At 33.1% G+C, this 72089-nt stretch overlaps 3 protein-coding genes across 4 annotated transcripts; all 3 read right to left on the bottom strand.

Moving 5' to 3' along the window:
• Nucleotides 1-15097: 15097 nt before the first annotated feature.
• On the bottom strand, nt 15098-27165 carry LOC129001940 (uncharacterized protein DDB_G0272720-like). Its single transcript, XM_054429382.1, has 3 exons — nt 27083-27165; nt 16493-16564; nt 15098-15359 (listed from the first exon to the last, which is right to left on the bottom strand). The coding sequence occupies exons 1-3, from the start codon at nt 27149-27151 to the stop codon at nt 15186-15188; spliced, it is 315 nt and encodes a 104-aa protein (XP_054285357.1). The 5' UTR covers nt 27152-27165; the 3' UTR covers nt 15098-15185.
• Nucleotides 27166-34900: 7735 nt separating this feature from the next.
• Nucleotides 34901-37539, bottom strand: LOC129003072 (cuticle protein 16.5-like). The gene is made up of 2 exons (XM_054431292.1): nt 37518-37539; nt 34901-35707 (listed from the first exon to the last, which is right to left on the bottom strand). The coding sequence occupies exons 1-2, from the start codon at nt 37527-37529 to the stop codon at nt 34985-34987; spliced, it is 735 nt and encodes a 244-aa protein (XP_054287267.1). The 5' UTR covers nt 37530-37539; the 3' UTR covers nt 34901-34984.
• An 11481-nt stretch (nt 37540-49020) lies between these two features.
• On the bottom strand, nt 49021-55212 carry LOC129002917 (cuticle protein 38-like). 2 transcript variants are annotated; one of them, XM_054431038.1, is made up of 2 exons: nt 55198-55212; nt 49021-49579 (listed from the first exon to the last, which is right to left on the bottom strand). In XM_054431038.1, the coding sequence occupies exons 1-2, from the start codon at nt 55210-55212 to the stop codon at nt 49112-49114; spliced, it is 483 nt and encodes a 160-aa protein (XP_054287013.1). In that variant the 3' UTR covers nt 49021-49111. The 2 variants fall into 2 exon arrangements, with proteins under 2 accessions (XP_054287013.1, XP_054287012.1); XM_054431037.1 differs by lacking the exon at nt 55198-55212 and adding an exon at nt 53703-53755.
• Nucleotides 55213-72089: the final 16877 nt, after the last annotated feature.

Genomic DNA, 72089 nt, shown 5'->3' with positions numbered 1-72089 from the left:
GAGAAAGTTCCTTTGAATCAGATATCTTTAGTGGTCTAAACTGATTAAGTACTGAGAGGCACAACAATACATTCAATCCAGTGTCATTTCTTCCCTTAACAAAGTATGAATGACGTTATTTCGTCGCAATTCGATTTGTTTCTGGGTTCCAATAGCTCTAAAACCTTTTTGTGAGTTGAAAACAATTTTTGAGTCATTCACTTAAAAACTTGAGCTATCGACTTCATGAGTTATTACAGTTTGTTGTTGTCTGGCAAAGATTTAAAAGAGTGAAAATCTAGAATTGAATTGAGTCTTTAGTTGGACTTATTATTTATCACTTCTAGACGAGGCGATCTGTAATGTTTATATTACACTTGTGATTCAAGAATACAAGAGTAAAATATACTGAACAGTAAAAATAAGGTAATTCAAGTAATACTTCGGGTTTTCTTACCTATTTGTGTGACTATAATGTTCATTAGAGGAAACATCATAAAATCTGTTTAATAAAACATAGACATTTAATCCTCTGTTAAAGTATCAATGATCAATTCTGAACCAAGGAGATTTAGTTAAAAGAGTTGTAAAGATTAATAATGAAACCCGAAGCACATTAATATTATATATTTATAATGTTATTACAATAACTGAAAAATAATCCTTTCAGATTGTTGAAATATCTAACTTCACTAGTTGTGTCAATAAATGTGCCCTTTGTTAATTTTAACCCGTTAGAAATTCCGTCACTTGAAATGCAAACACAACAATGGAAGATCAGCTGTTCGTGTGCCAGTTCCCGCCAGATCCCAGCTGATAACAGCCTGGTGTTGTCAGCAAGGTTGTTAGTCATCCGAGGTATCACTTGCATGTCGAAGGACTCCAAGAATGCAGCGATACTTTACCAGTGAGCTAACTCAATCATTTTAGAATCGTGTTTATGCTGGACACTTACTTTGTGAAGATTGTAGGCCTATATTTTTTAAATATCGAAATGTAAAGTGTCAAGTCGTATGAAGTTTACATTGAAGCAAGCCATTTTATAAAAGCCACTCAACGTAAGTAGGATAATTATTTTAAAGCCAAAATTCTTTTACACGCGCATGTACAATAATTTCACATATCGCAGGGTAATCATGGTGGAATTACAATCATGATGGTTTTTTTTTATTTACAGATTACAGCTGGTTGATCTACAGCTTCTGGAAGTACGGACATTTTTAATACAATTTTCACTTGGTTACTTATACACGGTGTCCATAACAAACGTTTCAGAACTTTGGGAAATGAATCCTCATACAAAAAAGGAAGAAAAAGTTAATGTGAAGGTATGTCCGAAAATTCATATTTACCCAGATATCCGCCAATTTGTTTTTTATACAAAACTATTTTTATCTATGAAGTTTTTTATTCGATGATTATGAAATTTGGTAAGCATGTTAACATACACAATACCTATTATAGAAAAAATAATAAAGTTTGTCCGTTTGAAATGGTGGCCGTTCGAATTTTTATAACTTAAATAACTCAAAAACGGCTAATTCTGTGAAACAATGTAAAAATACTTTTTTTTGCATTTTCTCTTCCCTATCAAACAATACCAAGATCAAGATCAAAACTATCGATGGTGTATAACATTCTTACCAAATTTCATAATCATCGAATGAAAAACTTCACAGATAAAAATATCTTTGTATAAAAACAAACTGGCGGATATCTGGGTAAATATGCATTTTCGGACATACCTTAACATAATTTTTTTTACTTTTAGTATGAGGATTCATTTCCCAAAGCCCTGAAACGTTTTTATGGACATCCTGTATATACTGTGTAGTCAGCATTAATGCTGAATTTTAGTGAATAGATAGCCTTAGCTACAAATATAAATTTAATTGTAGCTAAGTTTTTTTTTACTTATTCATTTCGTTAACTTTAAAATTAACCACTTACTTTGTGAAAACAAGTGGATTTGAGCTAATCCTTTAAGAGTCCGCATACAATAAACACAGTAACAGTAGAATACTGTTGACATTATCACAATCACGGAGGATATCTAACGGAAATACAACCAATTACAGTTGTGCTTTCCCAAGCCTTGGCCGAGTCCACCACTCTGTTGCAACACGCTGGACTTGGCCCTTGGAACACGGGATGTACTAGGGTACCGAGCTTGGCTGGAAGAAGGACACTAGTTTGTGTGTGTTACTGTATCCAGTTTCTAGAGTTTAATTTACTCTGTACCCACATAGACAGAATGTAATTATTGTCTGATAATAGGTACAGTTACCTAGTTATATAAAAACTTCGAAATAGCGAAATGGACTTTGAAATACTTTAAAAAAGGCTTCTATTGAGGATAACAAGCTTTGAAATTTGAGGTTAGTTTTTAGCGAATTTCCCATATAGGGAATAAGCTATTACCGTAGTACTCATGGTAAGACCTGGACGCGGGACCGATTTTTTTTTCGTTTTGAGGTCCCTAGAGGCCAAAAACACCATCCGTTCAAATTCATATATATATATATATATATATTTATAAATATATATATATGTGTCCGTCAGCACGATAACTCGAGCAAAAATGATCCGATTTTGATGAAATTTGGTACAAACGTGTAAACGTACGTTTATTCGAACGAGTTCGCAATCCAGCATGATCGGACCATGGGAACGGGGGTTTACGGGGGGTTTTATGGGGTAAAAATAGGTTTTTCCCATTTTTGACCCAAAAAACATAAAATTTAGCAATTTCCTTCCAAACCATTTTGTAGAGCTTAAAAAAACAAATAATTTAGTATATTGAAGCGTTATTATGCGCCTAATGGTTATGGAGAAAATTCCAATAAATTGTAAATTTAAAATTCCCATGTTATTCTTATGGAGAATAAGTAAACTGTTGTAGTTTGCTTGTTTGTGAACATATCTTGATCAAATTTGGAAAATGTTTTTATTTCTTACTAACTATTCACATTTTACAAAAAAAAAAAAAAAAAACAGTTTTACCCTCCCTGATGCAGCAAACCTAAGTACTTGTTAAACTAATTCTATTTAAATCAAGAATAAATGTTATATTTGTAAGTAGACATTTCAGTGTAAATCCAATCAGTCAAATGGAAATTCGCTTAGTCTGCAGGTTTGCTGCGGCGGGGGTATTTTACTTTGTTTAGTGCCTTAAATTACCACGTGTTATTTACCAAATCAATAACAAATTTTCTCAGATTAACAGGTAATGGGGTTTAACTCTTTGGCTGCTTCAATGTAAGTACATGGAATATTCATCACACACTTAATACATAAGTTTTATTATAAGTCCTTATTTAATTTTGTATTAGATTCAAAAATGTGTTGGCTAGTCTCAACTCTAATAACCATATTTTATTGCACTATAAATAAATATTGAACACACCTCCCGAGTGTAAAAGATTCAATTTTAATACCACAAAATAATCTTAATAATGAGTAAACGTACACAACTATAAACCTATTTTTACCTTACTATCAAAAGTGTGAAATACTGGAAGTTAAATAATTTGAATGGTAAAAAAATATTAGTAAGATATTATGTAAAAAAAACTTCTATAAAATTGCTGTTATAAAAGGTCTCAGATTTGAATATTGCATATTTATTTTAAATCTCTTATCTACTCTTATAATAAACTAGATATTACTAAACATTATTCTTACAAAAGCTAGATGGATATTTTCCCTTGGCCTGTAAAAGTAGTAAATAGGATTGTAGCAGCCATTTAACTTTAAAAGCTAGAAGTTCGAGAAAGGTAGAATTTTCTTGACCTGATTTAAAATTATATTTGACGTGAAATAGGAATCTTTTTAAGGTATATTTGAGAAGTCTGTACTAAGTCTTTTAAAAGCACTCTTCAAAGTCTCGTTTCCTTCTTTTACAAGATTATAACTATGAGAATGTCAATATATTTCTTAGTCCAAGTTTGTCTTATACTCCCTAAGACATTCCACCATCTGTTTATTTCTAGTGACTATCTGAAGAAAATGCATTTATTGTATCATATTTATTTGTTGCATTGAAATGTTGGTTTAGAATATTTAACTTGAATATTATTGTTTTGCACGATTGAATTTATAACCACCAAAGCCATATACCTCTAAGGTATAAAAGGTAGAAAGCAAACTGAACGGGGGTTTGTTGATTCATACGTTTCTATGACATATCAACAAAAAACATCAATTTAATAATACTGCATGAGAATGTGTTAAGTTTTGCAAGTAGCGATTTAGTCAATTTATTATTTTCCTCTCTAAAATCAGTAGGCCTACGGTACCGTGTTCAAGAGCCATACCTTCTAGACCACATTTTAAGCTAATCAATTACCTAAATTATTGTTTTGTTGTTATTTGAAAATTATAAATTTAGAGCATAATTCCCTCCTGTTAAGAATATATCTTTGAGGTAACCCGTCTAAATGCTTTCATCACTTTTGTTACTCATAGTTTAATCATTAGTTTATTGTTTAGTTGTGGTTTGTTTATTGATTAACTAGCAATACTGTACTACTAATTAGTAACAGAATTAATTATTGTGCTCCATAAGAACTAGTTCCATGTAGTTGTGGTGTTAGATTACTGGAAAATATAACTAAATAAACGGTTTAGTAACTGCAATTATTATAACATCTGGAAAACCGATGTTTGATTACGAGTCGACGACGAGTTTGCTTGACAGTACACTAAACCTTTAAATACACCTAATGACTTCGTTTGCGTTGTGTTGGTTGGTAAAATATTCCACCAATTAAACCAGAAAGTAATCAATGCAATTTTAAATTTGTGTCCGTGTTTTTAATTAACGCAATGAAAATGAAGCCGTCAAGTGTATAAGATTGTTTCGTGTAGGTAGGATTGAGTCATCCCCACAAAGGCCGAAGTGCTAATGTATCAAAGATTTTTGCAGTAGACATTAAATAGTCTACTTAAAATGCTTTTAGTATGCTTACCTGCATTTAGTAATTCTTTGTTGCTGTTTTGACAACTAACTAGTTTCGGTTTTTCTGAACATTCATCAGGCCTCAAGGTGTCAGGTGAACACTTAATTCGAAGGTCGTTAACAGAGTTCAATAACACGAGACACGAACGAGACATTTCTACTTATACTTAAAAGAACTTATAATCTACTTATTAGTAGAGTCTAGACTCTACTTAAGCCCGGACACGTTTTTGTCAATGTTTCTACGTGTGTTTCGTGTTTTTTGTAACCAAATATTTATTCTATGTTTTCATGTTTCGTATATTATATTTTATTTATTGAACCCTGTTAACGACCTTTAAATTAAGTGATCACCTGGCATCTTGAGGTCTGATGATGGTCCAGAAGAGCCGAATGTAGTTGCCAAAACATCAACAAAAAATTACTATATGGAGTTATCATAAACTATTTTAAGTATATTACAGTAATCCGGAGGCTAAACAACCCTTTGGAAATTAAATAGTGTAGGCTATTTAAGTAAAACCAGTTTCTTCCGTAAATACCATGACAAATACATTCAATTAGGTTTTATAGAATAACAATTCTTAAATATAAACACAGTTGTAGGCATTCCCCAGCCCTCGTTGTTCTGAAGGACGGTAGTGTTCATTTTAAGAAAGTTAACCCGATTACACAACATGTTAACGTTTGACGTGTCTCGTGTAGTGTGACTGTGTGAACGTGTAGAGTGTAGATTGATACACACGGGTGTTGCTCACGTGTGTGTGAGGATCACGTGAGAGCTCGGCCTACGCGACATGTGACGTGCTCGCCTACTTCTATCTGCCTCCGCCACGGCTTCTCTCAAACTCTACTGTCACTAATGTAATTAAATTGATTTCATACAAGAAACTTTATGTTTAAATGAAATTTTTTGTCAATTTAAAATGTATATTACACTGAATTGAGTACTACGACTATCCGCAGTATCCTGATTATTAGACCAATTCGTATATACCAAAGCAAAAATGTGGGTCGGATTCCACTATAAACTGTAGGTCCCTTAGTTGTCATTAACTGTATGGGTTATTAATTAACAGCTGTGTCTATGGATTGTCGGTCTTAGTCACTAACAAGACTACAAGATCGCAACACTCATCCTAAACTCATCTCCATTCATACTTGGCTTAACCTACGGTCACCATTTAATAAGAAAGTTTAAAGTATAAGTATAATTTAAGTAGTATATTGTTTTCAGTGAAAGCTGGCTTATCCATTGACCTATACCGACGCGTGAAGAAATGAAAAATTAGTTGAGCATCATGGCATCTACTCAAAATCTGCACAGACTCTAATCAATGTTAAATCACGATGTTGTGACAAGTAAAACTGTGGTACTGAAGATTAGAAAACTTATCAATTATTTCCAAGCCAAAAAATGTTATTCTACGTTTATTCATGCCCCAAAAGCAAAGAAATGTTAATATTGTAAAAATGTAGGTGAAATTTCAGTCTGGTCAAGCATGGTTTTACTCAGCTGTTGGAATATTTTTTAAACCCAGAAACTTTTGCATCACTCCGCCCAAAAAGGTTTGTATATTATTATTTGTAAGTATTGAATGTATTTAACGATGAAAGAACTGTTCATCTTGATCCTCTTTATGTATGAGATTGAACTATATAACCAAAGACTAATTTGCATGTATACTGTTTAACTGATATTCGCTATCATTGTAGAAACACGGAAATAGTTATATTTTAGGTACACAATTAAATAAATAACACCCTACTTAAGTACAAAATTTAATGTAGTATAAAAATATAAATTCAATTCTCTTGACATTAGCATTTCACTTTTCGCATTCTTCTATCTCCCTCGACGTTGTTTGCTAAATCTTCTCTTTCATCTTTGGTCATCAAGTAGCTTTAGTGGACAATTTGTAAAGGGGTGGGGGATGATTGTGAAAAAGTAGGGGTAACTTGAGAAGTGGTGGGAGTAACAGAAATAGTGGTGAAGGAGTAGCACTGGAAGTAGGGGAAACTTCATTAGTCTGGGGGTAACTTCATTAGTCTGGAGGTAACTTCATTAGTCTGAACTGGAGGGTAACTTATCAAGTGGAAGAGGTAGATTTAGAAGTGGTGGGGGTAGCCGAAGTAGTGTCCATGGTAGAAGGGGAGGGGCTTGTAGACCAGAGGGGCGACTACTGGTGCAGGGATGATGGTCTTGACCACAGGCACGCTGTGGTCTACCTTGTGGAAGTACGAGTAGGAGGAGGCCACAGGCTTGTGGACCACCACAGGGTAGTGATGGTAGTCCAGGGGAATGAACCCGGCGGAGGCGACGGCCACGAGGGTAGCGAGCAGAACCTGAAGACAAATCATATATTAGTTGAGAAAAATACCATTTTATAATGCTGTTAGGCCAGTTTATTATGTCTCTTAGAGGGTGGTGTTTTTAATACAACTTTTTTACATATAGATTTTATTTCTCATTTTGTGAACATAGTAAGAGTGGATGACAATACGATTAGAAAATACTTAAATTATGGTTTGTACAAAAAAATTAAATTGATGCGTTCTACAAGTTTATCTGATTATGGTTTTTATTTCAATAAAACAAGTTAATTTATTAACATTAAATTAATTAATTTTCCGGTCATTATAATAATAGAACAGGTAGAAAATTCTTTTATCCATATTCCAAGTTATTTTAATTTCTGGGACACAGAACTTGTTTAGTAAATAAATCTTTTCTCAACTAGAATAGAATGAAATCCATTAAGAAGGCAGATAAGTAATTTAAGTATAGTTAAATACTTTTATTAATTGCGGCATGTAAAATAGTACATTCGTTTTAAAAGTAAACGGTGGACGAATTGTAAGTTATTTCATTCTGAAAACGACGAAAGAATATACCAGATTCTAAGTCGTTGTGATTTTTTATCGTAGTACTTGACATATTTTTAGTAAACTGAAAAAAGCATTAGTTTTTTTTCTAAATTTTTACTTGAATTCCTGATATATTTAATTGTTTTTTTAATCAATGCACTATATAAAATGCATGTATAAATTTCATAAAACAACTTAAAAAGTGCATATAACATATCTAAAGGTACGCACCTACATTTAAAGTTCAATGATTTTTATTTTTTCCATCCAAAAATATATTTTCGTTTGAATTCACTTCTAAAAGGGTTTAAAGAATGAATGAGAATAATTGCCGTAAACATGTTCTCACTGAAAATACATTTCGATGAAGGTAATACACTGAGGTTGTCTACTTCCTGTATCATAAATAAATGGGTGGTTAAACCTCTCAAAAGGTTCATTCCCCTTTGTACAATATTGGCCACGTGAAAGCCTTTAACATGGTACTTGGGTTTTGACAAATAGATAGTCTTGGATTGAGTTTAAACTTCATGTTAAAGACTGCCTTAAATTGATTTGGCATTTCAATAAAGTTGATTTATTTTCACAAAGCTATTAAAACTGTGATTACATCCATGAGCTCCAGTGGTAACTGATCCAGCATTTAGTATTTTCAAGTGGCGAATTCTTTACCGTGATACTGGATAGCAATTTAATCTATCTCAAAGTCTGGATAGCATTGTAAAGAAAAAATATGTTAACAGTTTTTAATAAAACAATTATAATAGTTTATGATTGACTACAAAAATATAAAACAGAAGTTAGAATTATTAACTGTTATCTGAGAATCATATTTAATCTATATCCTTATATGGTTATTAAAACGTAAATATTTTAAAAGTTAGTACACAACATGTTGGTTAGCACTTGAATTCGTCTGCCCACATACAAGAGACATCATTGATTATACATGCAGATTAAAATGTTTAAAAGTAGTTTAACAATGAATCAATAGCTAAAACACTTTTAAAATGTTTTACCTTATGTTTGACAAGGTGTAGCTGACGGGTTTCAATGTAAACATTGTCAAGGTATAACGTCGAGTTTTTGTTTTAACTTGATAAAACAGGATGCTGTCACTGTCCATCATATAAAAAACTCCTTTGGTAACTTTAAGTAAATGCCATTAATAGTCAGTTTTTAAAACTTTCAATAGACAGATTGGTTTTTAATTTGTGCGTTAAATAATTTTAACATGTATTAATAATGCCAATAATTAGTAAGTACAATGGAATAGTCAATAAAGTAAACAGTAATTCCAATGATGATTTTAAGAATTAATTTATTTTTATTGTGATAAATATAATATTGAAAAAAGGAAAACATAACATTAATTATATAACAGTCATTATTAAATTAACGTCCTATAGAGGCAACGCAATTTAGTCTGAAATATTACTAAACTATAGTACACTAATTTCAGTACAAGTCACTGTGCGTACCATTTCGAGCACTTGTCTTTACTACATCTATAGAAAGATTTTAACCGTTTACAAAGAAATACCACTAATTACTATTTTTAATATTATTATTGAAGAAATTGCGCAAGAAGATGTTTGTCTAATACACCATAGTTATTGGCAAATATGAATAAAATGAGTATGGTATTAGTTAGGTAGTAGCATTGTTACAGAATTAGGCGTTGATCGAAATGAAGGGTATAATTCTAGCCCTACAATGTTAAGAGGTGTTGCAAAGTTTTGAGATTATCGATTTTAAAATAAAGTTTAAAATATAGACAAAAATATAAAAAAAATACACAGCTATGCGGTTGTATAGTCTGCCACGTAATCTGAAATGTTTAGTTACGATCTCTATTTTTTGGTGTTTGAAACTCAACCCATTGTCTTTGATAATCGGACTTTTAATTACTAGATGTTTAAATAAATTTAATCTTAAAATTAATCAATCAAAAATTTTAAATACTATTTCCGCTAAATAATTATTTCCGCTATATTGTGTGTAGGAGAAGCCGAATATCACATTATATTTATACCCCTCGTAAATAAAAATAAAATTAATAGAATAGTTTTTTTCATTACGATTAGTATGAATATTAAAATTTATTTAATAAAGTGTATAAATATGTAATAAATATTTGTATTAATATTTATAATTATTTAATTAATTTAATAAACAAATTGGAATAATAATTAACAAATTAATATTTATTACCGTAACAATAGTAAAATTAAAGTTATGACAATATAGTAGATCAATTGTAAATATAAAAATGCAACATTAAACAGAAAAAAATTAATCAAAATGAAAACTTTTAATATTTAGCAAAACCAGCTGATCTATTTGGCAGTACTCACCAGCTTGATCATGATGACAGTGGTGGGTGGAATGGCAGACACTGTGCCAGTAGCCCTATATAGCTGTGGTATCTCCCCATGAATCTATTGTACGGTTGCTTAAGATCCCATTTCCCATGGTAACGCAACGTAGCTCGTGCCTCCTCTCACGACGTTCGTGGGAGTGATAGGTTCGACACTACGTACACACACGTACACGTACGTACATGTACGCACACACACACATGCGATCGGGGCGTGTGGCAAATTACACGTTCTAGGAATTTCGGTAGAGTTCTACAATTTGGTCCGGTTGTGAAATCGGTTTTGTAATCTGAAGTGGCTGGTTAAAAATGGATTAGAAATTATCATAAAGGAATAGAAAAGGATAGAAAGATAACAATTGAGCTTAGGTATCACCCAAGTTTTACTCCAAACAGAGGATTTATTTAGCTTAACAGAACAGAATATAATAAAAAAATAAAAAAAATCGGTTGCATGATAAGATTCTGAGGAAAATAAAAAAAAAACTTAATCAGTTGACATTATAGACACCAACAAAAAATATCCTCTTCCTATCTTTCTTGGCAAACACAATTTTTACAATACATTTAACATTGTGATACATGTGACAAGATAAATTTTTTACATGCTGATGAATTTTGTGTGGCTATATAGAGTTATATATGCAATGAAGAATTATACAATGAAAATAACCTGCCATTATAATAACAATGAAGTTTAATAGCTGGATTAAATAACATGTTTGGCCATAAATAGATCTACGAGGATGCACCAACTAGTTTAATAACTAAACTCAATTTATAATATATCTACACAGTACAATAATAAATATTACGTAGCTAAAATTGGTATTACGTAGTCCCTGATTTGGTATATTAGTAGTATTGTTTGTATAGGTAATAAAAGATTTGAGAAACCAAGGAATTATCTGATTAGGGATCAACATTCGCAAAAGCTTTTATTATATTATTCTTAAAAAGAAAAAAAATCCAATAACGTAGAAAATAATTTTTGCTGTACAGCATAACTAAATTAACTAAAATTTGAGTTCGTTACTGATCTTTTATTTTTGGTCCTTGAGCCAGTCAAATAATAGATTGTGGTTACATGTAACAACGTTTACGAGTGTTTCGTGGACATAAGAACTTAGTACAAATATTTAAAAGAACAAATTACTATTTAAGTTTGTTCGATTGAATAGTCAATGGAAATGTTGATAAATTCATAAGTATATAAAACTTCAAGTTGCGTTTATAAAAATCAACTCTTTTGTTGGAGAGATCTGTACAGCTACTCCAAATTAGGGTTTCAAAATTTGCACATCTTCTGTTTGTGAATACATTAAGCACTGCCGGCCTGGACTTACCATCTTCAGTCGATACATCTATGACATACACATCCTCCTTAAGGAACATAAAGGTGAATATTTCAAAGGGGAAAACCAGCACAGCTACAACACCAGAAGAGTACAAAACCTTGATATGCCACGCTGTCGCTTGGGTCGTACCTTAGCCACCTTTAATACACACTCTGTGTACTAGCGAAGGCTATAGTCGTACCTGCGAATGCTATTCCGGCTCTGTAATAAGGTTTTAAATACCCTGCAAGGGCGAGTGTGAGCAATGGAACTACTCAACATTTAAAAGGTTGAAGCCCTTGTAAATAGGCCACTTTATTCATAAGTGGAACTTAGGAACCGATTTTACAACTTAGTCCAAAATAAATTCACGATGTCACATTAAAATGTAAATATTGTGAATATTTGTTAATGGTGTAAATCATGTTTGATTGACAACTTGTAAGAGTATTGACGTAAATATATGTTCAATTGACAACTCGTAAGAGTATTGAAGCAATCTATCCGACAGTTTCGGTCAAGGATAAATACTTAGAGTATTACAAGTAAGTATCACAAGATCGATTACAGATACAAACGATTTTAATATCCATTCAGTCACATACAGCTATGCACAATCAAATGCAATGATGTAGGTAGGCGAAGACGGCACGGCTCGTCTATAAAGGTTGGATGGTGGGGTTTCAATTAATTCTAGAGGTCCTAGTCCAAATCCAACCAAACGCCAATTTCCTATGTTATATACCCGTGATTTGATAGTTGGGAGAACATGGTAATATGCAGGTCTAACAATGTTGTATAAAAAAATAATGTTGTTAAAAGTCTGTTAGATAAAGGGAACTGCATCCTTATTTGGTATCCCCACAAAAAAAAAACAAAAAAACAATAAGAACATCACTTGTCAACATAATCGTAATGTACACCACAAGTAAACTTGTAAAAGAGACAGACAACATAATTTAATGAGAATAATGTAAAACGTTTTATTGGAAATTCCACACTCCATTCCGCACGGGTTCACAATGTCTTTTACATTAGCGTGTTAATGGAGTTCTTAAGAAATGACTATTTCATAGAGCTGAATAAATTTCCTTTAATGTTAAATTTCCTGTAGTAGATGGACTCAAAACACAAAGATATTAATCGATTAAAAGCAATGTTAAGTATTCTATCAGTAATATCGTTCGTAAATATGTATTTTGATAATTGATTTCCTTGCTTTAATAATGCTTGGTGCAACTTCAGGAAACATATTTTATAGCTACGTATAATGAAAATAGCTTGATTTTTATGTAAACATAATTGTAGTTTTAAATACTTCATATTCTGGACTTAAAAACTTAGGTAGACTCAGGTTATTTTAGTGTCAGTTGGAGATCACGTAGTATAGATGTATTTTAAGTTTCGAATAACTGCCTCTAGTTAATCTTTAAACCAGAAAATTATGGTATATTGCTTGTGTTCTTTACTTCTAAATTTGTTGGGAGCAGCCATTTCTAAACAAGTTTAAGAAACAATGTCAAAGATCCGAACCGTCACATTTAAAAATATATAACATATATAATATAGTTTAACCATGTTTAACTAAATTAGTTTATTGGCAACTCTATTTAAAACAGTCTTATATGTGTTTGAATAATATGGTAAAACAATAATTAATGGTTGATTCCATTAGTCATTATTAGTTTTTGTATTTTTGTTTCAATTGACGCAGCCATCAACACATTTATCATACAAAGATCAAAGTTTGAACGAAAATTATAAAAAAGCCACACGACCTTGGTTAATAAGCTGAAATTCTAGTGTGTAGTAGATTTAATTTATGTAGGCTATGTTCATGTTTCCGCACCTCTCATTCAGAAAATGGTCAAACATATTACTGAGTTCTAACATTGACATTTGATGGCTTAAAAGAGCTGGATTTGTCTGCGGTTGAAAAGATTAGGTAGCAACTTTGAGCTAGAGACACAACTGTAGGTAGCACTGATGAAGAATAATTGTTAGACATCGGCCACCATTTTGCACTATGGAATGAACTACATTGTACTTAGTACCATTTAACTAGGGTAATGAGGATTTTGGGCTTGTCTGACATACATAAAACCCTTAGTTAATTGATATTTTCCCCCTAGTTAGTACCGGCATCACACATTTTTACAACGTCTCTATTTTCTAGCAGAGTTGCAGTGCCAGTACTAACTGTAGTGCTATTTACAGCTCATTAGGTAGCAATGCACACATCATTTGATTAACCGTTTATATCAAATATTTCCAAAACTTCTATTGAAACTCCATTTTAAAACAAAGACTTGTACGAACTAACCACTTTAGCTAGTCCCAAAAGTATTATTGTAATGTAAAAAACGAATTAATAATAATGGTAAGATCTCCAGGGAACATTATGGTATGATAATAGATACTTTTGACAAAATAGTTATGGCCATTTACAAATCAGCTTTTCCCCTCACGCTTACTTTACATTCTGTGTAATCTTTTGAGCTCCTCAGATTCTCACAGGTGTGAACTGATGCGTGGACGTGTGAGATTCCGTAGGAAAAGGTGAAATAACAAATCATTATATCAAAGCATTACATGTTTGATTGTACAATCTCATCATCGAAGGATGGTTCACATCAGATTCAATTTATTTCAGGGTACCATGTATCAACATAAGGGTTATAGTGATAGAATATTGTTTTTTAGCACTAAAACAATGAATAATAATTTGAACACTGTGCTTGCTCTCAGGTTCTTCACTTGACACTATTTACCATGAATGTACTACAGAATCACGCTTGGTATTGCATAACATTATTTGTTACAATTGGCTAGGCGTGGTGATAAAGTATCTAGCTCTCCCTGTTTCCTCAACATCCCCTGTAAAGATTATTTTCATACAGGTAATAACAAAGGTTTTGTTTTGCCGATCATTCCTTATCGTTTAATGTACTACATACAACACAAAATACACTTTCAGCTCAAAATAGGTATTTTGTTAATAAACAGTAGCTAGCTCTCCTAGTTTTTTCAGCATCCCATATAAAGATTATTTTCATTCAGGTATTTTGCAAACAACAAAGGTTTTCTTTTGCCGATCCTTCCTTATCGTTTTATATACTGCATAGAAGACAAAATACTTTTAAGCTCAATATAGAACTCTTGTTAATAATTAATTGTTTTACTTAAGGTGACTGTAAATCGTCATCGTTGATTCACATCATTTTGTTATACTGTAACATCCTTGGGTTGTTTAATGTTGGGATGAATAGTTAAGTCGATTGTAGATATTTCAAGAATTTGAAAGTGCTATATTTTGGAATGTTCTGGCCTTGGGTTATGACAGAGAAAACTTAATACGTTATCTCCTTCGTGCTTAGTTAACTTTCCCTGCATTTTCTGCATGCAATAAGAAAGGTTTACCTTTTCCAAAAACCATACCCATTGGGGATCCTGAATTAGGTTTAATATGATTTCAAACCTTAGGCTGGAATATATCTTTGATAAAAATAAAAACTAATAAAATATTTTACTCAACAACTGTTAAAGTGGAGGTGTGTAGAATAAACAAATCAATTAAGAACGAATAATATATAATAAATAAGCAAGTTGAGTGGGCAGAGTGGCGGATGTCTTTGGTCGGATGGCTGGTGGTCGTGGTAGGTCAGTGCCAACCGTGGTGATGGTCGTGGTGATCGTGGTGGTGGTGGTCGTGGTGAGGGTCCCACCAAGGGTTCCACGCAGGCCACGCAGGTTTCACCCACACAGGCACACTGTGGTCCACCTTCCACACACTGGCGTACGACGTGGCTACAGGGTGGTGGTGGTGGTGATGGTGCTGGAATCAGATATCTATTTTTAGAATCGTTTACCCTCTTCATTAATACGATTCGGTGATTATTAAGTTGTAACGTATAATGTATAATAAAGCCTTGTGACTGAGACTTGATGTTCCCTTAGCCAAAACCATCACCATCATGAAAGTTACCTAAGCCAGATTCGTTATGTAAAAAATCTAATAAATTTTTAACTGAAGTTATAAAGCGTAAAATTATTGGGCTTTAAGCCCATTCAGAAATAAATCAAATTGGTTTGAAAAGGAAAATGGTTACATTGTTACAATGAGGAAAGAAGTAAAATACATAGAAAATGTGATTATAAGATATAACGTTTTCCTTCCATTGTGGCGGTTAAGCTACCTGTTAGTGATTATGTGTGAATTGACTGGCAAATACGTCATAACCATTCGTGTTAGAAACTGAACACTCGAATTTAATCAGAGGACACAGTAAACCGGTAACAAGTTGTGGGGCTGAGCTCCACACAATCCCCTTAGGATAGAATTTACTAGTGTTTGACGTTAGATTCTAAATAACTTAAATAACTAGCTTGATAGCTGAATGGTAACAGATAGTGCTGACTTAACAATCAAAAGGTCACCGGTTCCATCCTGAGTAAAAGTCAGTAGATTTTTTTAATAGTTCGAAACTAGCCCCGGCTCTCCCTGATCATCGGTCTTTAAATAGATGATCATGTCTAATGAAAATGCTGATCTTAGCTAGTACAAAGCTACAAAAATCATCTCACTCCATTCTACAATTTATCATTCACTCGCATTTGGGTTAAAGTACACTTAGGTTGCGTCCCCATCTCAATTAATTTACTGATATTGTGCCACTTTGTGTAAAATTAAAATGAATGAATGAATTTGTCAGAGAGCCAGGTGCTTTCTAGTTCTTAGGTTATTGGTAAGCATCCACACTTAGAATCCTCAATTATAAATCACCAAAGTTTTTTAACCCCTCACATGAACTTTAAAATATAATCTTGTCAGAAAAAGTAAATTTATAATAATAATATGTAAAACTTTAATTATTAAATCCTTTGGATTAAATGTGAACGAGACATTATTTTATTAATGAGTAGCCTAAATCCAATAAATTTTAAAGTTGCTATAACAAATAAAGTTACCCCGTAGTCTTCCCAGCCCGTCCAAGGTACCACTGAGGCCGACGCAGACGCCACGATTAGGCTGAGTATTATCTAGAACAAAGAAATATATTACAGCTAACAATACTGCAGACTGAAAATCGTGCTTTCATAGAATCATTAGTCAATAGTTAAAGGTAGTTAAAGGTGTCTCCAAAATAATTTATATTATTTTGATTAGGTTATACAGAATATAGTATAGTAAAATATTTTTTAAGCACCGTCACTTCTTCCCTAGGATGAATAATATAAATAATGAATGGTATCAGCAATCTGACTCATACTTTCTAAGCTTGTCTAAAAAGTTTTTTAATAATTTGCTACTCGTATCCATTTAAAAATGGAATTCTTAATTAAGATAACAAAAATAACATTATAAATCATTTTCACTGCAGCGACCTTTGGACCAAACTGTAATGCTATTAGTTTTAACGCTTTATCCAAGTTACTGAAACCGACCAATTTCACCAAAAGAGAAATAAACAACAGATTCAGCTGAAATCTTCCAAGACTGAAGCAACAGCTGATTTGAATTTGCCAAGCCACATAAACTACTTTAATCGCCGTGATGCAACAATGAATAAACAGCTGATTCTTCTGTGCCAAAAAGCCACTACAATCGACTAGTTGCTGCGTGACGGTGGTCAGCGTCACGGTGCTTGTCAGGACCCAGATTGCCGCCAAGATTGCCGCATTTCCCGCCATTCTCACGCCCTTGTGCCGCCTCGTAGACGCCGTCGGCGTGACAAACTCACGTCAATTTGTTGCCAAACTTAGCATATTGAATTTGAGTCCAAACAAATAATGATTTAGTATCTAATAGTACAGCAGAGGAAGAAATTTAAGCCCAACACCCATTCATACAGTAGTTATGTCCATCTCAAATGTGGGCTACCAGATTGTAGGACTGAAGATCCCAGGGTAGCCTAATCAAGGGTCGGTCGTAAAATATTTTGTCCAGGCTTGACTCAGGATCCCCTCCCTAGCCCTCATTAGTCCTGGGATCTTCAGTCAAGCCTCGAAAAACAGGTATACAGCACTCGGGACTCGGGCCTCCGCCTCTACCTGCCAGGGGTGGAGAACCGCTGGGACTAGCTATGACTATCTGTCTATATCCTCCTTCATAATTAGTTCCAAGCTCACATCCGTGATATATGATTTGTATTGCAAATCTTAGACTAAAACTTTTTTTTCCTGCTAGTCTTAAACCATAATTATTAAACTAAACTAACAAGTTTGTTTTAAACAGACAACAAAATAACAGGCTATGTGTCAATTTTTAGCACCCAGACTATGATTAAATTTATATAGCGTATAACTTTATACAACTGCAAAAGCATAACCGCACAAAATTAAAACTGAAAAAATTTAACACAATTCGTTTTTCAATATATTTAGTTGAAATTACATATAATTTTCTTCCCAGCATGTATTTTTCCCATGAAAATCAGTCTTTGGGTTTTCGTTATAATTGTAAACTATTTATAACGTAACAATCGCGTATTCAGTAAACGTAATATTTAATATTAATTACATGTTATACAGTTATTATGCAAATACATTTTCTGTTCACATCCATCTTAAGAGTTTAAAATTATGTCATAGAAATAGTAACTGGGGCTAATATAATAACATTATATCCTGGAATGTGTATTTAGATTTTTAATAAAATCCTTAGTGAATCGTTAAGCCTATATCGACAAATCTAGCTATATTATTAATACGTTAAGTGACAACTAAAAAAAGTAAGGCTTTCTCTTTACCACCACTATTATACACTGAAACGCGCGTCTAGGTTTGCAGATGTGCAAACTGGATTTACATTGTCCTGCCATAAACAATGGAAGTTCCCGTTTTGTTCAACAGGAGCCCTATTTATTTGTAGTTATTTGTCTTTATTTGCTTTTAAAATTCTTTGTTCAAACTTCCTACTTTATTTGTAAAACCGTGTTGTGTTTACTTATTGAAATTTACTAGACTGTGAAAGATCAGATAATTTTGTTTAAAGTTTAGGGTGGTTATTTACATCGTGATAAAACTTATCGTTCACTAGTCGTCTCAAAAGCTTTATTTTGGGGCAAGAGAACATTTTACGCGTGAGGCTATAGTGAAATATTGTATACCTTAATAGGTTCGGTCGTGTTTGGATGACGAAACATTCATCCATACATACAACCAAAATGTCACATTTAGGATATTAGTATGATATATTTTTTAATATAAGAAAATATATAGGTAAAATCTTATCTTACTTATATTATAAATGTGAAAGTTTGTGTGTTTGTTTGTTCGTTTGTTTGTGTGTTTGAAGTTCAATCACGCATAAATCAGGGGATGGATTGGGCTGAAATTTGGCATGATGATAGCTCACATTCCCGATTAACATATAGGCATATTCTTATCTCAAAAATCCCTTCGGGCTCCGCCCCAGTGGCTCTGTAGTTCCCCATGTTAATCTTATGAGTATTCATATTTAAAGGGAATTAAAGAATTTAGTCAGCTGTTTCAACTAAAAAAGTTGGTTCTATGATATACAAAAGCATTAAAAAGTTATAAGATTTACCAACAGGGTGCAGCACTATATTTTTTTTTGCATTTATTTAAACAGCTAATTTGAACTAAGCAGCAACAAACAACTGTGATACGCAATGAGAACTGTCAAAGTAGGATTGTTTACAGTTATGATTATGTTTTTAATGTCATGAATAATTTGTGATTTTTTAAAATTGTAATATTTTATTTTTTTTATTGTTTAGGTGAAGAGGTAGAACATTATGGCTAGAACATAGTGGCTTTCCTGAACGAGTAAGCTTTGAGAAGAAATGCGATAAATTAGTCTTAAAATTGAAAATTGCATTTACATTCTAAAAAGATCATAAAATATATTAAAATTATTCCTTAAGGTTTTTACAAAATAGCCACAAAAAATGGCAACTATACTTCAAATTTCTTATGAATCTCCCTGTATTTTATCATCTTATTCTTATATAAGCTGTACATCATGCAGAATGTTCACAAAAAGCCACTCTTTTCCAAATGTAACACGCTGTAACTCCTAAACAAGTAGCTTTATGGAAAAATGCAGCTTCTAAAACGTTTTAAATTGCATTTACATTCTAAAATCATCATAAAATAGGTTACAAGTTGTCTAATAAGTAATTTTAAAGTTAACCTCCATATTGGAAAATACTGGCGATTTTTTAAAAGTGGAATTCATACTTTTGTATGTCACAAGAAAATAGTTGAAGTTCCCTTTGATGTTTTCCCTAAATCTAATATGTCTTAGATAGCAATGGTGGTTAAGTTGTTCACCCTGTATTCACGTAATATTTATTTAAGATGTCATTAAAGCAGTTTTTAAAGACAATCTTATTTTTAATTCATTACTGATTCAAACAAAACATTCTGGGGTCTTAACTCTACTTTGGTGACTGCATTTATGAAATACTCGGAGTTTTAAGAAGGCTCAGGCCTCGAGGGGTGATGACCGACGGACTAGGGTTGGGGCTGATGACTCACCCAGCCAGGTATACAGTGATGACAAATTGGCAAATAACACACATTCGCACCGAACAGAAGTATAAAATTGGCTTCAGCTGTTCCATAAGGTTGAGAAATCTACTAAGGGAATATGTTTCATCTATGGAACTACCCACATAAGGAAATAATCCTCTACTCTTTTATGATCAATATTTGCGTGATTGGTTGGTTGCACAATTACCGTGAAAAAGGCAACGAGGATTTCCTTCATATTCCCAACTACTAATAATACTAAGCTAAGACCTATAAAACAAATAATTGCATAATCTGTTCATAATCAATGAGGGATCTGTCAAAGTAACATATTTTTGTTTGTTGGCATATTACTTCAAGTCATATAAATAAACTGACTGCTGGCCTTCCCATGGCCCCCAACTATTCCTTAATATTTTATTTTAAATTACTGCAAAATGTAAGTGACCCATGGTGTGAGGTGTTATCGGTGCCCCTTGTCAACCCTCATCAAACTCGATGAAGATCCCAAGAGCAAGGCTTGACTGAAGGTCCCCGCTCGACCCCTCATGGTGCTGGGATCTTCGGTCAAGCCTCGCCAAAACAGGTAAACAATTCTCAGGTCAATTTTAACCCTGGGATCTTCGGTCCGTCTACCGGGCTACCAGTAAGGTTACTTGAAATTTAGGAAAACCCTAGATTAAAAGACTATTCATATAATGAGTATTCGTATTACTATGCTGATTTATAAACATCAACAATGCAAATGAAGGAATGTTAAACGTTTATCTATGAATATGTCAACTGTTCATTCCTTTTGTATGTTCAACAGAATATTGGACTAATTAGTGTTAACCTAATAGGCTCAAGGTGGCCTTGTGGATTGAAAGAGATGCCTTGCTGACAATCAGGCAATTTGTTTAACAATAACCGGGTAACCTTAAGTACCTGGGCTGCATACATAGGCTTGAGTCGGCGCACAAGCCTCACGGCAAGAATACGCCTATCTGTACAACTAAATTTGTTCTACCCTTCAGTTCATTATGTTATATTAGACAATCAAACAGTATTCAGAAAAAAAATTGGGGGTTTTCAATCGTGATTTTACGGGTATGAATTGTGAAAACACACTGGGCGGTATTTAACTCGGCTTAAATACTAAGCAACCCTGATGATTGGTCAATAAACAGAAATAAAACTCCGGAGCGTTGATTGCGTATGTTACTGTCCTGATTAGTACAGGAAAAATACTAAATAAAAATGAAAAAATTAGTTCAGGGATGAAACTTTGGTTTTAACTTCGTTTCACCAATAGAAGTCAAGATCCAATGAGTCCCTAACAGTCCCGATGGGGGAACATGGTTTTTAGGGGGTGGGGAGGGGGAATTTTGATATAATTCATTATTCACGATTTGAAGTCATTTAGGAAGTCGTTTTTAAGGTTTGTTTACACGGTGAATCGATAGGAACCATATTTAGGTCGATAGAACCACCTCTATAAGAGATTTAGCATATTGGTACATGTTTAGTTGTTATTTTTTCTAGGAGGGGTAGGGGGAATTTTAAATAATTTATGATTTTTGACTTATGACTTGTTGGGTGTTTTTTTCAATGGATTTCTACATACCAAATAGAATGGAACCACTATTTTGTCGATATAACTACATTATTAACAGATTTAGAGTGCTATCTGAAATAAAATAAATGTTTGTGCACAAAATTAATCATTTAATATTTAAACATAAAAAAACAACAATTAACTTAACATCCAGTATTAATTTAATGAGTTTATTTTTACAATAAATTTAATTTTTCCTATTATAATAAAATACCTCCTCGCAGCAAACCTGCTGACCAAGCAAATTTTCATTTACCTGAAAGGATTACTATTTATTTTCTATTTAAATAACATTAATTTTAATGAGTCATTAGGGTTGCTGCTAAAGGGGAGGTAATAGGGGTTGTTTTTATTGAAATGTTGATAGCTTAGTATAAAATAAACAAAATTGCCAAGTTTGGTTTAAATATATCCACAAACAAGCGAACTACAACAGTTTATTTATTTTCCATTAGAATAACATGGGAATTTTTAATTTACATATTTTATTCTCCTTAACCTTAAAGGATAAGAAGTCGGTGAAAAATTACTTTAATTTTTACGCAAAGTAAATAAAAGAAACGTAAATAAAAAGAAACTTATTTTATAAAAAAAATTAAAGTACTTTTTTACAATGTAATGATGGAATGAAATTTTTACAGTGTATGGTTTGTATATTTTTAAAACTATTCAGCATGTTTATAAAGATAAAAACACTGAAGTATTGAATAAATACAACACAAGGTGGAAATATCTTACTGTAAAAAGTCATCATCGGCCGAATCTTTCAAAAATGAAACCTTCGTATATCGACAATTTATTTATAAGAAGTTTGCCTGCCTAAACTAAAAAAAGATCAAAACAAACCCAATTTTTAAAGATATTAAAATAGTTCTTAATTAATCTGGCTCCTTATAGTATAGATGAGTTTCTAAATAAAAAATGAATGAGCTATACATTCTAAAATAATTGTAAAATTGTATGGTTAAGTCTTTTAGATTAAGTTGTATAACCAATTTTGTATGCGTTTACACTATTCATGTATGTAAAATGTATAAAGTGAATAAAGATAATTTGATTTGATTTGATTTGATTTGAACCGTTAGGCGTACAACCAGGCATATACTAAACTATTTAATCTTTTAAGCTCTAGAAAGTGGTTTGGAAAGGAAATTATGAAATTCTTTGTTTATGAGGTCAAAATGGGAAAACCCAATTTTCTCCCCATAAAAATCAACATAAACCCCTGTTCCCATAGTCCAATAATGCTGGTTCGCAAACTCGTTCGAATAAATTTTGGTTTACACGTTTGCACAAAATTACATCAAAATCGGATAATTTGTGCTCGAGTTATCACCCTAAACGGACACATATGTATATGAATTTGAAAGGATGGTGTTTTTGACTTCTGGGGACCTTAAAACAAAAATGTAAATTGGTCCCGGGTCTAGGTCTTACCATGAGACCTACGGTAATAGCTTATTCCCTATATGGGAAATTCACTAAAAACCTCGTTGTAACTTAGAATGTATTCCTTTGACTTGCTGAAGGATATAAAAACAGTATACATATGTACAAAACATATAAAACATATATACAAACTTTGTAGGGGCTACGCAAAGGTTAATAGATATTTACTTGAACTTTAAATCATAAAACATGGTTTAAACCCTGACTTAATGTCAATGTATTACAATGTATTATGGGTTTATGGAGACTTTTGTGGGGAGAAAATTGGTTTTTCCCATTTTTGACCCCATCAACAAAGAATTTCACAATTTCTTTCCAAACCACTTTCTAGAGCTTAAAAGATTTAGTAATTTAGTATATGCCTTGTTGTACGCCTAACGGTTAAGGAGATAATAAAAAAAAATGTAAATTTAAAATTCCCATGTTATTCTAATGGAAAATAAATAAACTGTTGTAGATAAATAAACTTGTTTGTGGATATATTCAAACCAAACTTGGTAATTTTGTTGATTTCATACTAAGCTATCAACATTTTAATAAAAAACACCCCCATTACATCCCTGTACAGCAAACCTAATTATTAATTAAAAATAATGTAATTTAAATAGTAAATAAATCTGACAGTTTCAAGGACAAATTTTAGTAGAAATCCTGAAAGATAAATAGAAATTCGCTTGGTCTGCAGGTTTGCTGTGGCGGGGGTATTTTTTATAATGGGGAAAATTGAATTTATTGTAAAAATAAACTCATTAAATTAATACTTGATGTTTAGATAATAGTTTTAATTTTTATGTTTAAATATTAAATAATTAATTTCGTGCACAAACATTTATTTTATTTCAGTCATATAGCACTCCAAATCTGTTAATAATGTAGTTATATCGACAAAATAGTGGTTCCATTCTATTTGGCATGTAGAAATCCATTGAAAACAACACCCAACAAGTCATAAGTCAAAAATCATAAATTATTTAAAATTCCCCCTACCCCTCCTAGAAAAAATAACAACTAAACATGTACCAATATGCTAAATCTCTTATAGAGGTGGTTCTAACGACCTAAATATGGTTCCTATCGATTCACCGTGTATACAAACCTTAAAAACGACTTCCTAAATGACTTCAAATCGTGAATAATGAATTATATCAAAATTCCCCCTCCCCACCCCCTAAAAACCATGTTCCCCCATCGGGACTGTTAGGGACTCATCGGATCTTGACTTCTATTGGTAAAACGAAGTTAAAACCAAAGTTTCATCCCTGAACTAATTTTTTTGTTTTTTTGGTGAATTTTAATCTATTTTGCCTGTACTAGATACAAACATTACAGTTTTGAAATAATGTAGGTAAATATAAAAAGTGTTACCCCCTTTCTGGGTCTTAAATCAAGTTAAGATTAGACATAAGCTATAATAAAATTGTTTTATGAAAAATTAGCTACATAGAATTAGTTATTTTAACTCAAACTGTATGGTGCATTCACATATTTGAATGATGGGTTACTGGATACATTCTCCTTTTATATACTGTACTATCTAGCATTCTCAATTGTTTTTGAGAATGTATAATGTGTTAACGTTTCTATGATTTGCATGTTTATTTTTTGTTTGTTGTACTTGCAAAATATTATTCCAATTTGGGGTGGGGGGGGGGGGAGACACTGCCAATTGTACACAATTCAAGAGATTATCATGGTCATGTATTGACACTAATTTTACTCTAGAAGAGCTAAACAATAATATTTTATATTGAAAAAATGTATCGCTTCGACATAAATTAATTAAACCATGTATAATATGTAGAATTTAACAACAATTTCAAAATCGCATTCCATAATTCTACAGATATGAAGTCTGACCGGGCTTTTGTTAAGTTAACCTGTTATTAGCTGTTTAGCTACATGATTTAGATTAAATATAACACCACAGAACTGACCGCATTAAACTTCGGTAGGCTGTTGGAAGTATTATTCTTTTTGCACGGCCTAAGACATTAATGTTAGCTACGTCCAGTTTAAGTAAAGCGCATTTAATTTGTTACATTTTAGTTTTTGGTGTTTTCACAATTGTTAAAGCTATTTAAACCAAATTCATCGTTCTATTTATAAACAATGAATTGTGGTTTTGTATTGTATCCAAATAGTAATGTAATAATATTGAAATATACTTTTAAAAGAAGACAACATATAGTAACCATTATTGTACTTACACATCACCAACCTAACACTAAAATACAATAAAACTCAGCTTCCAATTTTTGTAGTAGAATCAGAATTATACTTGCATTGTTAAAAAGCAATGGCTGTACTTTGTTTTAAAAGACCTCATTAAATTCTACCCAACTACATAAATCATAATTAGTTAAATACTTAGAAAGATCCTAAGTCGTACATATACCACTAATCCAATATTTAAGTAAGACATATCCATATATAATATTTTACTTAACAAAATGCTCATGTCATCTTTATTTAAAATTAAACCAATTTAATTTGCTTATTAGTCGCAATTAAAAACTATTTGTTGAAAACAATAAACTTGTGTACAAATTTTAATAAAGCATATTCAGCTTGAGGGAATAACTTTGATCTCCAACATAGACGTAATTCAGGGATGTCAATTGAAAATGTTGACTAATATTGTACCAGCACCGTGGTATGGTTCTATTAATATTGTTGTCAGTCAAAAACAAAAATATCTTTCATCAGAGAATAAATCAAACATACTTAGTGAGAAATAAAAATTAGAAAATTTTCTAAATGTCTTGGCAATAATATTCTCATAACATTAAAATGATTTTTCCTACAGTTACCTAACAATGTTCATGTTCTCTCACTGATTTGAGAAAGCAAAGTGGCCAATTCGCTCATCAGTGAGACAATGTTAACATTGTCTCACTCTAACTACTTAGTCTCACTCCAGATTTGCAACGTGAAGGCACGAAATAGTGAGCGCGTAACATGCAGGCAACGTAGTATGCGCGTGAAATACGTTGGCAGCACTGGCTGTAAATCAGCTGGTCAGCTGTTGTACTGTTGTATTTGTCACTTCACATTAAATGTTATATTAAAAGTTCACTTCTGTGTAAAAATAGGTTATGTTTCTTCACCAATTTATTTGTTTTATGGTAACTGTAGGAAAAATATAATGTGCAACTCGAGTTCAAAGTACAATTGCCTCACTCGAGAAACCATTCCTCACTCACCTACGGCTCGTGAGTAAGGATTTCTCTCGAGTGAGTCAATTGCTCACTTTTCTCACTAGTTGCACAAATAACTATATATACCGGTACTTAAAAGAATCCAATCGGCCTTCCGAATCCATTTCAGTCAAATTTGACATATTTGATTTTTACTTTCTCCCCATATACCATAGTACTTTATATGGAGAGAGAATTGTTTTCGTTGAAATTTTCGAGTTTTGAGTGGATATATCCGTTTTGGTAGTGGTCACAAAAAAGTGGTTTTTGAAGTGATGTCTGTGTGTGGGTCTGTATGTGTGGATGTGTACAGAGCTACAGACCGCGCCTGTGGTCCGATTTTGATGAAATTTGATATGTAGGTACTAATGTATGATACATCCAGGCTTTTTGTTTTATTTTTTTAATTTTTATTTTAATTGGGATTTCCCATTAAAACCCATAAATTAATAGAAAATTTGAATTTTATCGGAAAGACCCGAACAATTGATAAAAGCTTAGTATGTTTTGGCCCTTTAAATTTAAAAATAGGTATCACTAGTATGGCTGTAAAAAATACGTTTTAAAAGGTATAGTAAGTTGTGTTATTTTCCCACAAAAATCCCTTAAAATAATAGAAAATTGTATTTAAAAAAAACCCGGTTTTGATTAAAAAAAGTATGTTATGGTCCTTATAATTCTAGACAAAATAGTGCAACCACCCATTGCTGTAACCTATTCTTATAATGTTAACAACAGGTTTTATTAAAGTGAAAAAACCCATATTATGGGAAAGTTTGAAAAAATCTGATCTAAGACTGATATTGTTGGACTCACCCACGACTGCATGTCTGGAAGATGACAGTTGACTGACCGCCCCGGGCCGTGGACGGTACTTTTATACATCGTGGACGTCACCAAGGGCGCCGCTCACCACGGGTCATCCCTCACACTGACATCGCCAACAAGTCTAACATGATTGCAACCTTACCTGTCTAGACTGACGTCTATATCCGGGAACAGAACATATACAGTGAGTAACAAGGGCCCATGCATTCAATGAACAAAATTCCTGTAAAAAAAAAAATTATTTTTATGAAAAAAAATAATTCTGAAAAAAAAATGTTAGAACAAAAAAATGTTATTTCCACAAAAATCTTGTTGTGTTAACAAATGTGTTAAGGGTTGCAAGACTTGCTTGTTGAAATGGTCTAATGACAATACTCTGTGACAAGTGTTAAATCAATCAGCTGTTTTCTATTATAATGCATTGATTGTTTAACCTAATACACTAGTACCCTCTGGCGAGATGGTCCTGAACTTAATCTATTTTCTTGGCTCAAATGTTTATATTACAAGAGCTATTGATAAACTCATATACAGATTTATCGACTTGGTGGTTTAGCTGAAGAAACTTAGTTTTGCCTGGTTCATGTTTAGGGCGCTTTGTTGTTTACTATTTCTTGATTGTTAATATTTTACTTACAGTAATATATATCTAATTTATCCAAATATATGCAATCGCATGTATTCTGGTAATGTAACCGAAGAGTAAAGAACAAATCGTAGAATATACCCTAAAACTCGCCTCTGGCTCGCTGGGGGCAAAGCCCCTAGCTGTTAGTCGTCATTATAGAAAAATATAAACCTAAAAACATTCAAATTTGAGTGTGTACAACCTTTCTGAAATAAACAAGGAGAAGTGTATTTTACAAAATCTAAGACATTACAAATTTATATTATACGAGGTGTTAGCCCGTCCTACGTACGGGAATTCAGTAGTCAGTTAAAACCGTGTACAATTCAGATCGGCTAGTTTACATATATAAAGACAAAGTTTCTTGCAGTTTTAATGTGAAAAATCATCTTTTAAACAAATTTTGTGTGACCAAATATATTTTATTCCATCATAGGCCTATACGATATGCATTTTAAATCCGATAATTTTACAATAAAACAGCAATTCTGCAATTTTTACTATGTGAAAAGCGTTGAAGTGATATTTGCAGCCGATTCGCACAGACGCACACTGATTATAAATAGCCTACAGTATAGAGAGTAATAGTCAATTGAGAAGTGTGTAGACTTAGTCAAGGCTGCACTTTACTTTAGGTCCTACACTCGTTCGAATGAAAACATCGATCGATATGTGCCTATCGATTAATCAATTTTTTCATTCGATAGCATCGTTTGGTTACTTAGGTAAGGTTAACCTAACCTAACTAACCAAACGATATATCGAATAATCAATATTTTCATTCGAATTAGTGTAGGACCTAAAGTAAAGTGCAGCCCTAGTCAACGATACCACCTTCCATAGCATACCTGCCTCTTCCATAATTATTATCACCACAATACAACTACTATACACAATTTCCAGTAGGTCTGAATAGAAACAACCTAAAATAAAACGATAATATTTAATACAATTCACAGTACACATAATTTAACTTTAGTGTCCTAACATAAAAACTAATCGTCACACGTATCCTTTATATCAATTCAATTTCACAGCATTAATTGCTAAATAAATAAGCGTAAACAAAGAAAAGTAAAAACAATAACAATTTGTTTTGAAACAGCTGTTTGGTTCAAATGACATTCATTTGAAAAAAAGAACTGGTCACATGTAGCAGGAATATAAATACCCCCGCCGCAGCAAACCTGCAGACTTAGCGAATTTCCATCTGCCTGATTGGATTTAAACTAAAATTTCTCCTTAAAAATATCACATTTATTCCCTATTTTATAACAGAATTAGTTTAATGAGTACTTAGGTTTGCTGCAACAGGGAGGGTAAAAAAGTGTTTTTAATGTAAAATATTAAAGGTACTGTGGTTTAGTAAGAAATTAATGTATTTTCCAAATTTGATCAAAATATGTTCATAAACAAGCAAACTACAACAGTTGACTTATTCTCCATAAGAATAACATGGGAATTTTAAAATTACAATTTTTTTAAATTTTCTCCGTAACAATTAGGCGCATAATAACGCTTCAATATACTAAATTATTTGTTTTTTAAGCTCTACAAAATGGTTTAAAAATAAATTGTGAAATTTTGTGTTTTTAGGGTCAAAAATGGGAAAAACCTATTTTTACCCCATAAAACCCCCCATAAACCCCCGTTCCCATAGTCCGATCATGCTGGTTCGCGAACTCATTCAAGTTTATCCCGCCTTACACCTTCAAACCAAATTTTATCAAAATCGGTCAAAAATTACTCAAGTTATCGTGCGGATGGACACACACATATATATATATATATATATATATATAGATATATAAAAATTTGAACGAATGGTGTTTTTGGCCTCTGGGGACATCAAAATGAAAAAGTAAATCAGTCCCGGGCTTAGGTCTTACCATGAGACCTACGGTAATAGCTACTTCCCTATAGGGAAATTCGCTAAAAGTAAACACGCTAGTAAAGCTAATGACGTAATTGTCAATGTTTATTATCCATACCGCTATCAGTTCTATCATTGATAATTACCCACCCTCATTGAATAAATGTACATCGTAATTTCCCATATTAGTTAATTTAAACTACAATATATTCATAGTTGAAATAAAAGTGATATTTTCACGTTTGGGGGCGCTGATATAGGCGCTCCCAAACGTAACCACAACTGAACACGATTTCATAAAAGGATGGTTTGTCTAATTGCAGTATCCTAGGTCAATGTTGACGTTGTGTTCAATCTATGTCATCCATCTGTTTATCTTTGTATAAAACCCGGCTGAGGTTGTGGTGGCAATTTAAAATCGTGATTCCTGATTATTCTTGATCTTCTTTTTATGACATCAATATTTCCGGGCCTAATCCAAACAAAGTTAAAGCAGACAAACATTAATTGTAAACAAAAAGCTACCATGAAGAATTAAAACATCTAAACATTGTTATTTTTCTAATCTTTCCTTGAAAAGTGTAGCAGTAAAATAATTTGCATTTATCCTTTTTTATTAAGACTCGTGTACAGAGCCTCGATTTGTACTGTGGTTGAAATAATTTTGGTTAAAAATGTGGTTTAAACTGTGTAGTAGTATAATTATCACTACTAATCTTACTTATTTCCTATAATCAATGACAAAATAAGAGTAAATAAAATAACCTCGTAGTTCCATAGTTTATATTTAACCAGCTGTTGGTTAAACAAATTATATTGCTCTAAAAAAATCGAACATTACAAAGATTGCTTTAAAAAATAATTTGAACATCCTAGTATTTTACTATGTACTGTATATTTAATTAATCCGTCATCCTCTTACATAAGAATTGAACGTTTCAATGATTAGCATTACACATAGTATAAATAAGTCAACCCTAAGTATGTCTTTACATTTTTATCCAAATGCTGAATTTGTGACACAAAAGCTGAATGTTTACAGCTGTTATGTTAAGCAAATTATTTTATGCCAAAAGCTAGTTTAGAATCTTTGCGTCGGCTGCTAGACTTTTTCAAAATTAAAACTTAATTTCTAAAAAACTGGGGCCCTAAACTAAAATTATGGCTTCGACATTCCCTAGTTCTCAAAATTGTCTTTCTTTCAACACAAAAATCATGAAAATCCGTCGAGTGGTTGGTTCAGAATCGTGAAATAAAAAAACACTGTTTCGTTTTAATATTATAGATTATTTTTTAAACTCATATGCGAATAGGGATGGGTAGGGACGTTGTATAAGGCATCGATTAATTCAAACCATTATTTTAAAGTTACTAGGCTACTAGCCATATAAATATTTCGTTTCCACTCATGAGTTGCTTAGCAACAAAATAGTCCTAAGACTAAATGAATTGAAATATATAAAATTTCAGAAACACATTGCAAACATTTTCTTATGCGAACTGACCTTTTTTATGAAAACCTTTTTTTCTTGTTGAATTCCCTTAACATATAGGCTCAATTATATAAAAATAGTAAATAGAAAGGGACTCTAGTCAACACATATTGAGATAAAACCCACTCCATAAAATTCATTGAACTTTCACTTCGGTAGAATGCGTCTTTAGACCCAATCATTATCCCTACATGAATTATGAAGATTTTTTTTAAATCGTGGAATGAATTCATTATTTTGTTTTCATGGAAACAATGAGGTTAAGTTGTTGCTTACGTTTATAAAATTCTAATAGGCCTAAATGAACAGCCTATTGAAAAAATACATTATTGTTTAAGCTAATCTTGTATCACTGTCAATGATTAAACCATTAAACATTAAACAATGGATTTAGATATCTTTTTTACTTTGGCTTAAAGGTACTTTATACTCTAAATTCTGTTATGAATTGGCTCTCTATTCATAACCGTCCACATGTTTTAATCATAAGTCAACCTTCTAGCAAGTTATAAATGTTTACATGCATATGTATAACATATCTGCAAAATTACTTTTTACATTTTATGTATTCCAAATCCCCTGTCCTTTCCCGAAGCTCATTATAAGACCCCGAACGAATGTATAATCCCTGCTATTGTTACAGGCGGCTTATTAGCCTTTGTACAGTTGATCTGAGATGAGGACACCCTGTTAAACCCTTCCTCACGACTCCGTTGAGCAACAGTTACTAAACTGACCGCTAGCGCTAGCCTAGTTTGTGTTTCCGGGCCCAACGTCGTGTTTGCGAAGAAAAAAGCGAAATTGTGTAAAACCACGCAATGTAGCCATGTTCGGGTTTGGCAACGATAGTGTCTTCGTCACGTAGATGTTCAGAGGAAGGTCAATGTTGAATAGGGAGTGTTAAAATCTCGTAACAAAAATATTTATACAAAACTAATACAGGCTATTTAGCTCTTCTGAACAATTCCTTGGTGCAATTATTGACGTATTTTGCTAATAATGTAGCATAATAAGGTAGCACAATACATACGGACGAATGACTATAGTTTTGTAATGTGTGAAACTCGTTTTGAGCGCTAAGGAAGTTTTTATGGGAGAATAAGAGTTTGACTTGGTCATAAGGCTCAAGAACGGAAATGGATACTTTTTATTTCATGACTGTCATTTTTGAAGTAATTAGGTAAGATTCTCAGTGATAAATACATGAGGATAGTAAAGAACAAATACAACAAAATACCAGTATTTAAAAATGACAATAATTTTAATAAACCAAGTCCCGTAGTAAGAAAAATATGAAAAATTGAAAAAGGATTAACAGAAAGTAAGATATTCAACCCCACCAGTAACTACGATTGCTCATTTTATGAACCATGAGGTGGCCAACTATTGTTTACTTAGTTTTTTAATGATATTTAAATAAACCGTATTTATTTTATGTAATGGACGAACGCCATGTCGAAACATTTTCCATAACAATTGTTAGGCCAGCTGAGTACAGTGTAGTCACAGGGCTCACCTTCAAAAATGTAGGCCGCTAGTTCAATTCCATGGGATTACGATAATGAAGCTATGTTACAAAGAGTATATAGTAATCAGGGTTTTTGACGTTCCCTGAATAATATTGCAAATGGCGTAGAATGGGAGTATAAAAAATTAAAGCTATAACTTGACATCATTTAACATTTTAATTTAATTTAAAAACAATTTATAACTTTAAAAATGAAGTTTATTCTCTATTGTAAAATACAAGAATAGAATTCTAAAAGAAATCTTATAAACGTCAATTTAATCCAGTCCAGAAGAAAAGATTTAAGGTTTCTTCAGAAAAGAAAAGTCCCTGAAACAGTATTTTTGGAACTACGTTGTTTCTGGTCTATAAATAAAACTAGGTTGTAAAAAATACCCTGTAAATACCCTCAACTGATTCCACCATTCAGTTGGGATCGATCACTTAAAATACGGTATTTAAAGGCTTAAAAACTAACGTTATAAATATAGGTTTTATATTTTATATACTTTCCAATAGAATAGTGAATCCACTAATATACATATCCTTTGATAAACGCATTCCGTAGGTTTTCCTTTGCAAGAAATGTATTAACTTGAATCTGTTCCTAATTGTTACTGCCACGGATTCAAGAGTGTCTACTTTTTAGTCGGTGGGTAACTAAAGCATAACTGATAGAGTTGGTAACCACGCAGAAAGCTTTGAATACAATGACGTGGTAGCATACTACAAGGACAACGTAGAACACGACTGTAGTGATTAAGCCGACAGGGGACAAGGGATTCTTTAGCGGAGTTTGGGACCGCATTTAACAGCAACAATGGAACAGCTTAGGAGACTATCTTTGATAAATGTATAAATAGGATACAATTCGAGAATGTATGATGAAGCGAAGCTAACAGTCTTAAACCTAGACTGGGACGGGTGGCGTCGTCCTGTCCAGCTTCTAGGAGGTCACGCATTGTGGATCTTTATATGCATACACTGTGGCTGCGATACTCCCTGGTGTGGATTAACGTCCGCACGAGAGAGTAATACGACTTCCCGCAGTACTATCCTGATAATTAGACCAATTCGTATTTACCAAGGAAAAAATGGGGTTCGGATTCCACTATAAACTGTAGGTCCCTTAGTTGCCATTAGCTGTATGGGCTATTAATTAACAGCTGTGTCTAAGGAATGTCGGCCTTAGTCACTAACAAGACTACAAGATCGCGCCACTCATCTCCATTCATACTTGGCTTAAAATACCTACTATGTATGGTCGCCATTTCATTGAACAGTATACACAGAAATATATCAACTACTCATCATCATACTCACTTATTCATAAAACCTTTAAGTAGTTCCCACTACAAAGTGATTCAAAAGTATGTCACAGCGCTGATTGCCAGAACGATTCAACAACTACCAATCTGAAGTTGTCAATTTCCTCATAGAAACTGTTAATTATTACCTGAGCGAATGAATGTGACGGCGAGAATGTCAGTGAGGAGAACAATGCTGAAGGTATGTCAGAACCGCTCTGTGACGCGACCTGTCACTGTTACTCTGATGTAACTTTTCTTGCTAATAACGGTGACCAATGTGGAACAGATCTTTCAATGTCATCCTGTGTTAGGTGTCCAAAGTGATTTATTCATAATAGTGGTTGCCTCACTTCCCAATCGGTCAACTATATATTTTTGCTCGAGTTTACGCTAGTAGCCTTTTAAAATTTAAATTACTTCAAACACTTAAAAGGGAAAGCGTTCCAAGCCCATTTAAGTTTTGTGGATGAGCCGGGAATTGAACCCGTCCTTCCCGCATCAAAGTCCGAAACGCTGGTAACTAATAAGTTAGCAACACACCCAATTTGCTCGATACATGTTCAAAAATATATAGTTATCCATGGTTCTCATATATTTTCTTGATCCTATATATGTATGTTATAAATCTTAATATTTTTCTCCAAATTAAAGTATTACTGTTTAATATTTGTTGAAATCCAGTAATCTCTAATCGTAAATGAGCACAGCAAAAAGAAGATGACACGGTATAGCTAAATATTTTCTTTATCAGTCGTGAACAGCTCAACTTGCATCTTGGTCTATTCTAGGCTCTTTTAGGGCACCACACCATGTAAACAACACTAGCCTATGCTGGTATCTGAACGGGTTGAGATGGAAAATTCCTCCAAAAAAGAAATTGTATTTAGCACATTTTCCATTTCTTTGATCCGTATTCCTCTGATGGTGATAGGATTATAGACATTCAAGTTTATTCCCACTGACATTTGAATCCAGGTTAAAAACATCTCGTTGAATAACTGCAATAAATAAATAATTTATTCACAAACAAACATTTGTACAACACGAGATAAATGTCGTTCAACAACAGAATTCACCGCTTAGTGAATGTAAGTCTTGAGGGCAGAAGCGTAGCCGTAGGGGGCAGCGTAGCTGACAGCGGGCGCGTGGTAGGCAGCTGCGTAGCTGGGAGCGTAGCTGACAGACGGTGCATGGTATGCAGCAGCGTAGCTAGGGGCGTAGCTAACGGCAGGGGCATGGTAGGCTGCGGCGTAACTGGGAGCGTAGCTAACAGCTGGAGCGGCGTATGAGACTACGGGGGCAGCTTTGACTACAGGTGCGGCGTAGCTTACAGCAGGCGCAGCGTAGGAAACGACCGGAGCTGCCTTGACTACAGGGGCGGCGACTACGGGTGCGTGGTAGGCTGCAGTGTAAGCAGGGGCGTAGCTAGAAGAAACTCGGTAGGAGTTGGAATAGGAGGTGGCGGCAGGAGCGTAACTTACAACAGGGGCAGCTTTGACTACCGGGGCGGCATAGGACACAACTGGCGCGGCTTTGACCACTGGGGCGGCGTAGCTTACTGCGGGTGCAGCGTAGCTTACTGCAGGTGCGGCGTAGCTCACAGCAGGGGCAGCATAGGAGACTACAGGTGCAGCTTTGACTACTGGGGCGGCGTAGCTCACTGCAGGGGCATGGTAGCTGACGGCTGGGGCAGCGTAGCTCACGGCAGGAGCGGCCACTACGGGGGCGGGGGCGTAGGAGAGAGCGCCGTAAGAGCCGACGTATCCGGCGGATACCGCGGACAGCAGCAGAGGGAGGACAGTCTGAAAAAAGATATTTAGTAAATACAAAAGTTTACTCAAAACATTTTACTACACTTAAAACAAATCTAGCAACGTTGCATTGCATTAAAAAAATCATATGGGAACATGACCCCACAGTTCCTGTGATTACCAGTTGCGACTCAGTGTATTTTAATCAAAATATGAGGTAAGGTTGAGTGAATAATGGAGTGATATGCTTTGCTAAGACCAGCTGTTTCTGTAGACAAGACCATTTGCCATTTTATTAAAGGCCTTATGATAAAGGACATTAGGGTCCAGTTTCATCAAAAACTCTTGAAATTTCTCGGGATCTAACTGTCAACTTTGTCACTGGAAGACTCGCATAATAAGCACTATAGCAGAGGAATCCACTATTCCTCAACAATAGACTTCTCATACGTATCAGAATTTAAAAGCTTTTTGAATACTGCATGACACGCAAATTTTAAAAATTGGGTATCTACGGTTTGATTTTTACATTTTGGATTATAGACTCCATACTCTTTTCATAATACTTTATAATGGAAACTTGTTGTGATAAAGTGCCTATAAAAAATAACGACAAATGGTATCAGGAATAAACATTATTCATCATTCCTATAAAATATTCTTACGAACAATAAGAAACTCTGTTTAAACTATAGTTTAACACTTTCAGTAGTAATTAAAGTAATAAAGTAGTTTAGAGTTATCATCTTGTAAGTAATCTTTAGTAGCATCCAAACCACTTTCAAGTAAAAGGTTCATGACTTTTTTAATAAGTTCTGCTTATTATATATCACACCAGTTAGTTGTTAGATTATATGATTATGGACTGAAAATGATATGACATACTTATTGTGTAATGTTTGTCATATAAACACTATTATTCATGTATCATATTCAATGTAGGGCATAAAATAATCCCTCCCTTATAATGTAGCCAGTAGTATTTAGAATTTGATAATATTTATATTGTATCTTTAAGTAAGTAAATATTCTAGTTATGACTTAAGGTCAAAGTAAACATTACTATAACAGCACTTATCAATGATAAATTACAGGTAAATTAAGGGATATCTTTTTTAATACAGTGATTATAACATTAGTTTTCTATTTTGGTCAACCAACAAGTATAACCGAAAATTCTTAAAATTATTTAACATCGAATAGAGATAGATTTCCTTGAAAGTTCCAAATTATTATAGACAGCTACCAAGAAGACGATGTCAATTTAAAGTTTGAATTAAAAGTTCGAACATAATTGTTATAAAATCTTCCTCAGTACATTGAACAATAGGCTTTGACCTGCTCTTTGCTGTGATCGTTATAGAAGTATGACTATCACATAGCCCTCTATCTAACATTTAACATCTAACATTGGGATACTTGAAACCTAAAACATATTTATTTATCTGTATGCCTACGTTAGCATGATAGTGATAGCACCGTTGTTATATTTATTAAAAATTTTGTAAGATCTTTTGATGCAGTATGATAAGTTACTAAACTTGATCCTCCAAACCAAGCTAGGAAATTCCTTGCAGTTGCGAAAAAGCCACGGTTAAACAATAATACGGAAAATTTCTAAAAATAAATCAACTGTTCTGCTAATGCTGAACCAGACGCTAATGCAAGATGAACTGTTACGCCTTAAAATAGATACGTTTTAAGAGATTGAAAAATATGATTATATTCACACATTATGACACTTCTAACACACTTCTAACGGCGATAAACCACAACAAAAAAACTCTCTTTCCTAAAACAAAAACCCATACAAAGCATAAAAAAATCACAAACGCCGGAGAACCTATAGTAGAGTACTCACCAGTAAGAGCATGGTGACAGATGTCATGTGGTAGATCCAGGAAGGTATATATAGTGTCCACCAGGGACGTACCTTATACAGAGGTGGTCCACGACACAGAGACCTTGCTAGGGTATGTGGAGCACGGCCTAGCGCGGTGGCATCTTCCCAACGCCCTAACTGGGATATCGGCGGAGTTTCGTCAGATAAAAAAATAGTTGATTGCTGTAATAGTGTGTTAAAGTCTCGAATAGTTACTTCTATCGGGAAAGAAGTTAGAAATACTTTTATTTTTTGTTTGGGTGGAGTTTTTGCTAGGTGCTTTTTGTCGGGGGGTTTAAAAAGAACTGTCTAAACGCTGGGTTTTTATAGCATCGATTAATTTTATGTATTGAGCCCAGTGACAAATTAAAATTTGGCTCGAGCTTGAAGGCAATAAAACTCTGTAATTTGAAGTTCGTTATAAATATCATTGATTTCCCATGTTTAAACCAGCTGCATCTTGCTCTACCCAACATTCACTCTTAGAAAATCTATTCAAAATCATCACTGTTTACATTGCACATTGTTAAATTTACACTGCCAACGAACCTTCTGCAGGCAAAGTTTGACCATCAACCACCAGGAACTCTTTGGCAAACGACATGCAAAGCAAATTCAGATTATCAGAGTAGGTACGCTATTATACAACTGAGGTGACAACTACTAGCGTTGCACAACAGTGTACAGAGTTTATCATAATTGACAGGATTATGACACGGTGATCTTTCAATCCCACGTATGTAGCGCAGTTGGAAAAACCTGTAATTACAAACGCGGAGTTGGAGTACTTTGGCTAGAGGCAACTTTTTGACCTTGAAAATGTGCGTAGAAGATAACCTTACTGGTTATTTAAAAAATTATCATGAATTTAGTAACGCAAACACAAGTTCCATTATCATTTCTTTAAAATAATGCCACTATCTTAGCCATAAGTGATTCAAGCATAGTTGCATCATTTTAGTCATCGTTCCAATTGCATTTTGTTTGACAAACTGGTCCAAGTCAAACTTGGTAGTCAAACTTTATATATAATTTACTTACAACTGTAGGTCAGTGCACCTTTCTAGTGCTAAACAAAGATAATCAATTAGACTTCTAATAATTCAGCTATAGAAGTAATTTACTTGACAAAGAATTGCGCAAACTTTATGGGATGAAACTTTATTTTCAATGAGAATCCACTATTTTACCGTAGCATTTTAAGTCCCTGTGGCTTCTTATTCCTTTAGTAATGTCGAAAATTTAATTTTATCCTCTTTTTTTCTCTTAAAAGTCTTTTCTTAGAAACATATGTGCATTGTAATATTGAATTCTTCCCTATATAGTTTGAAAACATATGTTGTATTTAAAAGGTAAATAAACCAGTCTTGTTCTCTTGTAAGCATGATAAAAGTGTGATTTTCTCTATCTCTTTCTCTCTCACTCATGTTATTTAAATTTTAAACATATTTATTACTCAACATTATCCCTCTGGTCCTTCTTATTACTCTTTATCATTTTATTCTCTCATATATCAATCATTAACAACTTTATTTTATTAAAAAAAAAAAATTTTACTTCCATAAAAATGCTTCCCCTGCAACCATCTAAGGATGGTCACATTCGTCAAGTTTCCGAGAATGTTTACAGTTATTTTGTAAGGTGTCCTTATTACACTTAATAGTAAAAAGTCTTTTAAACGGAAATTAATTAGTTCTAGAACTAAGCAGGAATGTACTTAATGTCTACTCTTGAATAAAATCTGTGAGATTTGGTATATATCTTATATTTGCTCGAATGAGTTTGTATTGATTGCTATACACGATCTATAGTAAGTAGATTAAAGTACATTAAAGTTCTTCTATTAATGTTTATCTCGAGTTCCTTAAAACACAAATAATTAGTCCATTCCGTTGTACAAACACAATAACCAGAGTGTCTTGGATATTTGTACCCGCCAAGCCATACAGGGTAAATAAATACAAGTATCTTGCGGTGAAAATTTATTTAAAATTGAGACGGGAAAACAACATAAGTCTAAGTTTCTTAAAGGGAAAATTAAGAAAAAATTATATATTTTTTATCAGCTGGAATATATTTTAAATGACTCACATATCAAAAGTATATATTATGCTTACGTATAATTTCAGTTACAATATGGTTTAATTGCACGTGGAGGTATTTTTCAATCAATATTTGGTTCATTATTCTTAGTAGAAAAATGGCATTCAAAGCAATGTCTTAAAAGAAAAATCATCTCCCACCGATATATTGTTTAAAGAATCCGGGTTTTTATTAATTAGACAACTATACATACAAACTTATGAACATTCACTTAACTAAATTCAGATTTAACAATTACACCAACCATACATGGATATTTTATGACACGTAGAGCAGTAGAGACAGTGCTTTACAGAGACAATGAAAAACAATCCGCAGTACCTACAGGAATATTGCAGGCATTGCGCTGACTGTAGGCACTCCAATGGATGGATTTACGAGGCTAATATAGATTTAAAATAATGTCTAGCATCATTTATCCCAAAAAATTAAAATCATTAAGTAAAAGTATGTTAACACTCGATGACCTCTTATACTTTAATACTATTACAATTGTGCAAGAAAAAATACTGTTGCTCAGGACAGCTTATAAAGATTTGTTCCAAAAAGTTTTAAGGTTTTTCCTATTTAAATGCTTGGATAATTTAATATTTTTAGTAAATTATTTCATGTCTTAAAATTATTTTTGTTATTGTTTAAAATTTGGTTTTTGATTTTTTCCAGGAAGTATCCTGTGTAAACAGTATCCTTATTATTACTATTTTATTATTGATTTTCTATAACTAGATACTATGGTTGTTGACTCAGGAAAAGAGAAAATCGATTGCATTTTTACGTTAATCAACTTTTTGATGTTATAATTTTCTTCTAAATAAAAAATTACGGCGAATCTATGAAGTTAAATCAATTCATTTAACATAATTTTTTTTTTCAAATTTTCTTTGTCTGAAAGCAGTTGGGTTAACGGTGAAACATACATACCCCTTACCAGTGTTATATATTACATAGTATTATCACTGTAAAATATTATATATAATCACTGTTATATATTGGGTGTTATCAGTGATAACAGTGATATATTCGACTGTAACTAACGCAATCTTAATCCAAGCCTTCATTTTTTCAAAGTAAAATATGTTAAGTAAATTGTTTGGTTAAGATTATAAAAATGCAGAGGCCTTTGTCTGAGCTTATTTATGAACAATGGAATCACTCGCTTTTGGAATCAAATAACAATTTGAAGTTGTTATTCTTGGGTTTTCAGTTTCACTTGACCTATTTCCCCTCCAAAAACCTCCACCAATGAGAAGGTTTATTTTACCTCCAATAAAAAAAAAAAACAACTTTCCTTGCATACTCTGCCATATGTTCACAGTCATCTCGTAAAACATAATAAAGTTAATAAAATCTAACTACGGTAAACTATGGTTTCAATTTACATTGCTTCTAAGGGTGAAACTAAATAAGAATCTAAATTGTTTTCCTGTATCCCTTGCGATATATCACGAATACATAATTAAGTTTCTTTGTGAATTTTATTTTATTCTTATCATTTATCCATTTATCGAGTCGAAAAACAATTTAGTATTCAAGTTTACCAAGATTACCAACAAGGCTTATATATTGATAATTATGGATTTGCAGTGAAAGAAATGCACTGAGGCCAACAAAGTTCGTTGCACCTCCACCTTTGCTCCGATGCTTTCTAGATCACGCACTACAGCTACAATTCCTCAGCATGTCTTCAGCACTTTGGGTACATCTGCATTTCTAGCTGGTAGCTGTTAACAAACTTAACCCTCTTAGAGAAAACCTGGTTACACTAGGTTTGTAGACAAGTCCTTCCAATTGCCCCTGGCACAATTGGTAGTATATTTCTTGTGTACCACAATTAATTTTAAGACTCAATTTTCACAACGACGTACAATTTTGTGTATTTTAAGGTTGAAATGGGTGGACGATGAAAGTTGATTCGTAAGAACATAGCGTTGTTACCTATTAAAATGAGCTGGTTATATAGCTAAGGGAATTTAGTAAATGCACAATAACCAATTAAGTATAGCTGGGTTCATTTTGAACCATTAATAAGGCTCTGATATTTTTTGGGATACAACCGGCGACTTTGTCAATGTTATATATGCACTGTCCTCAGCTAAAACCACGACTGCTACTAAACCGTATTATATTGACATGGTAACGTGCAAACAATCTTGATGACTTTTTTTATCTTGGCCATAAAGATAAAAGAAAGAGTACTGCTGGTGTGCAGCTGAAATGAAAATAGGCAAAGTAAGGGTCATATCGGGCAGCCATTCTGATAACCTACTAGCAGTATGACTACTCAGTATGGGACAACGTACAATATCAGATTCACGTAACAATCGAAGTGATATAGGCCTATAGGTTCACAACACAATCTAAGTGATAGTGGAATAGGGTTTAGCCCTTCGCAAACACGTAACTATATCTTACCACAGTGCTTACATCCTGCAGAGACTATTACATTCTCAGGGTTTGGAACAGCCTGTGTTAACGAACGCAGGAAATCATACTCCTTTCCTTTACTATCGCAACCCATCGATAAATCTATCACAGAAAGACTATTTAAAACACCAACGCAAAACGTTGCCAGGATTTAATAATCGTGAAGAGCAGTTCCACCGGTTTAGATGTTTGACCTACCTTACATCACACGTCGTTGGATGTTGAAAGTGGTTCTTAAGTCTAGAGGATGATGCATTGTATGTTACTCAAAGTGAATGATGAATTGTATCTAAAAATATAAATTGTGTTAAGAATCAGTTTTATTTGATTGTGCCCTTGTCTTGCGCACGCAAACAACGACATTCGTCATTTGGACAGAATGTCACCCAACAAGAGAATGCAAAGTATCGATGATTACTGCAAACAAATAGCACACGAAGCAATAAAATAAACATGTAATTAGTAAAATTTTCAAAATATGAACAATAGGGCATACACACAAAGGAGATTAAGATAACTGAAATGTATTTAAGATGTAAAAGCTTAGCTACTTCTATTGAATAATTAAATAATTACATTGAATAATTTAGAGTGTTAATAAAATCGTACCATGAATTAGCACCTTGCTAGTGTGTATTTAGCCATCTGAAGTAAAATTAAAATTATATGAAGCCTCAAGAACCTTTTTAAATCTGACGAAAAAAATTGAAAATCTTTTGCCTAGTTAATATTTTGAAAAAATAATCGGTAACCTGCAACATAATAACCCTTAATTTTTTTCCTTAGAATCAGCCCTTCACGTTGCTATCCGTCAAAACATGCCCGGACACCAATTGAAATGAAATAAATATCCACCACAATACATAATACGATATAAATTAATTTCGTCATCAGTTGGCCAGCCTGCTACGCCCAAACAGCTGTTCCAGATCACCGCCCACCTGCATCAGCTGATCGTGACTCCCGCGGTTTTTCCCGGCTGCAATCCCCAAATCCATCACAAGTTGGCGGTCCACGCCCTTACTTATGACTGACGTAACTTAGCTCTGTCTCCCGCGTTGTCTTAATGTCAACGGAGATGTAGTGTTGGTTATGGCATTCTGTGAACATGCCTAAGATAGTGTGCGAGTTGTGCAATCTTCGCCAGTGAGAACTGTGAACAAGTAGAACTTTGCGATCGTTTGGAGTAAACAATCAACAACTTATAAAGTACTGTTTAGTTCTCAGGATGGCCTAATTAGTCAATCGAGAAAATCACTAATCAATGGGTAATACCTACCTTGGATACCTTGAAATGTATACTGAAAAGTGAACAGGAGAAAGGGATTTATTGTATGCAGGGTGGCTGAAAAGTTGTTTACAACCCCCTTTAACATTTTAACTATTTGAGATACTGGAAATTCGGTTTGCGGCAACCTTCTTAGATATGAGGGGCTACAATGATGATGGTTAATCTCTTGCCTTTAGGTGTGTGGGGGTAGGTGGTAGCTTAAAATGTTCAAATTTGAAGTATAGTCGACTTTCATATAATTTTACAGGTCTTCATGAAACCAAACAATTGACCCAAAGAAAATAAAAATCGGATATGCTAATAATAAAACGACAACCAAACATAACTTTTAATAAACCACACTAAACAACATTGTAGTGTGGCGATAAAAAATATAATTAATATTTTTTTATTAACTGTCAATTTGTTCAATTTATTGATGGTAAAATCTGTGTGGTTAATTAATAAACATTACGTACAAAATCCCCCCCCCCCAATAACTGCTGTTATCAGTAATTTTTATCTGTTTTCCGAGGAATCAATTAGGACGCCACTTTGTTAGTGGATCGATTTATTTTATTCATATCAATTGTTTAGTTTTATCATGATCTGTAAAATGATATGAAAGTCGACTATACTTCCTATTTAAAAACTTTAAGGTACCCCTAAAGATAAAATTTTTTAAATCCAATCATCATCATTGTAGCCCCTCATAACTAAGAAGGTTGCCATAAACAGATTTCAAATATCTCAAGTAGTTATAAAAGTTAAGGGGGGTGTAAGTTACTTTTCAGCCATTGCTATACACTTATAGGCTAATCACGGTTTATTGTGCATGAAAATTTTAAATTTTTAGTAAATTATCAAACGAAATTTTTTAAACTAACGTACAATAGTAATTTTTGTGGGAGCTGTATCAATACTAAAAACAACTCTAATTTTCGTATTAACCATTGAGTTTTTATAAAACTAAATGATTTAATTAGTGTTTAACATGTTTAAATCTGAAAAATGAGGAGATTATACTGCGTCTAGTGTATTTACAAGGTAACATACCGTTACCCAGAAGTGTCAAGTTTGGTCCAAGGTTGAGGAGGGCAAAGTCCTGAAATAGCCAAAGTAGGCTCATCGCCATCGGTCATCGCCCACTGAAACTGCGGGATAACCTCACGTCTTGTAACTTTAACTCTATTTCATAGTCAAGTAATCTGCGAGAAACCCTCCAACAGTTCTTTCAAAGAATCTTTACTTGAAAATAGTTCTTTTAAAGTATAAATTCGTTAAAAGAATCACGTTTTTATCTTACGGTCACATTTAACAATGTATGTAAGCAAGTGAATTAAAAGTTAAGTCCAGATGTGAAATAAGCTATTGTAATGCCATGAATCCAACAAACTGAAACGAATAAAAAATGTTAATATATGTCATAATGTCGCTGAACACTGTATTGTTTTTGTAGGAACATTCCTGTAGGCTGTCATATTCATTAAACTATTGTTTTCCTTTCGTAGTTTGAACTCTGCTAAATCAATTAACTATTTGTCTACGGGTCTTTAGATCCACAAATCTACGTAAAAGTTCACCACAGTGAATGTTATTATTATTTTAACATTCTAGACATAACACTAAAAAGTATAATTACACAATAATTAATTAATTAATAATAGAAAAATCCCTGGTTTTTTATGGTATACATAGAAGATTTTACTCTCAAATAAGTATCTCAAATAAGTACGGCTGCGGCACTGGTTTTAAGGTGTAACACGATCACCTGTACTAATGTAAAATACCCCCGCCGCTGCAAACCTGCAGACTAAGCGAATTTCCATTTGACTGATTGGATTTACACTGAAATGTCTACTTAAAAATAATAACATTTATTCCCGATATAAATAGAATTAGTTTAACAAGTACTTAGGTTTGCTGGATCAGGGATGGTAAAATTTTTTTTTATGTTAGTAGTTAGTAAGAAATAAAAACAGTTTCCAAATTTGATCAAAATATGTTCATAAACAATCAAACTACAACAGTTTACTTATTCTCCATAAGAATAACATGGGAATTTTAAATTTACAATTTTTTAAAAATTTTCTTCGTAACCATTAGGCGCATAATAACGCTTCAATATATTAAATTATTTGTTTTTTTAAGCTCTACAAAATAGTTTGGAAAGAAATTGCTAAATTTCATGTTTTTTGGGTCAAAAATGGGAAAACCTATTATTACCCCATAAAACCCCCCGTAAACCCCCGTTCCCATGGTCCGATCATGCTGGATCGCGAACTCGTTCAAATAAACCTAGGTTTACACGTTTGTACCAAATTTCATCAAAATCGGATCATTTTTGCTCGAGTTATCTTGCTAACGGACACACACACACACACACACACACACACACACATATATATATATATATATATATATGAATTTGAACAGATGGTGTTTTTGGCCTCTAGGGACCTCAAAACAAAAAAAAATCGGTCCCGCGTCCAGGTCTTACCATGAGTACTACGGTAATAGCTTATTCCCTATATGGGAAATTCGCTAAAAGATCTGCTGTTCATGACTTCTAGCTTTTCTTATGCACTTTCTACGATATACCTTTGTTTCTACCACTTTCCAGGAATCCATAATTTTGACCCACAGAATCACACAAAATTAAATACATGTGGTAACTCTTCTAGAAGTTAAATACCTATAGTTGCCAACGTAATCCTTGGTCGTCTGGATAGCGACCGGTTTCGACACTCAAGGTGTCATTGCCAAGCCAGACGTGCTGTCGCTCCTAAAAGGTTGTCAAAAAGTCTTTAAAACATATAAACCAGACATAAACGAACATATAAGTAAATAATAACCTATGGCCATAAAACTAAAGATTACGTTATCCAGCCCACGTTTGGCAACAAAAGGTACGGTATATAATCTCTAGAATAGTGGCTGTGATCCAAAGGCAACACATAAAAAAATAAATGTAATAAAATAATAAAATATATTCAATTCAATTTTCATAGATTATCTTTACGGTGTACCGTTATAGTAATTTCTTGTTGCCGTAAACTCTTACAGCTAAATAGCCAAGTTATTGGTTGAAAAACTGAGAGCTGAATAAGAACTGATTCTGATCCGCAATAATGTTGTTTACTTCTCTGCACTTTGTTCAGCGACATCGACGGGTTGTCAGGGCGACTGTGTAATTTACAGGGAATCACTACAAGAGCGGACAGCCTTGGTCGACATTGGGGTCGTATCTGGTACAGAACAAGAGGCTACTCGCCCCCTCAACCTCAACAATGACTCAGAATACACAAGCAAACACCGTGGAGAAAGTATATATGTTCATCTAGCTGTATTTGTTTTCATATTTGTGCCCGTATGTAAATAAATGAAGTATTTATAGAGACTTTTACAACAACAAGTTGGTTTAAAAATAACATAATCGGGAGCACTCATTTTCAAGCAAATCTGTACACTAATAACTCAATTTTAAATAATCATTTTGATGTTGACGAGATCCTTTATAAAACATATGTAGAACAATTACTTAATTCATGAGTTAGGATCACAGACAAAAAATTACGCACTAGAAGGGAAAGTGATATGATTTAAGAGTACCTATACTAGTTTAATCATCAAGGCTTAAAGAATGATTACGATCGTACAAAAAGAATCTGACTATTTTGGTAACAAAGTGGGGTAGCGGAATTTTCACAGTCATGGGGGTACAAGTCTGGCCACGAACTTTTGTGTTGCACAACATCAGTTGAATAAACTAAAGGTAGAATTAAACATATCTTCGTGAATTTCTTTGCCCTAGAACTGGTAGGGTAAATATAGTAGCATAGTTGACAGTTTTAATTTATACAAGAGAGTTTTTTTGTTATGTAAATATTGTATTTTATTTTGGTTTGTTGACGTAGCTAATGCATTTTATGTTAATTTTGCTGAATAAACGACTTATGACTATGACTTATCTTTTCACGGTTGTGAATTTAATCAGAACAAATAATATGATAAAACCTAGAGTGTACGAGCCAGAATTTTACACTCGGAATTCAACCCTTTGACCAGATATAGAATTTTATAAGAATAATTGACTTAGTACATTATGGGCGTTTTTGAGAAAGACCTTTGAACGGTTAACTATTATTTGCCACAGTTTATATTACATTTTGTAAGCAAATCGTCATATCCTGAATAGTTTGAAAATGCAAACACAAAGCCTAGGTTGATACAGAAAAGTTTGAGGAATCTTACTTAACTCCATAATTAATGACACAATCTAGAACAAACACATTAAACCTACTTAATAGTTGTGCTGAATGTGATATTTTACAGTATTATACAACAGCCATTTATTACCAATTACATAGTTTCCATAACATCGAATTTATCACATCGTTTGGCGGCCGAATCTTTTCGGTCACGCTCTTCAATTTCCTACCTTCACATTCAGACTAACAATGTTCAGAAACACCCCCCAAATTATAATACTATATAACTCCCATCTGCCGCATTTGTTTGGATCTGCTGTCTGAAATATGTGAAATAAGTCTTTGACAGCTCTGCTCGTTTACATTGATATTTCAAAACATAGGCAAACAAACATTGTGTGGTTTCTCATCCTGCCATAGAGACCAATCATAATTTAATTTGTACAAGTGATCGTATAATATAAAGTGAATAAAAAATAGTTTATGCTGGAAGGATGATTATTTGTTGTATTTTTTAACAAGTTCGTATTTTATAACTTCAACAATATATCTAATAACTTGAAAAGTCAGAAAAAAACTTGTTGAAGGTATTTTATAAAATATACACATTATGTAAAAAAATTACGATTCTCAAAAATATATATGTGGACTGGAGGAAAATGTCCAGAGGGGTAAAACCACAACTTAGCTACTCAGATGAAGTAGGGGTAAGTTCATAGGTACTACAGTTGTCTAATACCATTGACTATATACTATTTTTATGGTATATAGTCAATGATAAAACCTTAGTGATATGCGTAGGGAAAAAATTCCAGCTTTAATAATAATTTAGGATAACATAATTTACTAATCTAATCTAATTTGTCGTGCGTGCCTTGTCTATTTTCATTAGAATACCAAATAAACGGGGGTAAAATTCCGCCCACGAACATACTTGAGGTTACTACGCCATACTGACGTCAGCTCTGTTGTGGGAGTAAAATCCCAGGGGGATAGAATTACGGCGACCCAACAAAGCTACACAAAGCTAAAAAACACATTTATCCAGTAGATATCCTCCTGATCGTGAATCTTTCTGTGGTTTTTTAGAAGCTGTTCATTTGAAATATATAAGCTATATATAAATACACAAATGAATATAATTAAATATATTCCTCCGTTCCATAATTTGCAAATTTAAAACATATTTATAATATATATTAGCAAATATATAGCTTTATATTTCAAATCTATTTTTTTAAATATATTTTCAGTATAAATTTTATATGTGGGAATTGGCGTTGCCTTCCAAGCTAAAAAGTATCTAATTGGGAATACACTAACCACAGTTCAAATTCGTAATGAATCAAGTTAGCCCTTAGCAAACGGTTTTCGGGTATGGAAGGATTACATTACGATATATTGTAAAACACCGACATTAGGAACTTTACACATTACAATTAAACTAAGATTGGGTGAATAAAATAAATGTATGTAGTGGTAACTGTATTTATTGCATATAAATATTAGACTATTTACATGCATATTTACAGAGGGTGGAATAAATTACAAAGGTAAATCATCGCTTAGTGGTAAGAGTAGGCAGATCCGTAGTAGGCGGGGGCGGCGTAAGCTGGTGCGGCGTAGGCGGGGGCAGCGTAGGCCTTGACGACGGGGGCAGCGTAAGCGGGAGCGTAGGCGGGGGCGGCGTAGGCAGGAGCGTAAGCGGGGGCGGCGTAAGCCTTAACTCCGCTGGAGACCTTGTAGGTGTTGGAGTAAGAGGTGGCGGCGGGTGCGTGGTAAGCGACGGGGGCAGGAGCGTGGTAGACAGCGGGGGCAGCGTAGGCCTTGTAGGCGGGGGCGGCGTATGCTACTGGAGCAGGGGCGTGGTAGACGGCAGGGGCGGCGTATGCCTTGTATGCGGGGGCAGCGTATGCCACGGGGGCGGGAGCGTGGTAGACCGCGGGGGCGGCGTAGCTCACGGCAGGAGCGACGTAGGCGGGGCTGGCGACGTATCCAGCGGAGGCGGCAGCCACCAGAAGGGAGAGGATTGCCTGTAAACACAAAAAAAATAGAATTGCTACAAATCATTACAAATCTAGAAAGTTTCTGGCCATTTCTGGGTTCAAAGAAACAAGCAAAGGACTTCTTTTGTTTGTGTTACCTTTTTCTGGAGCCAGACTTTGGTTTGACGCTACGTTGGAGGAGATGTATCCTGTATAAAACCTAATCCCTCAGACTTTTCTTTTTTGATAAAAACATTCTGTTTCGGCTTGTTTGTAAGTTAGGATTTGTAATTAGTTTTAAGGGGTATTTGGCCACGAGAAATCGATTAGACTTGGTCACAAGGCTGGGAAAATCTAGTTGCCGCCCTACAGCCCTTGAAAGGGCCCATGCTATCGTCCAAACCTATTTTTAGCTGCAGTTAATAAAAAAAAGCTGATACAGGCTATTTTAATTGCAATATAATATGTATTTGTAAAGGTGTGTTAAAATGTTTTCTTTGGCTCATCTGCATCACATTGATGTCTACGGGGTCATCCACATTGAAACCGTACATAATAAATATCTTTAATTTAGCTAAATAACTTATCTAATAAATTTAATATTTAATTAAATCCGAGCAAAGCTCGGTCTCCTGGTACTAACAACTAAATTCAAGAGGCTACCAAATTTTACGGAGCTTTAAAATAATTTACCCTGCTAACAAAAGATATTTTAACCTTCATTTCTTTTAAAACCACCCAGTGGCTGAAATTGTAGAACAATGAAATCAATTCAAAATAACCTCGGAACATGAATGACACTCTACCGAACGATTCAACTGGTTTTCTATTTTCCTTGTCCTTGGTTTTAATTGAGTGTCTAGACACTCAGACAGGTTGTTTAATTTAAATCACATAAGACTTCATTCCACTCCTACTTATGGTTCTGCAAATATATTTCAACTACTATATCTATTTGTGTTGGCTTTTGATCAGTGTAAAATCGATTTTATTTATATTTCATTGTATGCTACAATTATTTTATCATTGTATTTTTGGATTGTTTGTCAATCTAGTACACAATACAATTGAAATTGGATGAAACATAAAATGTAAAGAACCTTCATGTAATTTCCATTAAGTTGCTTTCTGACTCAGTAGATTTTTAATAAAATGTACTATGTTTTGTTATTCAACGAAACGGGACATTTTTGTATAATGAACGGAGAATGAAATCATAGGTATTTTAATTTTACGGTTAAAGAGATTTATTTCAAATATCCGAATTGAAATTTTACTTACACAAAATAACTGCAAAAATATTCGTCATTAAATAAGTTCAAAGAATGTATCATCACTGCAATCTTCCTAACATTTGATGTCCTAATTTCAATCCTAACGCAGTAAATCATCACACGTGATAGTTTATCACACAGATCAACAGTAGTCCAAGTAACGATAAGTTATTATACATTACGTTATAAGTTATGATACATTAAGTAATTTAAAGTAGGTTACATTTGGTTAGATGGACAACGACATCCGAGCCTGACAGGCTGGCTACCAGCCAAGGCGGTATTGTGATCACGATCAGCTGATCGGTTACCTCACAGCTCACAGCTGACTGTTCGCGCCGTTTATTGCTCCACCGCCTCCTCCCACATTATGCGAGGGAATATTTCAGTCTGTCTAGTATTATCCAACGGTCTTGTTAGTTCTAAACCAGCCGACTGATCTTTGATCTTTTCCCGTTTTTTGTGATTTGCATGACAATAAACCATATGTTTATTGTTGGGACAGTAGAAAAGTATTGGAATAAACTTAACCTGTTAAATACCGTGTTTAAGTGTTTATTGTTTTTAACAGTAACCAGGCTATAAAAACGTGTTTAGTTGGATTCAATTTCTCAAAATGGAAGGGTTAAAAGATATTCGTGTTGTGTATAAATAGTAAGATATAAGTTTTGTTATAAACAGTGTTTAAAGAAGATACTATTCGTTGAAATATTCTGCTCTAATACGTAATTGAACTCAATTTATGGCCTAACCTATATTTTTAGAAATTGTTATAACACTTTATCTAAAAACATTGGTTTATTTGACTAGTTAAAAAATTATATCTTGGATCTATGTTCAGAGCAATCTTGAAAATTTGTGTATAGGGCTCATTTTGCTTTATGTGAAAGTACAGTATATTGTAATCAATGCAATGATAAAAATGTCAACGTTTTAAGGTACAAAATTGTAATTTCATACATACAGTGAATTAGGTACGAATTCTATTTTTTGATTAATTTTGTTATAGGTAATGATAAAAAAAATTATAAAACTTCACAACTGTATATACCTTTTACAAATTTTTTTCTACAGGCTTAAATATAGTATTTTTATTGTGCTTTGATACATATCAATATATGATATTGTTTTAGCCAGATGGTAAAATAATGAACTTGGATTGTCATTTACATTTCTAAACCCACGAAGGACCGCACAAACCAAGAAATAGATACAGTTAGTTTTCGACAAACATTTCAAATTTACTGGTTTCATTATATTATATTTACAAAGTTGTACAGGTATTAATTTTTGAATTATTTTTAACTGTACTTTGCGTTGACGAAAACAGTGACAAGATAGTTAAAAACTTAAATTAAAATGAACGATTAAAACCTACGAGCAAAAAAGTTTCAGTACTTTTCTTTAAGGACACTACATCTCAGAGTATATTTTTTAATTTCGGTCCAATTTTATATTGCCCTAGTTTGAAAATTTTCACATGACTCATTCTAGAAACAATTAGAACTTGGAAAATGATAAATACGTTTTTTTATCAGTATTGGTTTTCCTGTGCTTAGCACATGTTGTTTATGCTATTTCAATAATACATTACATTTAGATTGTCTTAGTTAATAATCAATGAAAGGCGAGTTTTCTATTTTAAGGTTTATGGGATTATAAATATGGTTTAATAGTTTTGTAAATCCTTACGAAAATGAATCAATTAGGCTCTTTTAAATTCAAATTATAATATTAACGTTCTCAGATAAAGGGAAAACACAAAATCAAATTATAGGAAATCACTATTTTAAGGGAAACAATGTATGTATTGTGGATGTGAACATATGGATGATGATATTATTTTTATTTAACAAAACAAAGCCAAATCAATAGATGTATTACCGTATTCAATTTTATTTATTTATTTGTTTTGTTATTGGTTAAAGAATATATTGAATTTATTCTGTTTAATCGTATTAGAAAAAAATAATTAGAACTTTATGAGTTTTGGTTAAGATGTAAAATCTTTCCTTACATACGGAATAATGTATTTTTTCCAATTACAAAATAATGTTATCGAATTTTGTATTGAATGTATGGTTTTTTTTTAGTAAGAGTGGAACATTTGAAAATGATAGATTTTTGAGTAAATTTAAATGATTCTTAAGTTTTAATTAACTTATACGTTGTTTTTTATAGTAAATTTGTATAAAAAACCTTGCTTTATTATTAATTTACAATGGAAATCTTTAGGTTTCACTGTATGGTGTTGCCAAATTGCAAAGAATAGTTGTATAAAGCATTGGAATATTTGTTGAATCAAAATGAGTTTCATTTTATAATTACTCAAAGTCAAACCAAAGATAAGGTGCGATCATTACATACACACTGTAAGAACTGTACATGACGTTTGAGTCCTTACATGACAATGTGTCTGCTTTTTACTAGTTCTTTGGTGGTTCCAAAGAAAAGCTAAATTACTGTAGTTATTTTGAATTAAAAGGTTAACTGTACAAACGTTGTTTACTTTTAGCAAAATATATCAGCATAAAACTTATTATTACAACACACATTTTACCTAGGGAAAAATTGCAATTATTTTATTAAGGAAATTAATTATATTTCGGAAAGTATTACATTTTAAGTTACTATTTGACTACCAAGTATTTTTACAATGACCAACTAGCCCCATTTGTTGAAGCACTCCATGCCTTTTAACTTCTTTATCCTGCTATAAATGTCCAACAATAACAATTATTTTAAATTTCATGAGTTTTACTCTTTAAAATAAGATAAGAACAGAAAATAAACGCAAATTTATATTCGAAATTGAATAATTCGCTCACTTATCACAAGTATAAATGCAGACTTCTATTTTAAAAACTTAAAAATCAAACCAATTGAAATGTACTCACGAGCTTGAACATGTTGGTGGTGTAGATCCGTGAGTCACAGAAGGAGTACAGTGACTGGTGGAGGAGAGACCATGTTATATACCCCACATCGGGTCACGGTCAGGGGACTACGCCCATCCCGCGCCGCCCCCGACACTGCAGGAGACGCTGGTTCTTCGGGAGGGTAGAAGTTGTGGGGTCTCAACGTCTCAGGTGGTTTACAGTATTATCTAGCTCAATATAAGGGAAGTTGTATGTGATATTGGAAATTTAATTAATCAGTGCTTGCCCTGTAGTTAATATAGTCAGACTTTATTTTATTTTTGTTTAACGCCACTGGCATGATATGACCTGCAAGACAACTTTACAATCCTTGATCAAATTTCAAGCGTTAGCCTTTTGTTATTTACCATCCAATAATTTGAGAGGCCAAACACAAATGGGATCTGGGTTTCTGAATTGACTCTTATAATTTATCCTGCAACCTATACATTTAAGGGCGATCCCTTTTGAATTCTGACCGTAATAGAATCGAGAAAAAAGGTATATAGAAAGAGTTCGTTTCTCTGGAATGATATACATACCAGAGGTAAATACAATAGTGATTGCTCATAATTATTTAGTTAAGGGTTATTTATATATGTAAAACTAAAGGGTTGTTCATATTTCACACTGATTCATTTACATAAATCACCTCTAAAAATATTTAAAGTTGAGTTGCTTAGGCCATGAATATGTTTATCTGTTTTTCCAGACATACCGACATAAAGATCACAAAAGATTACCAGAACAGAAAAAAACCCCACTTACACCAATATTTTAACGCCTATTACACACAAAACCATGACAATTCTTTTAATTTTTTTTCATTAGTTGATTATTACATTTTTAAACCTACATTAAATATTCACATTTACTCTTACATTAGTTATAGGAGGTAGTAAATTTTACCTTGTTGTGTAATTCAATATTGTAATCTCTAAATTACTTTGATGGAAGCTGTCTATCTACGCTTTATCCCATGACATTGTAAATTATTTAGGCACAGTATGAATTTGTATTTATGATCAAATTGTAACTTTTAAAATAAGCAATGTGTAATAATAAAAAAAATGTTAATAAAATTATTTTGATTAATTAAAGGTTTTGAAATAGTTTTCGGAAAATTTTTATGACGCTTCATAAATACACTAGATGAAGATAACTTAGTTCATAAATACGCGCTTCTCTTAAACTACAAGTACGCACTATAGTGTTGTATTTTGTAAAAAATGAAACATAATCATTCAATAAGTTCATTGTGATTCGTAAATGTTAACTGGTGGCTTACTCTTGATTGTGTACTTTCTACCTCAACTGAATGACAAATATCCATTTTTCTAAACAAATTGGTTTACTTTCGTGAATGTAGTGTATTCAAAGATTCAGAAATAAATAAAATAAGATAAAAAGTGTTGGGATAATTTAACCTACAGCCCCCAGTGTTCTGTGGGAGTTTGGAAGAACATGTTTTTACAAGGAATCGGAGCATCTATTTTTTACGCGTATATTTGCGTACACACATAATGGCTATGTTTACTTATGATATGAGAAAGTATTTTTTCAGGGAATCGCAACTGAATCAGTGTTTGATGGTTTTGTTGATTCAATATAAATGTATCTGTCATGTAATTTCGAATTATGTTTATTATGTTCGAATTATGTTCGAGCTTTATTTTTTTTGTGATGCGTTATTACATCATGATGTTTCTTCAAGTAAACTCTGTGCTTTCTAGTAGAATAGAAAGGAAAAAATATTTGTTCCTAATTTGATTTTAGATTTAAAAAGAAAATAATTTATTATAAAGAGTGAGTCTAACTAATGTAAATTAATGACTTTAATTATTGTTAGCTTTATGGATCGTCCTCTCATGCTGTAGAAAACATAGCTTAATAATCTGTGTTCTTTTATTAGAATAAAATATATATGTACACATTGAACTACTATGCTATGCAAATTATATACTATTATGTACATTTATACATAAAAAATATGCATAAAACCAAAATCGTACTAAATCTAGAAATGCCATAAGACAGTAATACAATTTTAAGGAACGATTTTAATATTTTCATATTTCAATGTAGGGAAAATCATGGGGGATATGCCCACCAGAAAACTGTAAGAAGGAAGTATTTTGAAATCAAGTTGTTTTGGGGAGGGCTTTGTACGCATAAAACTTAGTATCTGTTAGCTTAATGGGTTCTACAAATTGTAGTGAAAATTGACTACAAAGGTTTTCCGTTACTTGTTCATTCAATGATCATTTACACCCGTATTGACAAATTATTGTGCACTTTGACTACACTCAACGTACTACTAAGTAATACTACTAATACTACTAATAGTAATACTACTAATAAACTCCTTTTCAATCTGCATTGATTTATTTAAAGAGATTTGTAAGGCTCAGGACTGTAGGAGGGGTAATTAATTGTTCTTCATCTGTTACAATAATTAGCAGTGAGAGAAGTAGAGCCACTGATCATTAGTGACCTACTGAGGACGAGGCTGTAGCAAGGACACTGTTGAGGTTACCGATCCTTAAATTGATCCAATTATTTTTTTTGTTGCCGGACGCTTTGGTTTAATTAAATAAGATTAAATTGATAGCGAATACTTTGAAGGTTTCATTCTACGGAGTTGTGACTTATACACTTATATTTGTTGACCTCAGTAAAGAAAATATATATTATTGTTTTATTTTTGTAAAGGCACAGTATGTTTTTTTGCTGGACAGTTTGTTAGTCGTCTAACCACATAGTCTAATGACATAAGCATCTAGGGTTTGAATTCACTCCATTTGGAATTGAACCTGTAGCCTAAAGATTCAAAGACAATCGTTATGACCTATCAATATAGTTTTAATAAGTTACTTTTATTTGGAATTTAATTATTGTTCTTAGACAGAGAAAAGATGAGTATACAGTTTTTTTTCAAAATTTAAACATAGGAGCTCTTTAGCGCAAATAGTTGTAACTTGGGTAGAAGTTCACTTTTGTATTCAGAAGGGATCATTACCAGGTTTCCAATTTTTATTCAAATCATATCAAATTAAAAGGTGTGCTTCATTTATTATGTACACAATATGCATAAATAGTCGTAGTAGCAAAAAGTACGATAACACTAAAATATATTAATTAGGCTATAACTATACAAGAGTGAGCCGAAAAGATTTTCATCCACATTTGGTACATAAAGATTAAATAAATGGCTTTGTATATTTTCAGGGAAAATTAAGATATAGTTGATGCAGGCGGGTTACAGTATTATCAAATTAAATACTAGGGTGAAAATTTGAAATAAGATTAGTGTTTGGGGTTTGGTTAGGTTAGGTAAACCTTTTTGTCTGGTGTTACAATTGTGATCTTCCGAATTAACAGACAATTTAGAGGCATATTCTTTCATGGTTATTAGCAAATTATATATATATACACGCTATGAAAGCTATTTAAATAAACATATCCATATTAGAAACGAAAAATGAACTACATAGAATAAGAATTTAAAAATTTGCTTTACGGTATATAAGTTTTTGATGACGTTTGCAATGTAAGTTTCCCAGGTTAATTTATGGCCTACAATTATTCCTGAAAATGTTGTCCAATTAGAAAAGCTGCATGGTAGAGTGGCTAAGTGTAGTTTAACAAAACTTTTGAGGTAGCCATCTTGAAATTTCATCAACCGGTACTTGGATTGATTTAATAAAAAGCCATTATCTGGAAGTGGTTAGAACTAGACCGCAGGGGTTCTTGTTTCATAAGTTGTGGAAACATTGATTTGTCAGGATGGGTAAAGATAGCAGAAGTGTTGGCAGCAAACATAAGTGTTGAATTCAAGATAATATTCAAGCCATTAACATAAATTAAAAATAGCAAGGGTCTAAGAATCGACCCTTGAGGAACGCCCTCTGTGATGAATCTATGATCAGCCTTAAGTCCCAGTGACTGCAGATGTATACAATTTAATTTTTGATACGATTATTTAAACACGTGTTACCCATAAACAACCTCTCTTTCATAATTGAAATGCAATCACTGGCATTTAATAGTTTGTATACTTAACATAAACAACCTCGAATAATATTTTGTATTTAATATTACTATCGTGTGTTGTTGCCATTCAAACACAAACGCAGCTGCACGTGTAAGGAACAACAGACATATACAAGTGTGGATGATACGAATTTCAAATCAGGTGCATGCTTCTGTTGCAATGTGGTTACCTCTTAGAATGGAATGAAAGTGATTACATTACAATATTGAGAATGAGAGCGGAGGCTTATCATTGGTAGAAAACCAATCTTATGTAATGTAAAAAAATTATTATATTCTTGAAATGAAACAAAATAAAGTAGACAGACATACATTTTATGTGGTTAAAAACGGGCGTATTTTAGATGTTTTTTATCTGTACTCTTTTATAACTAATCGTATAGTACTATATTCCTCTGTACAGAATAATGTTTACATAATCAAATGTATATGTATGTATGTATGTATCTGTAATGCTATACCAACGATATAAACAACTCATACCATCCAAACCAGATAACCTGAAAAAATTTTTATTTGTGCATTTCACCATATTGTATAAAACTGTTTATTGAACCTGAATGTTATGTGGTTTTCTAAAATTACCTCATTTGTATTTAATCATTTAAATAATAAACATAAAATAGTTATTTTGCATAATTACTATGCAAATTGTATTAGTTCTATTAAGTTGTATTTTAAGAAATGCTTTACTAGGGGACTAGTACGCTAACTGAGCATTCCAATACAGAAAAAAACTCACCTCTTGGGCATAATGGCAATTGCAATAACCTGTTAATCTTTAAAGAATACCTTATTAATTAAAAAAAATAAATATATTATCAAAATGAAAAATTATTTTTAATAAGAGAGCTATTGAATGAATAAAACTACTAATTTAAAATATTTCAATTACGTTGACTGTAGACCTGTACCATAATGAGTGATTCGCCTTCCTCAATCCGATTACAATAATTTTTAAGGAAAGTAACCCTTTAAAAACAACTGTTGTTTCACTGATTTGCAAACTGATAGTTATAAAATTCAACTAGAGGTAATTAGCTGTTACAATTAAAATTCACATTTACAACAGTTACACGGAAAATAACTCAATAACAATGTATTTTTGAAAGCACCTTCAAAAAATAAATTCAAGGCTAGAGGGTCCTAACTACTTAAGGGAATTACTTGTTTTACTTATTATTTGTCCCCCCACTAAATCATTAGCTTTGAAATGCCACCTCAATCGTACGGTCAACTAGGACGGGTTATTGTAATAAGTATGAAATACAAATTATGCAATATGCAATTTTTAAGTTAGCAACCATTCTGGAAAATGGTGGCCATATTGACAAAGTGGAATATATAAAATATGTTTAATGTCATAGGAAAATAGTAGAAGTTATCAATTTATTGGCTTCTTTAAATTAAAAAGTCTCTGGGATATAAATTGTGCTGCAGTTAAGCTGTTCACTCTGTATATATATTATTATTATATACATTATTTATTTATTTATTATTATTTATTATTATGTACATTATCAAACTCATATTATTATTATTATCAAACTCATAATAACACAACAAAATATTTTCTTTTCCCTGTTGTTTAAATGCGTATTGCTCATCCATTAATGAATCTAGGTTTACTTTTATAATACCGTACCGTCTGACTTAATAATAATTATTGATACAGTATTACATTGAATATTTAGATATCATTAATACAATGCATTCTATATTACTAAATATACCTAAAATAAATAATAACAGTATTAACAACAATGTTAACCCATATTACATATTCTCCAGCCTAAGTACTTTTAAAGCCTACGATTAAGAATAAGAATCATGTAAATTGATGTAAACATAATTATTTTTATACGTAATATGCTGTTAAGTAATAGTTAATGGCAGTCTTGCATGTAGAATAACTCATACTCTTACCAGATCAGGTCCAAAACGTTTAATTTTAACCACTATAATCCCAAATCATTCTTCATTTCATAAAATGATGTTTTTTTATCGAGTATTTACAATTTTAGGTTAGCAATTTGACACTATGCCATCACCAATCCACCGTTCCTTCCCCTACCCATGGTCCTATTCACCTGGTCCTTGTCTAACAAGAAACTCTTTGTTCCCTGATGGACCATTGGCGGATCCGCTACGGTCCCCACCTTATCAATGACATTGCACCTTTATAACACAACAATATATGAAATGATTACAGCATCAGTGTAACCCTGTACATTGAGATACATAGATGAAGAAAGAGGGGTGTGGGCAGACGGACAAGAGTGACTTTTGTGGCAACAACAAGCAGATACTAATATTGTATACTAATGCTTCACGCATTTTCGCTAGTTTTTTTTTAAATATTTCTACATAATGAGATGTCGTAGTTTATGTCTGCATTTAGTTTAGTTTGCATTTCTGTCTATTTTAAGCTAGTATTGGGTAATTATTTAAGTCATCAATAGTAACAACATATTTAGCATATAGATCTTTTTAACTATTGAGTACTTTTCATGCCGTATTGGTTATTGGTCCCAGAGAGGAGAACAATGTTGCCGTCGTATAAGCGACTAAGAAAGGGTAGTTTTTAACGTTACATAAATTGATATTGGATGCCTACTTGGGTTTTTGTTGTTACTCCTTACTCTCAGAAGACAACTAGGGTTTACTTATTTATTTAGAGATTCTTTTTTGTCCTATCATTTTTTTTATCTTGATAGAAGTGTGGATGGATCTTTCTACTTCTTCAGTTTTACAGTCCAACAGATTTACATAAACGTTCTCCGTCACATCAATATTCATGCATGATGAAGAAAACAAAATAATTTCAAACATATCATGGAAATCATGAAAATACGAGTGTATTAGGTATAAATTGATATAAAGCAATTAAGTTTTCCTACAGTTACCTAACGATTGGGCTTCCTTGCACCGATTAAAGCACACAAATTAGCTAATTGCTGCATTTACTTACTTTTTCCGGACTAACTTTTTTCGCACTCCAGTATTCCAATCAAACAACACAAACCGGCGTGCTTTTATTAGACACGCAATACGTGTACGCTTGAAAATAAGTTGGCAACACAATATACTACGAATACGATCAGCTGGTGCAGCATTTACCATTTCGTTCAATGCTTGAATTTAACCTAACCTAAAAACGTTGCATAGTGTTTGAGAGATAAATTATTTATACCTATGTTTTAAAGCAACTAAAGAAAAATATAATGTGTAATGCAAATGTAAAGTTCCACTCCGCACACTTGTTACACAAATAACTATTTAACCATCTAATTTTACAGTGAGTGGAACATGTTATCATATTGGAGTTTTCAGAAACATTAACGTAACCCATATGCATAGAATTTAACCGTCTTTACATTTGCCATATTATTCGTCCCATTTCATCATGTCCTCCGGCTGACGCTCCCGCCGGCCTGAACGAGATGTGTTTTTACACAGACCCGGTTACGATATTTGCAACAATACCACTCTCACTCCAGTGCGGCAACTTTCCCACGCTATTTAGGCTTTATGTCTGTTTTATTGTAACCTATTTACATTAATTGGCAATAGTAACGGCAGGAAGATACGTAATACTTTGTAACTCAATGGCTGCAGAGAGTCTACACTAACAAATGTACTTCGCGTTTCACTTAAAGCATTTGAAATACAGAATTCACATGGAGTTTGATATTTAGTTTTATTATGTAATTTTGTATTATTTATATCTTTGTTGGACGTCACGATATTGTCATGTAATGATATCGCAGGGTTAAAAATATCTATATTGTTAATCAATATGAGTTTTAACAATTGTAATTGGATTTTAAATTTTTTAGGTTTACCTTGCTGAGAGCCGATATTTTGGGAAGACCACTACGAGATATTTGGCACTTACCGTAAAGTGCCTAATGTACCTTGCCAGAATTCCGGATACACATGTGATGTTTAGTCTCAGCTTGCACACTGAGATTGCAAGTTTTTAGTAAGGACGACACCTTTTTACTGGGAATTTCACCTAACAACGGTCGATATAAAACAAATTGGAATATTCTAACAAGAGTGCAGATTGGTTAGTAAAATTCGTACTGCAAAAGGCTGCACTGCACGATCCTGTGTGACTTCTATACGCATTTTAAAATCTTTTTATCAAGACTTATTAATTTATTAGCCCATTAACATTATCCATCGACTCTGAGCATAATACACATTATACTACATAAACATACTTTTGTTATCCCAGATACAACCTTCAACCAAGCTACATAGAGACTACCGTGACAAATGAATGGGTTACCAACGATTGATCAATAATTGAACTGTTCCAGAATCAGCCACGAGACGTTCTCGAGTTTCTTGTGACACGGACACACCCTGCAATCAGCGACGTTTCGCTGCTCTTGCTGCGGCCTTCCTCAGCACACGATACGATCAAGCCCCAGATCTCAGTCAAGACAGATTTACTGTCTCTCTCACGGCCGTTGCCTCAGAAGACTGTAGTTTGATCACACATCTGCTCGGAGTTCAATTAACATCATTTAACTGATCGGTGATATGCTTATCTGGACACCGGTTAGTTTAGAGCTTTTCAATGTGATTGGATGGGTAAAGACTTCAATGTGTCTGAACATAATTTTGTATATTCTGTGATTATAGTTAAGTTGGATGGTTATTTGTGCAGCTAGTAAGCTAAGTGGCACATTTTAAATGAAAAATATTTCGACACATGGGGGTTGCCAAGCAGGTAGTTTTTATCAAGTTTAATAAAAAGATACTTAACACTTCACCTTCAAATTACTTTTTCTCTATAGTTGTTTTATGTGAAAACTAAAGAATCTTAGTTCCGTCGTATAAAATTTGAGTCTAATACAATGTTGTCCAGAAAACAATCAAATACAGGTTTACCTTTATACTACATTTTTCAAAAAATAGGCCTACTTACTCCTAAAATAACAATGCGAAGGCAGTATTGTCGTAGTTGTAAAAACACATCTATTAACTGGTAAGCGAAAATGTTTCTAGTTGTCTTACGGAGTTAACCCAGTAATGAGCAAGGTAAAATTTAGAGACAACTGATTTGTATTCAAGTGGATATATTCAACAATATTCAACAATATTTTTATGAAATCTGTATCTGCACACCCACACATTTTTGTGTTATATTAACACGACTTAGATAATAAATTACCATAAAACAAATACTGTGACCAAAGCCATAATATATTTTAGGTGATTCTAGGTTGCTCCTAAAGTGAGCAAAGTTGGTTGATATTCAATATTTCTGGTTTTTAGGCCTAGTAACAAAGACTTAAAATTATGAATTAAAATTCCTATCTAATTGTCTCACGTAACATTTCTTAAGTCATAAAAGAAAGCCAAAATTATAAAACATTATTTATACTATGCTTTTTAAGTTTCACAATGCTATTTCAGTTCTAAGTGCGAAGCAATTATTCAAATAAGCCAAAATCACGCGAGACTATGTGACCTTGCCGCACGAGATAAATGTCCAGTGGCCAGCGGTAATTTGACCGTCTGCAGTTACAAGGTTTGGAAATTACAGCTTTGAAAACAAAACTGGTGATTTTCGTACCAATAATAACGTTAAAAGCTTTCCGCATCCCGCATCGGTAGTAACAATTGGAAGATAAATAACACGCCCGAAAAGTTATTATTAACGGCTTTCAGGAATGATTTTGTACTTGACTGAAGGTGATTGCTCACAGCTATATTTCCTTAGTCCTTAGTTTATCAGATAAAATGAAAATGTATATTTTTGAAAGTTTTAATGTTTACAGTAAATATTTGTTATTTTCCTGTGTACACATGCAATATCTTAGTAGGTGCTACTGACTGTAATGTAACCATAGACTCTATTTTCAAACCAAACTCCACAAAGGTGTTATTTATTAAGTAATCACAGCTAAGGGAATGAGTATGTAACTAACTACACCTCAATGAGTGTATCACGCTTTTGTCTAGAACCTTAGCCACTGCCTACTTGATTAATACCAGCCCAACTAGGTCGGAGGGCGGCTGCCTTGTACAGGTAAATGCGTAATTGGTAAGGCAGTGGCAGCTGAGTTTGCAAGCGAAATCACTTGTTATCAGCTGTTTTGGCCAAAGCTCGAATCTACAATGTACGTGATGTGGGTGAATTATCAGCTAGTAGAAGGAAGTACTGTACTTGGAATTAAGTGCTGGATAGCTAAAACAGTGCTCAATACGATACTGGACGTGTCTATAACCTGAATGTAACATGATTTCAAGTTTTGACGTTTACAATGAACAGATAGCCAACGAAGCCCAGTATAAAATCTATTTCATATACGTATGTTTTAATCGTAACGATTTTATGTAAGTCTGTTGCTGAGTTGAATGAAAACATTTCAAAGCATGAGTTGATATTTATATTTGAAGATGATAATACTGTACACATATTCCAAGCAAGAAAATTGTATTACCCCTCACGGAACCTGATATATTATTCTGGAGTTTGATAGCTATATTAGTTTTGTATTTAAAGATTTCACAAAAAATAAGCAGAAAATCTAATTACATCTAAAGATTATTACGATTCGCTCCCTCCAATCACAAATTATCGGGTATAATTGATTCACTACACTACTTTTTAATTTATTACTCTTATTTATTTTTGTTTGCCATCAATTTATTAATTTTTAAATGTGAAATATAATCATAGTTTATTTTCCTGTTCAAGGAAAATTATTCAAGGAAAATATTTTGCTATTTACGGTGTAAAGATGTGTAAAGATTGTGCTATATACGGTAGTAAACAGTTTGTATATGAACAATAAAATAAGTCAATAATAAAGCTTTTTGTGGGAATGGTTCTACATCCGTAATTCAATTTTACTATTTTGGGTTTGAAGATGGTAATGTTAAGATTCCCAATAAGGGATACTATTAACTAATCACTAGTTCTGAATCCAAATATTTTTTAATTAAAAAAAACTTAAAATTACCATGGGGCTTTCTGTTTAAAGTATATAAATTAAAACGTATTTACTACCTAAAATTTACGCTATACATCGCTAATATTGCTAATACAGCTTGTCGTCTGTTATGTGTTTGTGTCTACGCCTGTAGAATTTTGATCAGTAAATCATGGTTTTAGCTTATGTTTCTAAGAGGACCGACAGATTTTGACTTTTTGGTTACTATGTTTTAAAATAAATACCGGGGAACCGAGCCATGGCTCAGTATAGTTTATTTCGATTTTAAAAGCAATATAAAGTAAACTCACGTTTTATTTACAACTAATTTTGGTTTTTATTATTTAAGTTTTAGTGAAATTTAAATTAATTATGATGGGAATTTTAGCCTGGCAATCAACATCACATTAACTTATTTTACAGTCTATGATATTAATAGCACATTATAATGGTACTTTAGTACTTTACTTTTTTAGTTTACTTGCATAAACATTGTTTCGACAGTTTGTTTGATGAATTAAAATAGCTGATTGAAAATTTTGGTTTAAGTATTATATTATTAAATATTTGTTCACTATATTTTGCTAACAACTGCCTCAGTAATTCCGGAATTAAATTTTGTTAGGAGAGAGCCAAGTCAAATAATCAGTATTTAATCAGAAGTATTTCCCCTTATATCGAGTAATCTTCAAAGTAATATTTACTCAAAAGTACCAACTGGTGTTTTTCCCCTTGTACCTAATATTATTATTTGCTAGTATACTGTGGATGGCTTATTATAATCACATATTACAAGTATTTTCTCTTTTGTGTAACTTTTTCTTTTATTTTGTTCAACCAAAATGGTTACTTAATTTTTAAATTTTCAAATAACTTGTGTAGGGAAATACGAGTTTCCCGGAGGTAGTGGCGGTCGTCAATCACGTTTTTTGGACCAGAAATAAATTGTTTACAACATTTCAAGGAAATCTTTGAAGCGGTTTTTGAGGCCTTTGTGCAAGCAAGTATACATACAAGCATACATACAAGAAAACATTGCTTATATAAGAGTATAGGATTCCTGCTGACGGGTAGTGTGTGTTATGCACAAAACAGCTGATGGAAATATCAGCTGATGACCCAGAAACCATCCACCACGCCCTCCTCGTCCACGGTGTTTGAGAATCAGAAAACTGGTTGAAAGTACAACCCGTTATTAATTTGAAATGTCAATACATTTTTGTCTCGATTAGGCAAATAGATTATAAAAGCCTTCGTATAGTGTGACTGTTTTTTATTGTTTAGTTTCATATCTAGATATGTGTTTCAGAGTTGTACCTGCAGACACATTTTGTGAGTCTTCTTTCAGCTAATGAGCATTACAGTAACGATTTCTCTGTGTTTAGTTAAACTATTTGAAGCGTATTGAGTTGTAATGAGCCGGTACAGAACACAGACGATTGTCAGTAAACAACTGAATTAGGACACCAGATTTTTTGGCTCTCATGGCATACATGCCACAGTTCCAGCCCTCTTATCACTTCATGTAGTAACTGGAAAATGTACGTCCATCTTTGAAAAAGTAAACGCTATTAAGACGGCAAAATGTGTAAGCGTTATAGACATACCAAGAACAAAACAACCTGCGCAGAAACGAAAAGATCACGTGGTTCGCGCAGGTAGTTGTGGCGTACCATTCAAACCTGCGCGGCTCGAAACGGCCCAGGGTTCTTGTGTATCTGGTACTACTATAGTAGTTATATTTGACCTTTTTTTGGTTAGTTACCTTTTATTTTCACCATTACTCCTCCACGCCTCCATTACATTACAACCTCCTTGTTGAACAACACATTTCCTTGTTTCTATGTTTTGGTGATATTTATGCTATTTGGGGTTATTATTGTAAACATTTTCTACCATGATTACTAAAGATCATAATGGGTCTCGCTGGACACCTTGTTATACTGACGTGTTCACTGTCCAAAGTTCATCTGCCTTAAATTTGTACCAATTGTTTTTTCTCACGATTTTTGTTTTCTGAATTTTCAACCGTGCATTTCTCTGAGTGGAATCTTCCAGGTTTTGCGTACTAATATTTCTAATCTTTTACTGTGTTAAGTACTTTCTTACCTGAGAGCACAATAACATTTCTGATCCCAAAAACTGTATTTTTTCTCATTGTGATGGAAAATGTCCGCAATAACCAATCAGATAACATGTTTGTTGACACTGAGAGAACAATTGTCCAATCTGTAGTTTCTATCTATCATGTTACCGAACACTTTATCTCACTCCAGCTACCGTGTAACCGAAGTCACCGTCGTTACTCCTCCAGACGCAATACTTCAGGTTAATACGGTTATGAAATAATTACACCTGTGTGTTATACGGCGGCCTTATCCGGCGTGCCAGGGCGTGCCTCGCTCTCGCAGGGCTCTGGGTAGTGCTTACACTGGGGTTTGGGGACTGACACAATGGTAATACGGCTGTAAATCCTCTCTAGTCGTTAAACTAGTTCTGAACTACCTTCTTCTGTGTAGTCGTTTTGTCAGGGAGAAGTTTGTCGTGTAACACAGTTTTGGTGGTCTGGAGTAGTCACTTGACTGGTGATAAGTGTTTGAATACGACTTACAACAATTATTGGTAATCTATTTTACTTTTGAATTTTTTTTTATTAATTCATAACTTCATGGTAGTCAAATATACAGGTATTTATTTAGCTTTGAGTTTGAGTGGTGAACGTTAACGCTAAGGAAGCATGCACGTGTGCAAGCAAAAAAATAAAATGCACAAAACCACGAAAATAATAAATTTAGATTTTGAAAATGTATGAGATTAATTTAGAAGATAATATCTATGATGAACGATCTCCAATGCCAGGAAAGGTTTCACCTTAATTTGGTTTATTCAGCTTTGATCCTTAGTTCACCTTCACCTTAAGCTTAAGCCTTCATCACAGGGTGAAGGCATCATAGTATACTGTTGAAGAACAGGACGGAATGATGGACAGGAGTTTTAATGGACATTTTATTTTGTTAAAAGCATTAACAAACTACTGTTGGTCAACCCATTTATAAAACGATGATATCACTGGGTAGCACTGTATACTTACTCGAAATCACTACAGTATTTAGAATTCAATCTTACACTAGGCTAGTTATTTCCTAGCTTCACTTGGGTCATCCTTAACTCATGTCACAGAACAACGTCTCAATTCAGTGGTTTAGTTGTGTCGAGGGTAGTTTTGGGTGTGTCTTCAACACTATATGTCTTATTAAAGAATTCAAGCATTTACAACTTGCTGACTAATTGGCTTATAGCTACCTAATACATGCTAATACATCTTTGGAAAGATGTGTCTATATAGGCCTGGAGAACTGTCTCCTTTCTACATAATTCTCACACTAAATCCTACTCCAGGTCAGTAACGTCCCAGACCTTCACTAACCTGTCTTAGTGCAGTAGAAATAGGGTTTGAGGTGGAACTAATTGCAACAGAAATTATTCCAGTTAGAAATGGTAGGTAATACAATTATAAAAAACATACCAAAAATATACATTTGTACTGTTACGCAAAATACGGGTTTTTGGTCGCCATTTAAAAAAAGTGTAAAATTTTAAATTATTGTTAAAAAATCTGGTTTGGTATCAAATTATAGAACATTTCATGCTGGAAAAGAATATAATGGTTGAATTTAAAATATACTGTTAACAGTGATGCACTATGGGCGAAAAAAGGTGCGTTTAAAAACGTGGCATTTGAAAAGTTTTTTATTTATAAATTATTTTATACTTTTAAAATTAGTTTTTTTCAGTTTTGAACCTTAAAACGTAAAATTTCCCAATTTCTCTCTAGACCTTTTTAAAGAGCTTAAAAAACAAATAGTTAAGTATATCAAAGGTGTTTTGTACAATTATTAGTAACGGGGAAAATTAAAAAAATTGGAAATTTAAAATCCCCATGTTATTCTTATGGAGAATATGGTAAAAAGTTGTAGTTTCCTTGTTTATGGATATATTTTGATAAAACTTTGAAGATTTATTTATTTTATACTAAACAAATAGTATTTTACTAAAAACACACTTAATTGGTTTCCTTGTAGCAGCAAACCTTGTTACTCGTTTCGTTAAACCTAATGTTATTTATTTAATAGACTAGCAACAGAGCCCATTGTGGTTAAATTAATGCAATGGTCTCTAGTAAAATAATGGTTATGAAATCCATACACCACTTTACTCACTAATATTTGGTACATATTAAGCTCATAACATTAGAATCACACACTTAACATAAGAAACACTCTTTAAACACAAATGCAAATTGTTAACAACAATATTTAATCAAAGAAAATTAATTTAATTAAATAACAATATAACAATAAGCTGTTAAATTATCAACTCATTTTCTGTATGGTTAGATTATGCATACTGGTAAATCAATTATTGCCATCTATAAAAATAATTGGTTTTTCTTTTCCGAGTCGGGTTAGCTCTTCTACCAGACCGATTTTCATAATTTTGGCCTTAAGCCGGGATTACACTATGTAGCTAAACCTGCTATATTGCAGATTTGTGTAACATCTAGCAATGTTATATAACATTTGCTAGAAGTAGAAAAAGTAACTTTACAAAAGTGCTATATAATACTGCTATATGTAGCATATCCTGCTATATATAGCTAAAATTGTGCTATCCATCGGGAGTCGGTAAGTATCAAAAGAAATACCTGCTACATCTAATATTGCCATATGTAGCAATGATATACATATATTTTTCGTCTAGCATCTGCTATATGTAGCGCTGAACGGTTTTGCTCAGCGATCTTTGTTTACAATGGAAGGACTGGAAACGGAAAGTGGCAGTGCCTAGGGTCGGGATGATATTATTGGGGCTATTGATATTATAAACTTAATTTAACTGTTCCGTGGACAACCGGCGTTGTGATCATACGTAAAGCGTTTTTGAAGTTACCGTCGCATTATTTAGCGTTTTAATTATGGATTGTCAGGGTATTCATCATCATTAAGGTCCCGTAATGAATCTGCTACACTGTACTTATTTCTCGAAGCAAGAAGCGGTCAAACCTAAAACTTGCTAAAATCTTCGCTCCTGTCTGTCTCTCTTTCCGACTTCCAAGATCACCACGATAGCTGCCACGAACAATGTCTCTTCAGCGCACATTTCGATACGGAATGCGAATGAGGTTGTGCTACGTATAACATATAGCACGAGCACCAGAATCACTAAAATTGTTTGTAAATTTTTCATACAGCAAAAGTTATAAAGCAATTTTATATAGCAAAAGTTATATAGCAGGTTTTGCTACATAGTGTAAATTCGGCTTTAAACTAAAGCTATACTATAGATTTGCTATTAAGCGTCAGCACTCATTTTGACGTATATTTTGAGCTATGCACAAACTGCCTCTCTGTACATTACTTACGGGAGTTAAATTTGTTTTTTTCGAGTTTGTTCGGCTCTTCTACCGGACCGATTTTCATAATTTTGGTCTCAAAGCTATGCAAGCACATATTTGTCATAATGAATCTATCAAATGTATAACCCTACGAAAACAATTAAATTGGATTTTTTCAATTTTTACTTTAATTAAAAATGTATTCCAGCAGTTACATTATCCTATATGTTTTTATCTAAAAATCTTCAGTGAAATACCAGATTCCATTGGAATTATTGATTATTCAGATCGGACGTACCTAAAGCACACTGCTAAATCATAAACGACCCCAATTGTTTAAAAATTGAGTTATCTATCATCGATTTTTAGTTAAAAAGATCTTACTTGCAAACTAAACAGTACCCAAGCTAATTGTCGACGTTGACGGGTTTCACCTAGCAAATCTTAAAAAATCAAACTTTAATAATTATTTGAAAATCTACACGAATTCCTTTCCAATGACCCATTAGGTTATAAAATCGGTCCAGTAGAACTCTAGATTTAGTTGTACAAAGATTTTTAAAACTGAATTACTAGATTTAATTGAAAATCAATTAAGACAAATGGAAATTCGTTTAGTCTGCAGGTTTGCTGCGGCGGGGGTATTTTGTACTACGATCGTATTTCTAAATAGTGCTTATAACCACTATTATAATATTTTTCAGCATTAAATTTCCTATAATTTGACACCCAAAAAGTTATTTTTACGAATATTAAAATTTTGACACTTTTTTCAAGATGGCGGCCAAAAAACGTATTTTGCGCCACAGTACGGATGTATATTTTTAGTATGTTGATTAGAAGCATACTACCTACCATTCACAGCAAGAATCATTTGTGTTGCAATTAGTTCCACCTTAAGCTATATTTTCGATTATTTCTACTGCACTATCTCCTGTCTCCTGATCTAAGTAAGTGATTCACTGGTTCAGCCATTCAGCCACCAGATGTCGTCCAAGGTGGACCTCTATGTGGGTATAAATCTTGTCGAACAACCAAACAACTTGTGTCCACCGTAGTATGGGATTGTAGGGTCTTTCCGCTACATCAGGTCGGGGCGATTATATGTGTAATCTGTTTCGTCTGTACCGGTTTGAGACGATTGATATTTTCTTATACACTATAATTGGTTGCGAATATTCGGTTTGCTTCAAGGTTTATTCTGCATTTCTATCATCGTATACTATGTCAGTTTGTCTGTGTTGTCGCAATTATTTTAGTAACTATAAGCTTTGGAACATAAAATCTTAAATACCACTTACACGGTTAAAGTTTCGTCTGAATTCGTATAATAGTTGCATTGTGCAGTATAAAGAGACGAGCTAGGTAGGAATATATATCACAGGTCCCGATAACGCTCTAGGCTAGCCACATGTACATACATGGGTTATCAATCCAGAACCACTTAGATATATTGTAATCTATTTTCAATCTCATTAATCCAACATGCAAACATATCAATATTCACTAAGCAATTAACAGTAGGTATAATTCCCTTAAAATATATTGTTTGTGGTTGTTTAGTGAAAGTAGAAAACAATTAGATTGTGTATATTTATGTTTATAAGAAGAAATCTATTATTTGATCAACACAAATTCTGAAAACAACTACCTAATAAAACATATATAAAAAAAGGTTTTTTTTTAAATAATCAAATCCACAAATTAAATCATTTAAATATATATGACCTAGGACATTTCCGATGAGGTTCATAGGGTTCATAGGGGGGGGGGGGTTAAAGTGGCAAATCTTTAAAAATAAACTACAATAATGACTATATAGGTCGACTATATAGGGTTGTCTTACCATACAGAAGTAGTAAGTGGTAAGAATTTTGACAAATTTTAATCTGAGGGGGTTAGAAGTGTTCACCACCATATCCAAAGAATTCCAATTGATCCTGGAAAATATCGAATAAAACT

Source organism: Macrosteles quadrilineatus, unplaced genomic scaffold (assembly GCF_028750875.1).
Source record: "Macrosteles quadrilineatus isolate MER2022 unplaced genomic scaffold, UCM_ALF_1.0 Scaffold_9__3_contigs__length_116548681, whole genome shotgun sequence".
NCBI classification, from domain to species: Eukaryota; Metazoa; Arthropoda; class Insecta; order Hemiptera; family Cicadellidae; genus Macrosteles; species Macrosteles quadrilineatus.
The sequence above is the reverse complement of the archived record's forward strand: the minus strand, read 5'-3'. Positions and strand labels throughout refer to the sequence as shown.

What these genes read in the sequence shown, in the direction of transcription:
- LOC129001940 (XM_054429382.1), bottom strand. Translation starts at nt 27,151, where the DNA reads ATGTATAAAAGTACCGTCCACGGCCCGGGGCGGTCAGTCAACTGTCAT. An exon ending in TTCCAGACATGCAGTCGTGG is followed by an intron (nt 16,565 to 27,082) that starts GTGAGTCCAACA and finishes TCTTTGTTCTAG; the next exon opens with ATAATACTCAGCCTAATCGT. An exon ending in CGGGCTGGGAAGACTACGGG is followed by an intron (nt 15,360 to 16,492) that starts GTAACTTTATTT and finishes ATCTGATTCCAG; the next exon opens with CACCATCACCACCACCACCA.